The sequence below is a fragment of the Neoarius graeffei genome, chromosome 3 (assembly GCF_027579695.1).
Source record: "Neoarius graeffei isolate fNeoGra1 chromosome 3, fNeoGra1.pri, whole genome shotgun sequence".
NCBI classification, from domain to species: domain Eukaryota; kingdom Metazoa; phylum Chordata; class Actinopteri; order Siluriformes; family Ariidae; genus Neoarius; species Neoarius graeffei.
Window position 1 is genome coordinate 65,606,848 of NC_083571.1, and position 72,089 is coordinate 65,678,936.

A 72,089-nucleotide genomic window follows, 5' to 3' on the forward strand; every position below is an offset into this window, starting at 1 on the left:
ACCTGTTTAAATGAAATACCCAGCAGGGAAAACTCAACTGGTGTCCTTTTTTTTTTTTTTTTTTTGTCTGTGCATTTCCTAAAATTCAATTTATTTTTTTTTTTATAAAAAAAAAACACTTAAATGGAACTGATTCTTGCATCCTTGTTTTAATAGGATTGTATTATTTATAGTTGATATTACTTACTTCATCCATCTTATTGGTGCATTTGGGTAGAAGTTATAACGTAAAGTTCCATTTGGTGCAACTGTTATTTTTCAGGAGCATTTTGTGAACTTGAACATGGTCACAACTCGACTCGTTGAAATACAAGTGAGCAGTGTTTAACAGGAGGAACGGGCTAGAGATTTACCTTATTTAGATACCCAGATGCAAATCAATAGCTAATTGTTAACACCAGTGGTTGATGTGTAGACTGATTTTCTTTTGAGCCCCAGCAAATTTGTCCTGATTTTAGACTGGTTTTAAAAGCTTATACTCTTCAGTTTATCCTGGGGGGGGGTGGCACAGTGGTGTAGTGGTTAACACTGTTGCGTCACAGCAAGAAGGTTATGGGTTCGAGCCCAGTAGCTGACAGGGGCTGTTCTGTGTGGAGTTTGCATATTCTCCGTGTCCTGTGTGGGTTTCTCCCCCCCAGTCCAAAGACATGCAAGTTATGCTAACTGGTGGCTCTAAATTGACTGATTTGTAGGTGTGAATGTGAGTTGCTTGTCTCTGTTAGCCAACTTGTCCAGGGTGTGCCCTGCCTCTTGCCCACAGTCAGCTGGGACAGGCTCCAGCTTGCCTGCAACCCTGTACAGGATAAGCGGTTATGGTTAATGGATGGATTATGCTGTAAAATCCAGCCTTAAAGGAGACCTGAAAGCAGTTTTTTTTTTTTTTTAAATCAAAAATGCATTCCTATTTTTTGATAGCTATTTTGTCACTGCTATAGCAAGTTATGAGTGTTTTGAAATATGCTATGTAATCAGTCCATATGTCAAAGCAATGGCTCTAAACAAGATTCATGGAGACCTGCACGAGATGGCGTAGGACGGAAGTAAAACATACAGCGGCAATCAGTGACCAACATCTGCCAATGTTGTCAAAAGACGCACGTGCCCTCTTTTGAATGCTGATATAATCAAGCCGGAAGTTTTGTTTGTTTTGATAGCAATCAGGAAAGTTTGGGGGAAAAAAGTAGGCAGTAATCATTTAAATTCATTTTTTTGCAATATTTTGTTTGGAAAACAGTTTTCAAAATGGTGGTGCTGACACTTCATGTTTCGAAGTCTCGCACAAATCTCTTGAAGATCGTACGGATAAGTGATGCCTGCCATGGACCAAACAAGCTAAATTCAACATGGCTAAGAACCAAATAGGCCGATTAAGTATAATATTTAATTGCAATTAGTTGCCAATACGAGGCACGATATAAGGTTACTGAAACCGAAAATGTAACTGAATAACACTTTTTTTTAAATTAAAGGAGACCTGAAGTCATTTTTAAACTTGCTTTGTTTCTTAATCACTCTGATCTGAAACATGTTCAGTATTGAGGAGAATGTTGTAGAATGCTGAATAACACAAAATGGCAGACATGATTTCGGCTTGGTCGTTGCTTGTTAAATGTCTGTCTTTCGTTCAAGCGTGACCTGAACCGTCAGCCATCTTGTTTGTTTTTATCTCCGATCTGACATTTCAACATCTCATCTCATTATCTCTAGCCGCTTTATCTTGTTCTACAGGGCCGCAGGCAAGCTGGAGCCTATCCCAGCTGACTACGGGCGAAAGGCGGGGTACACCCTGGACAAGTCGCCAGGTCATCACAGGGCTACATTTCAACATGTCAGCATTAAATATTGTATGAGACTTCTCATGCCCATTTAGTTTGAATTGTGCCAAAGTAATCAATGCAATCATAACTCTCTACATTCTAAGATATTTTTTTTTTCTTTTGGGGGGGGGAAGCCTGAGTGCAATTTCATCATCCCCATCGGCAACATGTAAAGAACTCAAACATGTTTTATTTTATTTTTTTCAATTAAAAAAAAAAGGTGAGGCAACAAGACAATAGATCAGTTGTGGAGGTCAAGAAAGGTTTCAAGTACAAGCTGACACCAGCGTCTTCAGTATGCATAAATTTTATAAACTCCATGGACTAAAAAAAAAAAAAGTCATGGATTATTTCTTTCCTAATTATGCTTCTTTAAGCCCAATGCTAATTTGCTCAGGTTTCCATGCGTCTTGAGATCCAGCTCGAGTTTGTGGTGCCTTTTTCACATGCTCAACAAGAAGTTTGAGGCCAAATAATACTACTTGATAGTTATCACTCTGTTAATATTAGAAAAGCACCTTTTAAAATTAGTCATAGCTGCACAATTCTCATAATCTCAAGTATAGGGTAGGTTGGTTCTGCAAAGGCAAGCCAAAGTTGATTATATGCAACTTATTACAGAAGTAATTTCATGTATATGGCTTATTCTTGATTTCAGACTTGCTCAGGTAACCAAATAAAACTGCAAGCAAAATGTGCAGACAGGTGTGTGGTTCTTGTGAGATCTAATATAGAGACAAAGCAAAATCTGGCTACTTCTAAAATGTACTTTTTAGCTTTGAAATCTGAGAAAACCTGCCAGGGGTATCGAGTTGAGTAAAAACAAGTTCTCCAGGTTTACCTATTATTTATATCTTGTGCTTCATTTCAAATTCAGAATATATGCATGAGGAAACACCTGGTAAATTGCTGAAAGTTTAAATGACATAATGATGGATGGCAACGGTTACTAAGAACAAGGAGTTAGGAAATGGTTGGGGGTTCAAACTAAAATAAACCCATCCTTGCTACCAACAAGTTTAATAAAAAGTTTTTTAAAACTGAATTGTTTTCAATTTGTGTGGAGGAAAATCCCATTTAGAACATGGTTTCAAAGTCCAGAAAACAAATATGAATGAATAATAAATTAAAATATATAAAGAGCGTTCACAGTATGTACAGCATTCACAGATTGTTGCTTAGCAGTCAATCATTCAGTAGTTTGAAAATTGAAGCTCATGTTGCAGCTTTATTGAAAAAACATCCCTGCAGCTTGTGGTACGCTCGAAAGTGATTCGAGTGAGATTTCCTCACGCTCTTCTTCTTGGGAGCCAAGGTGACCCCTGACAGACCCTGCGATCTGTAGAACTCCGCTTGTGTGTGGCAGCAGCCGCATCGGCTTAAAAGCAGACACATGTCCCTGCGGAAGGCTCGTGTGAATATGGTGTACAGAAATGGGTTGCACAGTGAGTTGATTGGATAGAAAAGGATGAGCAGGATTTTGGATTGGGAGACTGTGATAAGAGGCATGTGTAAAGCAGCGGAAATGGCAAAGAACGAGATGGGTGCCATGCACAGGAAGTCCGTAAAGATTAGCACTGCCATTCGTTTGGCCATCCTTGTGTCTCCGTGACGTGTCGGCACATTTGGGTTGTGCACGCTTAAGTAAATCCCAGCGTAGCTGGAACAAACCATTAAAAAGGCTGCCACGTTAATGACCAACACAGCCACCACATAACCCTGCGAAACTGGAGTTTCGATGTCCATCGGAAGGCAGATGCTGACCTTTGTGTAGCTGCTAACTCCAATGACAGGAAGTAGAGCCATTAAAAGGGAAAATCCCCAACCAATTGCCATCATAGTGACCATGTGGCGAAGCCTCAGTCTCCTGCTCATCTGCATGGCATGAGTGATAGTGTGCCAACGCTCTAGGGTAATCATGGTGAGAGTATAGATTGACAGTTCACTTGAGAAGACAGTCAAGAACCCAGCTATCCCACATCCCATGCCTGTTTGCCAATCCATAGCGTGGTTGTAGTACTCTTGACGCGAGCGATAGTCCGCCAAGGCAATTAGCAGCAAATAGAAGCCCATGCACAGATCTGCGAAGGCCAAGTTGCACATGAGGAACCGGGAGACGCCCAGCTTCTGGTGGCTCAGGAGTAGAACCAGCAGCACGGCAAGGTTTCCCACAAGAGAAAAAACAGTGACAATCCAAGTGATGGCACGCAAGAAGGTATGACCCAGCAAGTCCTCGCAAGGATTGAAGGCATCCGGTTCTGGGGTGCACTTGAAGGAGCTACTACTGATGCACAACTCCAGATCGGGGTAGTGGAAATTGATGTCGTTAAGATCTTCACCTGATGGATCCCTGTGATGAAGATGTCAGAGAATCAGAGATTACAAGTTTTTGTTGATGGCCAGTCGATCAGCTTGACATGAAATAGATTCATAGTGCCACAGTCTTACATGCTATCTGTTTGGTCAGCCATGTTACACAACATGGTTAGGTTCTTAAAGCGGCCAAATACAGCGGTCTCCCTGTGGGACGAAACAAAGTGTCAGAAAGTGTTCTTGGACTTGTGAATTACAGCCTTAATACTAACCTCAAGAAATAATATATTGCAGAATGGTTTAAATACATCCAGTTTACAAACATAATACAAACTATGACTGCAAAATACAGAATTCAATACAGCAAATACAGCAACGTGCAAATGAGCATTGAAACAAACCATAATTGACTTTTTATTGACAACGCTGAACTGAAACTGATTGGAGTCTGCCATCTTTAATGATCCATCGATTCTTTAAATGTGATCTGATGAATCAAGGATAGAGATCAAGGATGCACAAGTGCAACACGGAAGTCTATTTGAACTGGAACTTTTGATGTAAACCAGTGGTATAACTACTTCACCTTCCCAATCAAACAAATTCCCTGGTTTGATCCTGAGCTTGGAATACTTGTCTGTGTGGAGTTTAACATGCTGTCCCATTTTGCCAAAACATGCCTGGAGATCATGCCGGGACGAGTGTGTGTGTGTGGTGTCCTGCAATAGACCAGCATCCCATCTACAGTGTATTCCCACCTTGGACCCATTATTCCTGGGATAGGCTCCAATCAACCATGATCCTGACCAAGATAAAGTGCTTCCTGAGGATGAATGAATGAATGATACGATATGATAATAAGAAGCTTGATTACAAAATTAACCAGGACTTCTGGAGAAGTCAATTCAATTGTGTTTGAACTTCTAAACACATTTTTGGTCTGTAATCACCATCTTGTGCAGATCACCTGGTAGGGGAAACCATGGCCTAATGAATAGAGCAGCAGCTTTGGGACCAAAAGGTTGCTGGTTTGATTCCCTGGACCAGTAGGAATGGCTTAAGTGCCCTTGAACAAGGCATCTGATCCCCAGGCTGCTCTGGGTATGTTGTACATTGCTCTAGATAAGAGCGTCTGCTAAATGCCTATAATGTAGTGTATACTATATTTGTTACGCAATGAGATCACTTTTTAAAGTGATACTTCAGTAAACGAGAAAAACCTCATCTGGCAAAACAGCAGCATGGTTTAATGGTGATTCATCGCAGGTGGACCAGTTAGTACCTTTTAATACGAGGTGCTTTTACATTTATGGGATTTACATGAGACAGCCTCATTTGGAGCGACTTACATAACGGCTTTCTCAATCAAAAACGCAAAACCCTTTTGGGGAGGTTTGTCCAAAAAGAAAAAAACTCAAGACAAGGATTTTTTAAAATTATTGCAAGACAGATGGAAACTACTGTTGTCTGTTACTGCTACAGGCTCAGACTTGTTGTCATGTTTCCAGGTGTTGAAGGCACAGCAGTGGCTTGGGTAGGTCAGGTCGGCCTCCTGAAGTTCTGCGAGGGTCTCGAGCGGAGGGAGGATCTTTAGGGAAGGTGTAGAGTGTGCTATGAGAACCTTCACCTCTCTCAGTCCTCGACTAGGGAGCAAGTGGAGAGCGGTGGATGATACATCGCTGTACAAACACAAACGTGTGTCATATATATTTATATACACACACAATACTATGCAAAACCTGTTACACACACTCATTTATCTTTACATTTTTTTAATTTGATAGGTCTTTCTTAATATGATGAGTATTTTTACTTTATTATGCGCAGGAATATTTTATCCATTATACTTATGCAGAATCTTCATACAATCTGCAAACAAAATTATTTCCTGTTAAAAGGATAGTTCGGGATTTTTGACATGAATCTGTATGGCATCCCCATCAATAGTGTTGTGCAAACACACTGACTTACCCCCGACAGTATCCTGTGAGTCCAGTTCTTGTCCAGTTTTGGTCCAGACGAAAGTAGTCCGGCAAGTTTGTTGGGGTCACGAAAGTAAAACGTTTTTCGTCTCAAAACAGTATGTGTTCAAAAGAGTGATATATTTGCATCACAAAACCGTTGCCAAATAAAAAGTCAGACCTCGAAATCGCTTGGCACTATTTTCTCTCCCTTCTTATCACTGCGCGCTGCCGCCAGGTGACAGCCACGGCTGTTTCATTCATTGTTTACTAGTGATGGGAATTTCGGCTATTTTTCGGGAGCCGGCTCTTTTGGCTCTTCTTACTATAAGGAGCCGGCTCTTTCGGCTCCCAAACGGCTCCTGAGATTTTATTTTTGATTTAAAGGAAGGAATACGCCACCCCCAAATGAAATTGAGTCAGTCCCTGCAGTCCCTAGAGTTGGATGAAAAGCTCTACTCTCAACTCTAATGAGCCAAAGCGTTTTGTAGTCGACCCAGCCATTGTCCTGATCTATAAACGCCCAGGTTAGCTTAGCTTAGCGTAGTCGCTGTAATCCGGCGTGTCCAGCTAGGATTGTCGTTGCAAAAGTGAATTAAATAACTCAAGATTTTTTATAATTATTTCTCATGACTTGTACATTCACATTGAGTACACATATCAATGCAAATTAACACGAAGGGATTTACTAGACCAATTTATATCTGGAACTATTTTCAGCCACAGCACAGGCAAAGCACCGCTGCAGGCGCAAAGACACCGCGCAGCGCCTGAAAACGGGTGCGTGCCTGAAAACCCGTTTTCAGGCGCTGCGCGGTGTCTTTGCGCCTTCCTTTTCCTACCTATTCCTTTAATTGCTGCAATTAACTAGTTAATTCTGATTCTATTTCTCCTCTCAGTTATAATCTGTCCTGCTTTTGAAAAGATCCTCTCTGGGGGGACAGATGCTGCCACTATACACATCCTCCGTGCCATCACGTGTGTATGCCGTGGATAGAGTGCAGCCTTGGTCTCCCACCAGCTTAGTGGGTCTGCGTTTCGCTGTCACCTGGCGGCAGCGCGCAGTGATAAGAAGGGAGAGAAAATAGTGCCAAGCGATTTCAAGGTCTGACTTTTTATTTGGCAACGGTTTTGTGATGCAAATATATCACTCTTTTGAACACATACTGTTTTGAGACGAAAAACGTTTTACTTTCGTGACCCCAACAAACTTGCCGGACTACTTTCGTCTGGACCAAAACTGGACAAGAACTGGACTCACAGGATGCTGTCAGGGGTAAGTCAGTGTGTTTGCACGACACTATTGATGGGGATGCCATACAGATTCATGTCAAAAATCCCGAACTATCCCTTTAAAAGAAACATATATATACACACACACACACACACACACACACATATATATATATATATATATATATATATATATATATTCATTCATTCATCTCTAGCCGCTTTATCCTTCTACAGGGTCGCAGGCAAGCTGGAGCCTATCCCAGCTGACTACGGGCGAAAGGCGGGGTACACCCTGGACAAGTCGCCAGGTCATCACAGGGCTGACACATAGACAACCATTCACGCTCACATTCACACCTACGGTCAATTTAGAGTCACCAGTTAGCCTAACCTGCATGTCTTTGGACTGTGGGGGAAACCGGAGCACCCGGAGGAAACCCACGCGAACACGGGGAGAACATGTAAACTCCGCACAGAAAGGCCCTTGCCGGCCCCGGGGCTCGAACCCAGGACCTTCTTGCTGTGAGGCGACAGCGCTAACCACTACACCACCGTGCCGCCATATATATATATATATATATATATATATATATCGCCCACCACAATTATTGGCACCCCTCGTTAAGATATGCTCTTAGGCTTCTAATAAATTCTTTTTTAAAAGAAAATAATATAGGACAACAATGCAAAAAAAGAGAAAAATCCAACCTTTATTCAAGTGCATTTATTCAGTGGGAAAAATATCCCACATTAAAGGAACAGTCCACCGTACTTCCATAATGAAATATGCTCTTATCTGAATTGAGACGAGCTGCTCCGTACCTCTCCGAGCTTTGCGCGACCTCCCAGTCAGTCAGACGCAGTCAGACGCGCTGTCACTCCTGTTAGCAATGTAGCTAGGCTCAGTATGGCCAATGGTATTTTTTGGGGCTGTAGTTAGATGCGACCAAACTCTTCCGCGTTTTTCCTGTTTACATAGGTTTATATGACCAGTGATATGAAACAAGTTCAGTTACACAAATTGAAACGTAGCGATTTTCTATGCTATGGAAAGTCCGCACTATAATGACAGGCATACTAACACCTTCTGCGCGCTTCGACAGCGCACTGATATCTGAGCTCCGTATCAATGCGCTGCCGAAGCGCGCAGAAGGTGTTAGTACGCCTGTCATTATAGTGCGGACTTTCCATAGCATAGAAAATCGCTACGTTTCAATTTGTGTAACTGAACTTGTTTCATATCACTGGTCATATAAACCTATGTAAACAGGAAAAACGCGGAAGAGTTTGGTCGCATCTAACTACAGCCCCAAAAAATACCATTGGCCATACTGAGCCTAGCTACATTGCTAACAGGAGTGACAGCGCGTCTGACTGCGTCTGACTGGGAGGTCGCACAAAGCTCGGAGAGGTACGGAGCAGCTCGTCTCAATTCAGATAAGAGCATATTTCATTATGGAAGTACGGTGGACTGTTCCTTTAAGAAATAATTCTTTTACATGAAATCATGTGTGCCACAATTATTGGGACCCCTGATGTTAATACTTTGTACAACTCCCTTTTGCCAACAAGACAGCACTTAATATTCTCCTTTAACATTTCACAAGATGGGAGAAAACAGAGAGAGGGATCTTCGACCATTCTTCTTTGCACAATCTCTCTAAGGCTACATCCACACGACAATGGCAACGAGATTTTTTTTTTAGTGGGTAAAAAAAAATCGCGTCCACATGGGCAATGGATCAGTAAAATATCAGGTACATATGGCAACGCAACGCTTGCTGAAAATGATGCAATACACATGCCACACCTCTACGTGCGCTGTAAGACGGTCCCATCGGAGACACCAGAACAATAGAAGAAGTAGGACGCATGCGCATAAACCCCTTCTTCTACCCGGCGTGAATGAGTGAGTGCTGCTTGTTCTAGTCATGTGGTTGTGATGTCATCGTAAACAAATCCGTTCTACTCATCCAGACGACTTTGCAACGGTGCCGTTGCCAGATTTTTCCACTCTGGAAACTGTTCTCAAAAAATATCATTTTGGTGCACCCAAAACGCCGGTGCCGTGTGGACGCCAGGCCGAAACGATAAAAAATTTTATCGGATTCACCTGAATCCGTTGCCGTGTGGACAGGGCCTAAATCATCCAGAGTCCTGGGTCCTCTCCTATGCACTCTCCTCTTCAGCTCACTCCACAGGTTTTCAGTTGGGTTGAGGTCTGGGGACTGAGATGGCCATGGGAGGAGCTTGATTTTGTGTCTGGTGAACCATTTTTGTGTAGATTTGGCCACGTGTTTAGGGTCATTATCTTGCTGAAAGACCCACTGACAACCCATCTTCAGCTTTTGGGCAGAGGCCACCAGATTTTGATTTAAACTGTCCTGGTATTTCAAAGAGCTCATGATGCCATGCACCCTAACAAGGTTCCCAGGGCCTTTGAAAAAGAAATAGGCCCACAGCATCACCGATCCTTCCCCATACTTCACAGTGGGCATGAGGTGCTTTTCCGCATACTCATCTTTTGTGATGTATTAGAGTGTTTGTTGCCAAAAAGCTCTATCTTGGTCTCATCTGACCAAAGCACACGGTCCCAGTTGAAGTCCCAGTACCGCTTAGTGCACTCCAGACATTTACGTTTATGCTTGTAAGTGAGAAAAGGCTTTTTCCGTGCATGCCTCCCAAACAGCTTGTTGGCATGTAGATAGCGCCTGATGGTTGTTATGGAGACTTTGTGACCCCAAGCTGCTACTCTTTGATGCAATTCTCTAACAGTGAGCTTTTGAGAACTTTTTACTTCTCTTACCATCCTCCTCACTGTGCGTGGTGGCAAGATAAACTTACATCCTCGTCCAGGCTTGTTTGCCACTGTTCCAGTTGTTTTAAACTTCTTGATGATTCCTCTGACTGTAGATATGGGCAGGTGTAGGCGAGCGGCTATTTTCTTGTAGCCATTGTCTGACTTATGAAGGTCGACACACATCTGCCTTACTTGAATGGTGTGTTCTCTTGTCTTTCCCATGTTGAAGAGTGGATAAGAGAAATAGGCCTCTGTGTCACATCATATTTATACCCAAGGGATGTGATGAATTACTAATTAAAGGTTCCTAGATACTCTGATCAACTTTATAAACTACAGTAGAAATGACAGAAATACTTAAATTACATTTATTTTCTCGGAATTGTTATGGGTGCCAATAATTGTGGAACAGGTGATTTTATGAAAAATAATTATTTCGTAGTCAGGGATTTTTTTTTTTAAATTCACTTGAGTTAAGCGTTACATTTTTCTACAATTTTCAGTGTGAGATTATGCTTCTGCAATAAAAATTGAATTTATTTTAAGGCTTTTAACACATCTTAACCGGGGTGCCAATAATTGTGGAGGGCGATATATATATATATATATATATATATATATATATATATATATAAAAACATTTATGTAATTTAAAATGAACCAAGCAGGTTTGCTTCTTACAGAATCTGATCAAATCCCTTTCTCCTTTTGTAATATCAGATTTTTCTTTTTTTTTGCTGATATCATCCTAGATAAAGTACTAATACTCCATATCAGATCTGTACCATCTCTAACAGAGTAAATAATAATTTTTTTTTTGATAAAAATATTTTCGTTTTCTGTAATCTTACCCTGTAGATTGGCTTCCTGCCTCTTTCATACCAGTGTTAGAGTTCAGGGCAATGCTTGCGCTTGGCCTTCAAACACTTTTCTGACAGCCTTTAGTCCTTGGCTAACAGATAAAACACTGTCCTACATTCTTGCAGATTTAATGTCCACTAATCCATTCAAGTGGATCATTTTAACATTTCAAAATTTCAGTATTTACACAACGTTTGTGTTCCTTAATTCTGATTTTATGCACCGTTCATTGTACTTACAGCAAATTTGGTCCTTCAGCTCCTTCAAAAGCATCATCGTGGATTTTAATAAGGTGCCGGTTATCTTTCAGAATCCTAAAGTGATTAAAATTGTATTAATTACTGATCACCTCCAGTGGAACGCTTAAATTAGTACAGTTAAATCAACACACCAACAGCATGCAAAGTTCATTTTAAACTACAGCCTTAACCTAATTCTATGGAACCATAAAAACCCCAGACAACACACTGACAGACAGCTGAATGTTTATTTAGTCTTAGCCACTCGAAGCCAGTGTGAATGGTTACGAAAACAATTCATGTTTTGTCTCATTTGACATTTATTTATTCATACATTATGTTCTTGACTTTTTGTTCCTTACTCAGGTCCTGCAATCTCAAAACAAGCAACAATCCTGCCACTCACTCGGAGACAAGCTCTTTGTAAACATGTCTGAATGAGTAACACTATTTCATACTGATAAGAGACACATACAACTTTTCCAGTCTGGTCCCATTGAAGGCGTGAGAGTCGATCTCAGTAAATCCATTTCGGACAAGATTCCTAAAGAAGTGATGCAGAAAAAGTGGGAAAGAAAACATAAAATATGAAATATTTAAAAAACTGTGCCAATCAGTTTCACTCAATATAGGTTCTTTTGGTTAAAACTGTGTACAGGTTTACTGAATGTGGTGCTGCTGTTTTACATGCATGCTGTGTGTAAATGTTTTTGGCAAACCGAACAAAGATTTTCTCTTGTGTGTATGACGGTAAATTACCCATAAACTAAACAAGTGCTTTCAAGATACAGCTGATATTACTTTTAGCCACGGCCACAAAACTCCATAAAGGGCAAAGCTCACAGAGCTGAAAATGACAAAATTATGACAAAGTACTGTAGTTAAAAAAATAAAATAAATCAAATAAAAGAAGCACCTCCTGAGCTTGGCATGTGCTAAATCTTCTAGTAACATAGCTCAGTCAAGCAGTGCATCAGTTATCATTTATTTTGGACTGTATATATAATTAATTCATCACTAACTGTACAATTTGAAGCAGATCAATCAATGCTCATATTAGTAAGCTGCCTCCTTATTCATAAATTTACAAAAACTAAGGAGGTAAATGTTGGATAAAAAAGTTTTTGCAAGGTACAAGTATTTTCAAGAACACCACATTTTTTTCAGTAAATGTTCCTCTGAACAATTTCTGCAAGCGATGGTTTCTTTCACTTTTTTAAATATACAGTATATGTATAATTTAAATATACACTCACTGGCCACTTTAATAGGGACTTGTTCTTGATTCTAAGATCCCTGTTCTTGGCTGCAGGAGTGGAACCCAATGTGTTTTTCTGCTGTTGCATGCTGAGATGCTTTTCTGCTCAGCACGGTTGTAAAGAGTGATTATACGAGTTACTCTATCCTTTCTGGCAGCTCGAACCAATCTGGACATTTTCCTCTGAGCTCTCTTATCAACAAGCCGTTTGTTTCCACCCACAGAACTGTCACTCACTCAATGTTTTTTTGTTTTTCACACCATTCTGTGTAAACTCTAGAGACTGTTGTGTGTGAAAACCCCAGGAAATCAGCAGTTTCTGAAATACTCAAACCAGTCCATCTGGCTCAAGCCAACACCCATACCACAGTGAAAGAAAGTCACACTTTGAGATCACAATTTTTCCCATTCTGTTGTCTCATCTCATTATCACTAGCCGCTTTATCCTTCTACAGGGTCGCAGGCAAGCTGGAGCCTATCCCAGCTGACAATGGGCGAAAGGCGGGGTACACCCTGGACAAGTCGCCAGGTCATCACAGGGCTGACACATAGACACAGACAACCATTCACACTCACATTCACACCTACGGTCAATTTAGAGTCACCAGTTAACCTAACCTGCATGTCTTTGGACTGTGGGGGAAACCGGAGCACCCGGAGGAAACCCACGCGGACACGGGGAGAACATGCAAACTCCACACAGAAAGGCCCTCGCCGGCCACGGGGCTCGAACCCAGGACCTTCTTGCTGTGAGGCGACAGCGCTAACCACTACACCACCGTGCCGCCCCCCCATTCTGTTGTTTGAAGTGAAAATTAACTGAAGCTCTTGATTTGTATCTGCATGATTTGATGCATTGTGCTGCTGTCAAGGGATTGACTGATTAGAGAACTGTATCAAACAGCAGGTGTATGTATGGGTGTTCCTAATAAAGTGGCCAGCGAGTGTAAATATCCATCCATTATCTGTAGCCGCTTATTCTGTTCTACAGGGTCGCAGGCAAGCTGGACCCTATCCCAGCTGACTACGGGCGAAAGGCGGGGTACACCCTGGACAAGTCGCCAGGTCATCGCAGGGCTGACACATAGACACAGACAACCATTCACACTCACATTCACACCTACAGTCAATTTAGAGTCACCAGTTAACCTAACCTGCATGTCTTTGGACTGTGAGGGAAACCGGAGCACCCGGAAGAAACCCACGCAGACATGGAGAGAACATGCAAACTCCACACAGAAAGGCCCTCGCTGGCTGCTGGGCTCGAACCCAGGACCTTCTTGCTGTGAGGCAACAGTGCTAACCACTACACCACCGTGCCACCCCGAGTGTAAATATTATATATATATATATATATATATATATATATATATATATATAAAATAACAATCTGATCCTTAACTTTTACTACATATACAGTAATTACACAAGCACACACCAATCTTTATTTCATTACACCAGTTATTATAGACAGCAAGCTTGGGTAGTTAGCCAATACTATAACTACAAGGTGGGTAAAACCATGGGTATGCATCCATGAAGGTTGTTTTAGCAACAAAATTTGCTAGCTAACATTAATGAGCATGGGTTTATGATGCACTTACGTACTTTCGTAAAACACTGAATCGGTCAGTTGCGGTCAGAAGTTTACATACACCCATGATGGACATGAACTTTACGGCAATATCGGGCTTTCAGTGATTTCTTTGAATGGCTCTTTTTCTGTGGCAGGATGCTTGTACAACATCTCATCTCATCTCATCTCATCTCATCTCATCTCATCTCATCTCATCTCATCTCATCTCATCTCATCTCATCTCTCATCTCATCTCATCTCATCTCATCTCATCTCATCTCATCTCTCATCTCATCTCATCTCATCATCTCTAGCCGCTTTATCCTGTTCTACAGGGTCGCAGGCAAGCTGGAGCCTATCCCAGCTGACTACGGGCGAAAGGCGGGGTACACCCTGGACAAGTTGCCAGGTCATCACAGGGCTGATACATAGACACAGACAACCATTCACACTCACATTCACACCCTTGTACAACATTACATCTTCTCATCTCATTATCTCTAGCCGCTTTATCCTGTTCTACAGGGTCGCAGGCAAGCTAGAGCCTATCCCAGCTGACTACGGGCGAAAGGCGGGGTACACCCTGGACAAGTCGCCAGGTCATCACAGGGCTGACACATAGACACAGACAACCATTCACACTCACATTCACACCCTTGAACAACATTACATCTTTAATAGAATAAAATAAAAACCAAGAATTTGTTGCATAAGTTTTCATTTATTCTATGTTTTCTGAAATCAACACAATGTCAACATTCTATATATACCCACTTCGAGGATAAATTCAGTGGTACTGAATGTTCCAAAATGTCTAAACTTGCCAAAGCCAAGGTTTCTTAATATCCTGTTTGTGATGATGACTGACTACAGCTGGTAGCGTCTGTCTTCTGTGCAGGACGTAAAATGGGTTTGTTTGACAAGTTATTGGGAGGTTTAGACACTTTTACAATATCTGGAAGAAGATCCAAACTGTTTCCATCATCTTTGAGGAAATTGGTTTGGATGGTCAGGAACAATCCAGGAACCACCAAGGCACAGGCCTGCCATAAACTGGAAGCTTCTGGAACGCTAATGTCACAGTCTATAGTCAAGAGAGTTTTACATCACCATGAACTGAGAAGCTGCTGTCCAGGAAAGACGCCCCAGCTCCAAAATCCATATCTTCAAGTTTGAGTAAAGCTTGCAGCTGATCACATGGACAAAGAAAAAGCCTTCTGATGGAAAGTTTTCTCGTCAGATGAGACAAAGTTTAACCAACAAAGACCATTCATATCCAGGATGAGTGTATGTAAACTTCTGACCTCACCTGTATGTTCGGTGTTATAGATTTAATCAACTAATATGTCAATGTTGATTGATATAAAGGAAATATTACGAAAATAATCTTTAAATGAGGGAAGTGATATTTTATTTACTCTTGACGCAATGAGCGCCATGTTCTTATGACAAGTTCATGTGCTGAACTTGGGCTTCAGGAGATCTTTCCTGAGCAGATAATCAGAAATGAGATGGTGTTTTCTTTGTTTTTTTTGTCTTTGGTCATGAGCTGTAGTTGAATGTTACATAAGAACACTTTATTATAAAAAAAAACCCAAAACTTCTTCTTCTTTTGGCTGCTCCCGATTAGGGGTCGCCACAGCAGATCTTTTGTCTCCATTGCTCCGTCTTCCGCATCCTTCTCTACCACACCTGCCACTTTCATGTCCTCTCTCACCACATCCATGTATCTCCTCTTTGGCCTTCCTCGTTTTTGTTTGCCTGGCAGCTCCATCCTCAACATTCTCCTTCCAACATGCTCTGCATCTCTTCTCAGGATGTGCCCATACCGTCTCAGTCTCATCTCTCTTAGCTTAATTCCCAAGCTCTCCACATGTGCTGTCCCCCTGATGTGCTCGTTCCTTATCCTGTCCAACCTTGTCACTCCCATCGCAAACCTCAACATCCTCAAACCCGCCACCTCCAACTTTGTCTCCTGTCTCTTCGTTAAGGTTACGGTCTCCAATCCATACATCACAGCTGGTCTCACTACTGTCTTATACATCTTACCTTTCACTTTTGCTGGGACTTTCCTATCACAAATGACTCCTGAAATCCTTCTCCAACTGCTCCACCCTGCCTGCGCTCTCTTTCTCACTTCACTATCGCAGCCCCCATTTTCCTGCACAGTTGACCCCAGGTACTTGAATTCACCAACTTTAAATAAATAAATAAATAAAAAAATTGAAGGACGCTTTTTCTCAGAGCGTGGTGTACTCACATGTGCATGTCCGCTTTGGATATGCCTTGAAATGCATTGGCAGGGATGCTGTTTATCTGCATGTTGTCTCCCATTTCCCTTAAAATAAAAAAGAGAGACAAAAATTAAACATACTTGTAACTCACTCACTCAACATGGATATTCATGGCCGCACACACACACACACACATGCACACGCACAGCATTCCTTCAGCCCTGTATTAAATTAGCTGGGCTCAAATCCAAAAATGCAGATTTGCAGGTGCACTCAGAAGGCCACACTCTTAAATCAAGATGAGTGCAAATCTGTGTTCTGAGAGTCACAACAGAACACAATTACTCACAGGAAGAAATCCAGCCCCAGTGAGGAGATATGAGTGAAATCAGGGAAATGCCTTATTCCCGTGTTGCAGATGCTCCTAAATGAAATGCAGACATGATGTGATGTGACACCGTATTAGCATTTCCAAAGGCAGACTTTTCTATTTTTACTTACAGGTATCTCAGTCTTGGTAGATCTGCGAAGGCACCTTTTTCTATAGCCAACAGGTGAATGATGTTCAGTATTGAGCTAAAAATAAATAAATAAAAAATAATAATACAGCCATTTATTTGCTTTATAGTCAAATATTATTGCCTATCATAACTAAATATATTGTAAAATTGTTCAAAAATATCTGCAATTCTAAAAATATTTGTAACTAATGGTTGGGAATGTGACTTACATCTCGATAAGGTTGTGGATTGAGAGAAATGCCTCGCTTTGGATTTTTCTGATGGAGTCACTTTGGGAAATTTCACTGCAGAAGAAACATACATTTCAGCACATATTACGTTTTAAATACAGGAATATTTTACTATTTGTTCTTGTAGCATTTTTAAAGCATGATTAGTGCCTTACATTTTTTTTTTGTTGTTGCCAAAACTACTAATTACTTCCTACATCTCATTCATCTCATTATCTCTAGCCGCTTTATCCTGTTCTACAGGGTCACAGGCAAGCTGGAGCCTATCCCAGCTGACTACGGGCGAAAGGCGGGGTACACCCTGGACAAGTCGCCAGGTCATCACAGGGCTGACACATAGACACAGACAACCATTCACATTCACACCTACGGTCAATTTAGAGTCACCAGTTAACCTAACCTGCATGTCTTTGGACTGTGGGGGAAACCGGAGCACCCGGAGGAAACCCACGCGGACACGGGGAGAACATGCAAACTCCGCACAGAAAGGCCCTCGCCAGCCACGGGGCTCAAACCTGGACCTTCTCGCTGTGAGGCAACAGCGCTAACCACTACACCACCGTGCCGCCCTACTTCCTACATGTCATTTCACATAAGTTGCTCTGGATAAGGGAGTCTGCCAAATGCCATAAATGTAAACATTAATTTTGCATAAAATGATTTTTCTCACACTTTACAAAGTATTTAATTACTTTTCATGACATCTGATTTCAGGTTTATGGAAATTTTTAAAAGTATAAATTCACAAAATGGCCTCGCAGGTTTGATGCTCGTCTTTTTATAGCCGCTTCACTCCCTTTACTCAGGCAGCTGCCTTCATTTTCAACTGTATTCCTAATCAAGACCCACTTACAATCAGTTTAGTACAATGTCAGTGTTTTAGTACATCTGTGAAGTAGGAGCTCCATCCGCTCTTCGAGAATGTAATTGGCATAATTGTCTTTTCCATTTTAAACCCATTACAAAAGAGATTACAGTAAAGAGGCTTCACAGTGCTTTCTTGTGTGCGTCATAAGTAGCAAATAACGTAGCTTGCTCACACCTTTCTCGGCTAAACATCTGACATGTGAGAGATTAATCTGTATGGCTTTTGATTTATCGTGATGAACATAATATATTCCCTGACCTTAATGAAGCTTTGATAAACTATACTGAACTTATTACCCATTTGGTTCATTTTTGAATTTTGGAGATATACTTAATTTTTAGGTACTGGGGATTTTGTAGAAACATAAGCACAAAACGAACAAACAAACAACATTAATAAACCAAAAACAAGGAGTGGAAATTCTGAAAAACACATCAAAAGCAAAAAGCAAAAAAAAAAAAAAAACCCAAACAACATGCATGAAAACGCAACAACAAATTAGGAAACACAACACCATTAACTCAAAATGGAAAGGAGAAGTCCTTATTAAACATTTTTAGCGTCGGCCCTTATTCAATATCTGTAGTGTCAGTCCTTATTAAACATCAGTACCGTAGGTCCTTATCAAACGTCTGTAGCGTCGGTCTTTATTAAACATCGGTACCGTAGGTCCTTATTAAACGTCTGTAGCGTCGGTCCTTATTAAACATCAGTACCGTAGGTCCTTATTAATCGTCTGTCACATCGGTCCTTATTAAACGTCTGTCGCATTGGTCCTTATTAAACACCTGTAGCATAGGTCCTTATGAAATGTCTGTCGCATTGGTCCTTATTAAACGCCTGTAGCATAGGTCCTTATTAAACGTCTGTCGCATCTGTCCTTATTAAACATTAGTAGCGTAGGTCCTTATTAAACATCTGTTGCATTGGTAATTTTTAAACATCAGTAGCGTAGGTCCTTATTAAATGTCTGTCGCGTCGGTCCTTATTAAATGTCTGTCGCGTCGGTCCTTATTAAACATCTGTAGCATCGGTCCTTTTTAAACGTCTGTAGCATAGCTCCTTATTAAATGCCTGTCGTGTCGGTCCTTATTAAACGTCTGTAGCATTGGTCCTTTTTAAACATCAGTAGCGTAGGTCCTTCTTAAATGTCTGTCGCGTCGGTCCTTATTAAACATCTGTCACATCAGTCCTTTTTATACATCAGTACCATAGGTCCTTATTAACACTCTCAGGTCGCCGACCCCTCACAGGGGACTTTTAGGACTGTTAGTAAACACACATCTAAAGCGCCACGAGTTTTTGTGCTAGAAACATTCAAGTACACCACTAGAAACCTTGAATCTTCTAGTTTTCAAATATGCATACCTTTAAAACAAATTTTAGCACTTTGTAAAGAGAATAAAAACAAATCTTACGAATTTCAGTACTTCAACCAGCAACAACCTCTTATCGTCACACCCATCAACTATTCACATGTTAAGTGCATGGAACATCAGTGTCGTCATTCGCTCATTGTGTAGCAAGGGGAGGTGAGAACACGCCCCATGTCACCGGTATAAACAAGTGCACATGTTCATTTGTTTCCAGACCAACTGAGAAACTTTGAGGAATGGCCAATGCAAGGAAGATGTCTCATTAGCGGTCGTTGTCATGCTTTTTCAGTTAGGTGGGGTTTACATTAGACCGTATCAGCGGATCATCAGATTAACGTTTTTAAAACGATTAGCGTGCACACAGCAACGCCAATACACGATTCGCGTGCACACAGCAACGCTAATACACGGATACGCTCGGCTCCGCAGGCATCCTGCGCTCCAAATCACTCCGCCCTGAACAGCGAGTGCCCTCTGGAGGGTGCGCACTCCGGCCCTGCGCAGCTCACAGAGCGTGCGAGTGAAGTGCACGAGCAGTGATTCGGGACTGAGCCGCTGTGTGTGTGATCCTAGTGCATATCGGGCATGCGCGTCACTTACCACTTGCAAGTGGAAGGATGGCAAGCCTAAAGACAATCATAACTACACAATGGGCAGTATTTGCATCAGTATTTGCAGTATTTTCATACTTTTATACTCTAATGAAAGGTGATACAAGGCGGAAGTCCGCGCCGTTTTTCAGCAGTCGCGTCACATGACCAACACCAGCGAATCAGGAAGGTGGATGTCACAGTGACGTTGTCCAATGACGACGCCAGCTAGAGCTCAGCACAGCGTATCCGCGTATTCTCAATGTTTACACAGCACCGGACCAGACACGATCTGGATTGAATACGTGGACCCTGGCAGATGGACGAGACAGATACGGTCTAATGTAAACTTGGCCTTAGTGTATAGGGAGAACTACATTACATTACATTTAGCAGACACTTTTATCCAACGCGACTTACAATTGAGAAAAACAATCAAGCTTAGGTAAAACATAGGAAATCATAGAGTAAGAAGAAGAGAGTGCATGTTAGATGGTTAGTGGGTTGTTAGGATAGGAGGTGCTCTTTGAATAGAAAGAACTAGTTGATCGAAACGTGCTGTGTTATTTTCATCAAGTTTTGAAAACATTTTTCTGTTGCCAAACTATGTTTCACTGATTTACTGATTTACAGTAATTAGTTACCTAAGTCAGCATGCCCTGCATAGTCATAGTTTATCTTCCTTGCTAACTTTAGATGTATTATAGTCCGTGCATAAGTCTATGCATAAGATTGTGAAATGTAGCTTTGGCTTTTAGGGTGCCTTTTCTTTGCAGTAACTTTCCAAGCAGAGAGGTGTGGGGGGCAGGGAAGTACAGGGGCCAGGGCCAGGGTCTTTGTCTTTGACAAATGGACTATTGACAGTGATGGGGGAGGGGGGATTACAGGTGAATTACACCTACCTCATCAATATTCATTTGAAAAGGCAACTGACTTTGGAGAAAACAAAGATAGTCTGAAGTTTCTACAATTAGTATTGAAACTACAGAACATTTCTGAATGCTGTTCTTACTTTTATGTAGCCAACACTACATAAAAGAAGGTTTAGAAGGTTCAGACTTCAAAAGTCTTGTGCAGATATATTTATAGTGTGTTTTTTTTTACAAGGTTTGAAGACTCTGAAAATAGTTTTTTGTAAGGTTGTGTTTGCACTTAATTTAAATAAAAACAAATTTCATTACATTCACTTTACTCTCATATTATTATTGGTGAGGGCGTCCAGAATATAACCATGTGTGTCACTTTTGCATGAATGTTTTTAGTTAGATGAAATACTTAAAAATGTCAAGGTTTATCAGACTGCCACAGAGTGTCTGACAGGCCCAGGACCTCAGAGTGTTAAATGTCTGTCGCATCGGTCCTTTTTAAACGTCCGTCGCATCAGTCCTTATTAAACGTCTGTAGCATAGGTCATTTTTAAACATCAGTCGCATCTGTCCTTTTTAAACATCAGTATCATCGGTCCTTTTTAAACATCAGTAGCATAGGTCCTTATTATACGTCTGTCACATTGGTCCTTTTTAAACATCAGTAGCGTAGGTCCTTATGAAATGTCTGTTGCGTTGGTCCTTATTAAATGTCTGTCGCATCAGTCCTTTTTAAACGTCCGTTGCGTCAGTCCTTATTAAACGTCTGTAACATAGGTCCTTATTAAATGTCTGTAGCATTGGTCCTTTTTAAACGTCCATCGCGTCAGTCCTTATTAAACGTCTGTAACATAGGTCCTTATTAAATGTCTGTAGCATCGGTCCTTTTTAAATGTCCGTCACGCCAGTCCTTATTAAACATCCATAGCATAGGTCCTTATTAAACATCTGTCGCGTCAGTCCTTATTAAACGTCTCTTGCATCAGTCCTTTTTAAATGTCCGTCGCGTCAGTCCTTATTAAACGTCTGTAGCATAGGTCCTTATTAAAAGTCTGTAGCATAGGTCCTTCTTAAACATCAGTAGCATAGGTCCTTATTAAACATCTGTCGCGTCGGTCCTTATTAAATATCTGTTGCATCAGTCCTTTTTAAACATCTGTAGCGTAGATCCTTATTAAACGTCTGTCGCATCGGTCCTTATTAAAGGTCTATTGCATCAGTCCTTATTAAATGTCTGTCGCATTGGTCCTTTTTAAACGTCCGTCGCGTCAGTCCTTATTAAACGTCTGTAGCATAGGTCCTTATTAAATGTCTGTAGCATAGGTCCTTCTTAAACACCAGTAGCATAGGTCCTTATTAAACACCTGTCGCGTCGGTCCTTATTAAACATCTGTTGCATCAGTCCTTTTTAAACATCTGTAGCATAAATCCTTATTAAACATGTCGCGTCGGTCCTTATTAAACGTCTGTCGCATAGGTCCTTATTAAATGTCTGTCGCATCGGCCCTTATTAAACGTCTGCCGCATCGGTCCTTTTTAAACGTCCGTCACGTCAGTCCTTATTAAACGTCTGTAACATAGGTCCTTATTAAACGTCTGTAGCATAGGTCCTTATTAAATGTCTGTAGCATAGGTCCTTCTTAAACATCAGTAGCGTAGGTCCTTATTAAATGTCTGTCACGTTGGTCCTTATTAAACGTCTGTTGCATCAGTCCTTTTTAAACATCTGTAGCATAAATCCTTATTAAACATGTCGCGTCGGTCCTTATTAAACGTCTGTCGCATAGGTCCTTATTAAACGTCTGTCGCATCGGTCCTTTTTAAACGTCTGTCACGTCAGTCCTTATTAAATGTCTGTGACATAGGTCCTTATTAAACGTCTGTAGCAGAGATGGGACCAAGTCACACATGTGCAAGTCTCAAGTAAGTCTCAAGTCTTAACCTTCAAGTCCCAAGTAAGTCCCAAGTCTTTTTTGTCTTGGGCAAGTCAAGTCAAGTCAAGTCAAGTCACAGGCTATGTCAAGTCAAGTCAAGTCAAGTCCTATAATAAGTCAAGTCCAAGTCAAGTCACCATAGGCGTATTGGCATAATTTTAGCAGCAGAATATGAATTTAATACATTGAAAAGGCAATACATAAGTAAATGTCAGTAAACATCCCTGGCACGTGTGCCCAACCTGTTAAATATTTGCATTTTAAATACTCATGTTCTGTAAAATACATCATGGAATAAAACAAAACAGTAATAATGTCACAAAGTTATTTATTGATGGCAAAATTGATTGCAAGATTGAAAGCCAACTAAGTTTCTCACATTGTCATCAGCCAACAAGAAAAATAAACAGAGAATTGGCATTCTGTTATGTGCGTAGTTAAAAGAGGGTAGGACGACACCTTGGGTTAACAGGGGCATGAGCTCCTCCAATCTCTAATTACGTGAGATGAGATGATTATTATTAATAAGATACACGTGGAGAAACCTGAAGTGACTTCGATGTATGTTTGCACCAGTAAAAAAAAAAAAACCCAAAGGATAGAGAAATGTGTCAGACATAATTTAGGTCTCAAAAAGAAGACCTGTTCGCCCGTGCAAAAGTGACATCATCTTACCCCATATGACAAGCTACAGAGGTGTGTGCAAAAGCGCTCTCTCGCTCTCTCCCTCTCCGAGGCTGCCTCAGCCTGTGCGGAGCGGGGACATGAGCAATTCCAGCGTTATGGATGTGACATTTGGACTCAAAATGGCAACAACTGACCTAGTTAATTTTTATTCCTTTCCAGTATTTTAAAATTTGTTGTATATTTTTAAGACCTCTCATATTGGAGAAGTCATGGGAAAAAAAGAATTCCCATAGTACATTTAGAACTCTAGAAAATGCCAAAAAAGACATGCGTTATGGATGTGACAGAAAAAATACCCCATTTCCAGGGTGACTACACATATTCATCAAACTCTGTGAAATTGCAAACATAATATCCAAATGCAGGCATGCATTTAATAAAGGAGTCTTAGCTGAAAATAAAAAAAGTCTTTGTTTAAAATATTTTCTATTTCAAGCAGAATCTAGGAAGAAAAAATCAGCGTTATGGATGTGACATAATTCCGTTATGGATGTGACGCGTCTGAAATAGACATGGCATATGTTTAGAAAATCAGCAATTTAACCACCATAACCCTTTGAAAAACTCTCTAAATATCAGCTAAAACTATCAAAGTTCTTAAATAATATTTAGGATGGCTATTGTTTTGCTGTTTTGTGGATTTTAGCATACATTTCTGTGGCTTGTGGCAATGATATAGAATTGTACATGATCAAAGTTGATTTTAGCTTGGGTTTTACATTATAAGAAAGAAAGACTGACAGTGACATATTAGGTTGGTTACAAATTGGTTCAACTTATTCACATCTGTAAAATACAGGCCTAGGTGATATCTCTGGGAGTGGTTTTGATGCATTACATGTTGCTTTATTTTTGCATGGTGAGGTTGACATTTACATGGAATTGCCCACATATAGAACGACTTTGGCGCGGGAGTCTTGGTTCCCGCTATAATAGATTGTTACGAAAATAAATGTTAAATGAAATATGCATCCCATGCATTCCTTTCCACAGGAACTTTGCTCACAACATTTCGGTCGTGGCTAATGCACTGTCCTCCTTACCACAAGTGCAACATTTCGGGAACAATACGGAAAGGACAGTGTGCGGGATTCATCTTTCCTTGAACAATTACCCAGAGACTTTTTAAATTACCTCACTGGGAAATATCCAATGCACCTGTTCAGTTACAGAGTTGTGCTCTCTAAATTGTAGTCATTCAAACCATTGTTTTGGCGGCCTGGTAGCCTGACATGATGATATGATGTGAAATCTGTGAACACATCGTTGGGGCGTGGTATATAGCCCACGCAGAGAGCGTGCCTGATGGACAGGGCGGTGACAACGCAACGGCAGTGCAATCAAAATTACTGAAGTATGTGCATATTACATTTTATTTTCACAATAAAAACATGATGTAAATAACACTCAAGTCACTCAAGTCATCGTGTGTCAAGTCAAGTCAAGTCCCGAGTCTTAAACTTCCAAGTCCGAGTCAAGTCTCAAGTATTTTCATGTTTTGTCAAGTCAAGTCACAAGTCATGAAAACAGTGACTCGAGTCCAAGTCCCCAAGTCTCAAGTCCCCACCTCTGGTCTGTAGCATAGGTCCTTCTTAAACATCAGTCACATCAGTCCTTATTAAACGTCTGTAACATAGGTCCTTATTAAACGTCTGTAGCATAGGTCCATATTAAATGTCTGTAGCATAGGTCCTTCTTAAACATCAGTAGCATAGGTCCTTATGAAATGTCTGTTGCGTCGGTCCTTATTAAATGTCTGTCGCATCGGTCCTTATTAAACGTCTGTTGTATCAGTCCTTATTAAATGTCTGTCGCGTTGGTCCTTTTTAAACATCCGTTGCGTCAGTCCTTATTAAATGTCTGTAACATAGGTCCTTATTAAACGTCTGTTGCATAGGTCCTTATGAAATATCTGTTGCGTCGGTCCTTATTAAATGTCTGTAGCATCGTTCCTTATTAAACGTCTGTTGTATCAGTCCTTATTAAATGTCTGTCGCGTTGGTCCTTTTTAAACATCCGTTGCGTCAGTCCTTATTAAATGTCTGTAACATAGGTCCTTATTAAACGTCTGTAGTATAGGTCCTTATTAAATATCTGTAGCATAGGTCCTTCTTAAACATCAGTAGCATAGGTCCTAATTAAACATCAGTAGCATCGGTCCTTATTAAATGTCTGTTGCATCAGTCCTTTTTAAACGTCTGTAGCGTAGATCCTTATTAAACGTCTGTCACATCAGTCCTTATTAAATGTCTGTAGCATAGGTCCTTCTTAAACATCAGTCGCATAGGTCCTAATTAAACATCTGTCGCGTCGGTCCTTATTAAACGTCTGTCGCATCAGTCCTTATTAAATGTCTGTAGCATAAGTCCTTATTAAACATGTCACGTCGGTCCTTATTAAACGTCTGCCGCATAGGCCCTTATTAAACGTCTGTCGCATCGGTCCTTATTAAACATCTGTAGCATTGGTCCTTATTAAACATCTGTTGCATCGGTCCTTTTTAAACGTCCGTCGCGTCAGTCCTTATTAAACATCTGTAACATAGGTCCTTATTAAACGTCTGTAGCATAGGTCCTTATTAAATGTCTGTAGTATAGGTCTTCCTTAAACATCTGTCGTGTCGGTCCTTATTAAACATCTGTTGCATCAGTCCTTTTTAAACATCTGTAGCGTAGATCCTTATTAAACATCTGTCATGTCGGTCCTTATTAAACGTCTGTCGCATAGGTCCTTATTAAATATCTGTAGCATAGGTCCTTCTTAAACATCAGTAGCATAGGTCCTTATTAAACATCTGTCACGTCGGTCCTTATTAAACGTCTGTTGCATCAGTCCTTTTTAAACAACTGTAGCATAAATCCTTATTAAACATGTTGCGTCAGTCCTTATTAAACGTCTGTCGCATCGGTCCTTATTAAACGTCCGTCGCATCGGTCCTTTTTAAACATCCGTCGCGTCAGTCCTTATTAAACGTCTGTAGCACAGGTCCTTATTAAATGTCTGTAGCATAGGTCCTTCTTAAACATCAGTAGCATAGGTCCTTATTAAACGTCTGTCACATAGGTCCTTATTAAACATCTGTAGCATATGTCCTTTTTAAAGATCAGTCACATCGGCCCTTTGTAAACATCAGTAGGGTAGGTCCTTATGAAATGTCTGTTGCATCAGTCCTTTTCAAACGTCCGTCGCGTCAGTCCTTATTAAACGTCTGTAACATAGGTCCTTATGAAACGTCTGTAGCATAGGTCTTTATTAAATGTCTGTAGCATCGGTCCTTTTAAAACATCAGTAGCGTAGGTCCTTATTAAATGTCTGTCACGTTGGTCCTTATTAAACGTCTGTTGCATAGGTCCTTTTTAAACGTCTGTAGCATACGTCCTTTTTAAACATCAGTCGCATCGGTCCTTTTTAAACATCTGTAACATAGGTCCTTATGTTCTGTTGCGTCAGTCCTTATTAAACATATGTAGCATAGGTCCTTATGAAATTTCTGTCGCATCGGTCCTTATTAAACGTCTGCCGCATCGGTCCTTTTTAAACATCAGTAGCATAGGTCCTTATTAAACGTCTGCCGTGTCAGTCCTTATTAAACATCTGGAGCATTGGTCCTTTTTAAACATCAGTATTGTAGGTCCTTATTAAATGTCTTTTACATCAGTCCTTATTAAACGTCTGGAGTATCGGTCCTTTTTAAACATCAGCAGCATAGGTCCTTATCAAACGTCTGTCACGTCGGTCCTTATTAAGCGTCTGTAGCAGAGGTCCTTATGAAATGTCTGTCGTGTCGGTCCTTATTAAACGTCTGTCACATCGGTCCTTTTTAAACATTCGTAGCATAGATCCTTTTTAAGCGTCTGTAGCATAGGTCCTTATTAAATGTCTGTCACGTCAGTCCTTATTAAATGTCTGTAGCATAGGTCCTTTTAAACATCTGTAGCATCGGTCCTTTTTAAACATCAGGAGCGTAGGTCCCTATTAAACGTCTGTCGTGTTAGTCCTTATTAAACGTCTGTAGCATAGGTCCTTATTAAATGTCTGTCGTGTCAGTCCTTATTAAACGTCTGTCGCATTGGTCCTTATTGAACGTCTGTCACATCGTTCCTTTTTATACATCAGTAGCATAGGTCCTTATTAAATGTCTGTTGTGTCGGTCCTTATTAAACGTCTGGAGTATAGGTCCTTATTAAACGTCTGTCGCATCGGTCCTTATTAAACATCTGTAGCATCGGGCCTTATTAAACGTCTGCTGCGTCGGTCCTTATTAAACGTCTGTCGCATAGGTCCTCGGTCCTTTTTAAACATCAGTAGCGTAGGTCCTTATTAAATGTCTGTCGTGTCAGTCCCTATTAAATGTCTGTAGCGTAGGTCCTTATTAAACGTCTGTCGTGTCAGTCCTTATTAAACGTCTGTAGCGTAGGTCCTTATTAAATGTCTGTCGCATCTGTCCTTATTAAACATTAGTAGCGTAGGTCCTTATTAAATGTCTGTTGCGTCGGTCCTTATTAAACATCTGCCGCATTGGTCCTTTTTAAACGCCTGTACCGTAGGTCCTTATTAAACGTCTGTCGCATTGGTCCTTATTAAACGTCTGTAGCATAGGTCCTTATTAAATGTCTTTAGCATTCGTCCTTGTTAAACATCTGTTGCGTCAGTCCTCATTAAACATCAGTAATGTCTGTCCTTATTAAACATCTGTAGCGTAGGTCCTTGTTAAACATCAGTAGTGTCAGTCCTTGTTAAACATCTGTAGTTTCGGTCCTTGTTAAACATCTGTAGTGTCGGTCCTTGTTAAAAATCTGTTGTGTGTGTCTTTAATAAAAACATTTGCGCAATGATTGACGAGGAATTTCGGATCATTCGTCCATACACAACTGTCTCAGTTCTTCAGTAGTTTTGAGCTGTCTTGTCTTCAGATCATTCCACAGCATCTCAATTGGGTTCAGGTCAGGACTCTGATTTGGACTTTCCAAAATATGAATTTTCATCTTTTTCAGCCATTTTTTCGTGATATACTTGTATGCTTTGGGTCACTGTCTTGTTGCATCATCCAGCCTCTCTTCAGCTTGAAGTTATGTATTGTTGTCTTGACATTTTCCTCTAATATGTGTTGACACAGTTTTGAATTCATTGCTCCCACAATGATTCGAAGGTGTCCAGGACCTGAGGCAGCAGAGCGGCTCCAAACCATGACGCACCCTACACCATGCTTTACAGTTGATGAGGGATGAGATTTTGGTGTTGGTATGCAGTGCCTTTTTCTTTTTCCTTCAAACACAGCATTGTGCATTTTTGCCAAAATGTTTACCTTTTTTCTCATTTGTCCATAGAACATTTTCCAGAAGCATTGTGGAACACCTGGTGGTTTTTGGACAAACTTGAGACGTGCCACAATATATTTTTTTTAGACAGAAGTGTTTTCCTTCATGGTTTCCTTCTATTAACACCATTCGGATACATTTCCACACTTTTCTGATCGTGCATACATGGACGAAGACTTGTAGAGTCTTCTGCAGGCCTTCTCCGGTTACCTGTCGGTTCTTCTTCACTTTTTTCAGGATTGCCTGTTGTGCTCTTGGTATGCTCTTTGCAGGATGCCTCCTCCGAGGTAGAGTAGCAACAGTCCTGAATTTCCTCCAATTGTATACATTTATCTTATGACACCCAGGTCTTTAGAAATGCTTTTGTAGCCTCTTCCAGCTTTGTGGATCTCTATAATGTGTTATCTAAAGTCTCGTGAAAGTTGATAGGATTCTTGAGAATAACCCACAGTTCTAAAGAATCCATACAACCCACACTTCCAATCTAATCTCCTTAAATGAAACACCTAACTCCAGTAAACCCGGGTGAAAGTTTGGGGGAGGAGTATAGGCAAAATACTTGTCAAGTACAGGTTGCACACCTGAGTTCCTCAAGGCATAGGAAAAATTGTGCCGTTCGCCCATGGAAATCTGACGCACGTGATCAGTGTACTCAGTGAGTTTGGAGTGTGTGAGACTTGCATTTTACCAGTTTCCTGCACTATGAGTTCGGGCAGCACTTGTGAAGCATGTGTGACGCATGTGATTAGCATGTTACAATCATTCATAACTTGCGTGCGACGCAAGCCAGGAGTGGGTATAAAACCAGCATGTTTGCAGCATTCTGCATCTGTCTTTCGACTAAAGAACATTGGATATTTTGTGAGAAAAATTTAAAAATTTTCAGTTTAAAAGTTTAGAAAATGGGACCCAAGAAGAAGCGAGCAAAAGTGAAGCAACCCAACCTGAAACAGCAGAGGGGGAGGAGGAGGAAGAATTTGATGATGATGGTAGCAACACTGGCGAGCCCTGCACAGACAGGGCTTCAAGCCAGCAGAGGGCACAGCACCTCGCCAGAGGTATTTTCACAGGTAAATACACATGCTTTCAACATTCATTTCAGTATCTATATGCTTATGTAATTAATATTATATATGCTGATTTTCATGTATGTTTCAGCTAACAATGCCCAAAAGTGAGGAAATTGCAATCCCATCATCGCTGTCAGGCCATTGTGCCATGCTCAGTGATAAGGACAAGGACATCCCGGCACCCCATCCCACCACTCAGCAGGAATAGGAGCAGGACAGTAGCTTGGACTCAAAGTGTGTTTCAGTGCTCAAACCGTTGGGCTATTTAGTTGGGATTTTTTACAGTGTAATAAAATGCGTTATTCCCTTATACTCATGTTTTATTATTTGATATTTACATTAAATTAAACATATACTCAAATAAAAACAGCAAATGTGGTGGTCTTCTTCCTTTCTACAATGCTACATGCTACATGATCGGTTCCTTGGTTCCTCCCCAATATATATACCCAGAGTCTTGCCCCTCGTGCCGCATGCAGGTCACGTGCGCTGCGTGCAGGTCGCGTGCACTGCGTGCAGGTCGCGTGCACTGCGTGCAGGTCGCGTGCACTGCGTGCACACCACACATAGGGGCAGAAAGTGAGATGTACTTCTGTTTTGCGTGCCGCACAAATAGCAAGTGTGGAATACTTGTGTAGTACTTCTGAGGCACGTCACTCATACAATGACCGTGCGTCACTTATGAGTCTTACTGTCATCGCAAAAAGCCCCTACTAGCTGCGCTGCTGACTTGGTTCAGGCGTACAAAAGGAGTATAGGTCCCGTACGTAGTGTATGCGTTCTTGGTTTGTCGCAAGACCCATAGAATTTGCATGTGCAGGACCAAAAGTCTCCACGGGCAGTCGGCGACCTTCTATAGCACTGAACACACGCAAGTGTTGCACAAGTCTCAAGTGCAGTTTTGCCAAATTTTTTTACTGTAGACCGCCTGTAGCAGCACGTACGGCGGGTTGTGAGTGAGGCTTAACACTGTATGCGTGTTCTAAGTTGAGTTAACTTGTGCTTGTCTATAATTCTGAGTTAGATGAAGATCAGACCACATTTGATGAGAAATCAATGGAAAAACCTTAGTAATTCCAAAGGGTTCACAAACATTTTCTTGCAACTGTATCTGTATTCATGTGTATGTCCACTGTTTGTTTTTATAACCACCTCCAACCGCTTTTGCACCCTCTGAACATTACAGGAACTTCTGGATCTTTTCAGTTCTAAATTCAGCCCCCACATTCCTCTTGACATGTTGCAATTCCAACAGTGTTAAAGTCAAGAGGGTCATGGCAAAGCGTCCTTTCAAACTATTTTGCTGTATGTTTTGGATTGTTGTTTTGTTACAGGATTAGTTTTTTAGAATTTTTATTTTGGACTATCATCTCTCTCTCTCTCTCTCTCTCTCTTTTCAGATGACCACTGAGAAGTTGTTCATATTATTAGGTCCTCCAGGCAATTTAGTCCCAAAAAGAGGATGAATACAAGCTAAGACAAAACCAAGACCAAGTAAATAAACATGGAGAAGTGCAACAAGACAACAAAAATGATGAAAAATATGAGAACAAATGGTCCAATCCAAGCATCTTTTTCTTTTCACCAGCCCACTGAAAATCCTTGGAGAACTTGACGCAAAACAACAGCTGTGTTTAAAAAAAAAAAGATTTTGTAGCCTTAAAGTGCTATTTTATGATCTCACCAAGCTTTGATCAGCCTATGTGCTTCTAACTGTTTCAAAATGTGTTGAGGAGGGAACGATTTGTAAAAGAAATGTTTACAGTTATTTCTTGATGAGGGATTTGTTTTTCTCTGAATAAATGTACTTCAATTAAAGGTTGGATTTTCCTCATTTTTTTTCAGTGTGAGGTGAAGCGAATTCACCAAAAGGTGAATTTTTTAAACCTTTTTACTAATCTTTACAAGGGGTGCCAATAATTATCAAGCACACTGTATATTGTGTAGGTACTCTCCTCAATCTATTATGATTTTCACAAGCTGATTTCTTTATCTTGTCACTTGAGAACTTGTTTTTTTTCCCACCAAGTAGCACTTGGTGGCGCCATGAAAAGGTTCTGTCTTTATATGTAGATTCTGTCCAGTGATTTATCACGTGCTGTTTCACAGGACTTGGCTGTACTTTACAGTGATTTATTGTGCTTTTCTCGGGTATATTGCAGTCATGGAATAGTTCCACCGTCCACTATGATGAAGATGCATTTAATTTATAAGCGGTCTCGAAGAATTTCAAATAGCTTGGACTTTATCCATGAAAGTGCTCACAGAACATGGAGATCTGTCTATATACAATCTCTAGGAACGGATTATAGGCAGGACAGGTTAGATTTGAACACAAGCTTCCAAACATGAGTAATGATTAAGAAATAGAGGGTTTCAATAAAGCAAACATTTGTAATTTTAGTGTACGACTCAGCACTTCTCTATCTATCAGTGTGGATGTCCTGAACAAAACAATCTGTCCTCGAGAGTATCACCACATGTTAACCATATACAGTGTTGGAAATGCTGGGGCCAGACTTTCTTAAACTTCAAATAAAGACAATTAACGCTGGAATATGTGAATATAAGCATCCTTTTGTGTTTTTTTGTGTGTAAAATCTCAAAAATATTTAATACAATTAATGGCAAAGTTTGCGTATTCTTTGGTAATGTATCTTCAACCTGGATATAATGCACTTTGAAGAAAAACTTAAGCTACATCATTGGGGAGGTATTTAAAAAGGACAAACACGTGCACCAGTGGCACAGTGGTATAGTGGTTAGCACTGTTGCCTCACAGCAAGAAGGTCCTGAGTTCGAGCCCATTGGCTGACAAGGGCCTTTCTGTGTGGAGTTTACATGTTCTCCCCGTGTCTGTGTGGGTTTCCTCCGGGTGCTCTGGTTTCCCCCACAGTCCAAAGACATGCAGGTTAGGCTAATTGGTGGCTCTAAATTGACCGTAGGTGTGAATGTGAGTGTGAATGGTTGTTTGTCTCTATGTGTCAGACCTGCAATGATCTGGCAACTTGTCCAGGGTGTACCCTGCCTCTCGCCCATAGTCAGCTGGGATAGGCTCCAGTTTGCCCGCAAAGATAAGTGGTTACTGATAATGGATGGATTATCTTTCCAGGTAAAATCTGGAGGTACAAAAGGTATGTGCTTGAGGGAACCACGCCAGCAACCCGGACATTTTTGGTACAGTTTAATCCCTTTTTTTTCCAGAGAGAATGACAAGCAATCAAAAATAATGAAAACATGCATGTATAGATATTAATAAAAAAGTTTTGAAATACAGTTGCTTTCTAAAAACATTGCCACACAAGACTCAATAAGTTTATCATCATATTCATAAAACATAAAAATGTCCAAGTTTAAAATATTGTGCAAGACATTGTGGAAATTGGAATAAGATATCGATGGTATAAAAAAACCCCTCTCCTAATAATAACTATATTATTAAAACTGTTCAACATCACAGGAGTGTTTAGTAAAATACAAAAAAAAAAAACCCCATAAAATATACAGTAAATGTTCTCCTTGTCATATTTACATGAGGTCTTGTTGTCTGGCTGCACCTTTCATTTCACATTATTATTATTTTAACATACACTGCATGTCCAAAAGTTTGTGGACACCTGACCACCACACCCAGATGTGGTTGTTCCTTAAATCATTGCCACCAAATTGGAAGCACACAGCTGTACTGAATGTCTTACAATTTCCCTTCACTGGAACGAACAGGCCCAAACCTGTTACGCTGATCACAATGCACACAAAACGAGCTCCATGTAGACATGGTGTGTGAAGATTGGAATGGAAGAACTCGAGTGTCCTGCCCGGAGCCGTGACTGAACCCAACCCCACTGAACACCTTTGGGATAAACTGGAACACTGACTGCACCCCAGACCTGCTCACTCAACATCATTACATGTGCTCTTGTACCTGAATGAACACAAATCCCCACAGCAGGGTGCCAAAATCCTGTGGAAAGCTTTGCCAGAAGAGTGGAGCTTATTAGAACATCAGACACTGAATGTGTGACTGAATGTGGAATGAGATGTTTTAATGTTAGAAATGTACTGCGAGTTGGCCTAGTGGTTAGCGTGTCCACCTCTCGCTCGCGAGTTCTATTAGCAGTTGGGTCATACCAAAGACCATCATAAAAATGCCGTCTGGCAATACAGATGTGAGTGGGGAGTCAAACTTTCATGGTTACCAGAGGACTAGCCCCCCACTGTAACCCTAGCTATGGAATAGGCGAGAGGCCAAGGGCTACGGAAACGGAGATCGGCGCCGCCACATGGCGTGGGAAGGTACTTTGACTGTTAGAAATAACGTTTACAAACCACAGAAGGACCTGATCTGGTTTTCTATGTTGATTTTTTTTTTTACAAATTATTTTGAAATTTTAGACATAATGCAAAAGTACCATCACTCTCTTTCTTATAAAAAATTGCAACATTACTGTTTTGCTGGCAAACAGTTAGCAAATCTTTACATATCATGTATCGTCTCTAAATATTGTGATATATTTCCGACATATCGCCAACCCCTATTTATTTATGACCACATATGAAAGATACAAGAGGTTATTTTTCTAGTCCCACAATATTTTCCATGCCTTAAAGTTTTTATTATTATTATTATTATTATTATTTGATCCCATAGTTAAAATGAAATCAATAAGATAATTAAATATAGCTCATTTGTTTAAAACTCAACTCACATTCTGGACACGTTGATGAGACCTTGAAAAGTTCCACTTTGTACTTCTGTCAAAGGCAGATGTGCTAATCTTCTGCAAAAAAAAAAATTAAATAAATTAAATAATAATAAAAAGACGCAAATAAGCAAAAGTTTTGGCACCCGATGAAACTTCTTGAAACTTTGGTAATGATGATGATGGACATACAGGTCGGTAGTGGAGGATGTTCCCCGGGCTCTGCTCTCGGTTTCCCCGGTGCAGCCCAGTGTGTCTGCGGTGCACCTGCACACCGGCGGGCAGGTGAAGGTTCCCCCGCGGCTCACGCGCATCATCACTACTGCCAGCAGCAGCAGCACCGCCACCGAGCACAGTGACACCATAATCCTCCTCTTCAGCCTGACCTGCTTCCTTCTCACTCGACATAGAAATCTGTCCATCCAGCTGCTCCGCTCTCCCGGGTCAGAAATCCCCGGCTCACTTCTTTACCGGGCCGCCCACATGGGGTTGCCAGATTGTTCACCTGAAACTCCCCCTCGGTGCGTCTCAGTGCGCCTGCGTCATCACTCCGCCACAGCACCTTTCCCTTTCCAAACCCCTCCATCAGGACAGACAGCACGGCCAGTCATTTCTTCATTCACCTGCATCAGCAATTCTGCTTTTATTTTTGTCCCGAACAACAGGGGGATGATTTTCAGCCTGGGAATGTCACCTGAGTGACCCACATATACTGTATTTTTTATATATTACATAAAGAGTGTTTTAAAGAAAGAAAGCACAAGTTTACTCATCACACACTTGTGAAATTCCTCTCTGCATTTAACCCATCTGAAGCAGTGAACACACACGTGAGCAATGAGCACACACACATACCCAGAGCAGTGTGGGCAGCCATGCTAACAGCGCCCGGGGAGCAGTTGGGAGTTAGGTGCCGCGCTCAAGGGCACCTCAGCCCAAGCCCATCCCATATTAACCTAACTGCATGCCTTTGGACTGTGGGGGAAACCGGAGCACCCGGAGGAAACCCACGCAGACATGGGGAGAACATGCAAACTCCACACAGAAAGGCCCTCGCCGACCGCTGGGCTCGAACCCAGAACCTTCTTGTTGTGAGGCGACCGTGCTAACCACTTGCACCACTCGTATTTTTCATACGAGCTCCATCCGGGACATGGAGAACCAAAACCGGGATCTCTAAATCTCTATATGTCACTCCTGAAGAAATCGATGAATTGCTTTGATAAATTTGTGTACTTTTTGTTTGTGAATATGTCGATATAATAAAAAGAAAATAACAAGTTGGCTTGAAGATATGAAGTTTATCTTCTTGTATTGACAAACTTGTATTTTTCATACGAAATACATCTCGGATCTGAGTGACATATTTAAATAATATTGGCTGGCAGTAAGTGGTATGTCAGATATATTCCATTCTGGAATATATCTGATATACCACAAAAAAGCCATTATTATTATTATTATTATTATTATTATTATACATTCCTTTTGGGTGTTCAACGCGTCTTTCTCTTTCAAAATTCTCTCAAAATCTTTCATATTTAACAAAGCAAACCTGGCGGCCATGTTTGTTTACAAATTGCCGCAGTTGCTCGCTAGTGCGGATGTTTTATGTCTTCGACATGTGGCGTCATGTTGTCTTGCCAACCATGCAATATCGTAAACCATATTCATCGCTCATTCTCCATTGGGTAGAGTGGCATGATACACGTAGGATAAGCGATATAATAACAATATTGCATGCTATCAAACCAAATGAATGAAACCCGCGAGAAGGGACTAGAACACGTTTTTATTCCATTGAAAAAGTGTCCTGTATGTCTAATAAGTCCCAGTATTTCACTCCGATGATGTCACCGCCAGTGTTTTCTCACTGACGAGATGCATGTTGTCAAAATGGCAAACTAGTTCAAAATTAAAATTCTTTTCATTAACTTGCTTTTTTTTTTTTGTGTGTGTGTGTGTGTGTGTGTGTGTGTGTGTGTGTGTGGATTTGTCCATATAATATAAAGAACATTACACTGTGGCACGAAGATATGAAGTTTATCTTCTTCTGTTGAAAAATATTTTCACTCATTCACTTCGCTCACTCGTGAATATGTTCACCACTCGAAGATAAACTTCACAAGCTTGTAATATTCTCTATATATTGAACCTTGACAGGTACAACAGCTTGTCACTGGGACAGTTATTTGTTCCCTTTATATATGCTACTGCTTGAGAACATACAGTGGGGCAAAAAAGTATTTAGTCAGTCACCAATTGTGCAAGTTCTCCCACTTAAAAAGATGAGAGAGGCCTGTAATTTTCATCATAGGTACACTTCAACTATGAGAGACAGAATGAGAAAAAAAAAATCCAGAAAATCACATTGTCTGATTTTTAAAGAATTTATTTGCAAATTATGGTGGAAAATAAGTATTTGGTCAATAACAAAAGTTCATCTCAATACTTTGTTATATACCCTTTGTTGGCAATGACAGAGGTCAAATGTTTTCTGTAAGTCTTCACAAGGTTTTCACACACTGTTGCTGGTATTTTGGCCCATTCCTCCATGCAGACCTCCTCTAGAGCAGTGATGTTTTTGGGCTGTCGCTGGGCAACACGGACTTTCAACTCCCTCCAAAGATTTTCTATGGGGTTGAGATCTGGAGACTGGCTAGGCCACTCCAGGACCTTGAAATGCTTCTTACGAAGCCACTCCTTCGTTGCCCGGGCAGTGTGTTTGGGATCATTGTCATGCTGAAAGACCCAGCCACGTTTCATCTTCAATGCCCTTGCTGATGGAAGGAGGTTTTCACTCAAAATCTCACGATACATGGCCCCATTCATTCTTTCCTTTACACGGATCAGTCGTCCTGGTCCCTTTGCAGAAAAACAGCCCCAAAGCATGATGTTTCCACCCCCATGCTTCACAGTAGGTATGGTGTTCTTTGGATGCAACTCAGCATTCTTTCTCCTCCAAACACGACAAGTTGAGTTTTTACCAAAAAGTTCTATTTTGGTTTCATCTGACCATCTGACATTCTCCCAATCCTCTTCTGGATCATCCAAATGCTCTCTAGCAAACTTCAGACAGGCCTGGACATGTACTGGCTTAAGCAGGGGGACACGTCTGGCACTGCAGGATTTGAGTCCCTGGCGGCGTAGTGTGTTACTGATGGTAGCCTTTGTTACTTTGGTCCCAGCTCTCTGCAGGTCATTCACTAGGTCCCCCCATGTGGTTCTGGGATTTTTGCTCACTGTTCTTGTGATCATTTTGATCCCACGGGGTGAGATCTTGCGTGGAGCCCCAGATCGAGGGAGATTATCAGTGGTCTTGTATGTCTTCCATTTTCTAATAATTGCTCCCACAGTTGATTTCTTCACACCAAGCTGCTTACCTATTGCAGATTCAGTCTTCCCAGCCTGGTGCAGGTCTACAATTTTGTTTCTGGTGTCCTTTGACAGCTCTTTGGTCTTGGCCATAGTGGCGTTTGGAGTGTGACTGTTTGAGGTTGTGGACAGGTGTCTTTTATACTGATAACGAGTTCAAACAGGTGCCATTAATACAGGTAACGAGTGGAGGACAGAGGAGCCTCTTAAAGAAGTTGTTACAGGTCTGTGAGAACCAGAAATCTTGCTTGTTTGTAGGTGACCAAATACTTATTTTACCGAGGAATTTACCAATTAATTCATTAAAAATCCTACAATGTGATTTCCTGGATTCTTTCCCCCCATTCTGTCTCTCATAGTTGAAGTGTACCTATGATGAAAATTACAGGCCTCTCTCATCTTTTTAAGTGGGAGAACTTGCACAATTGGTGGCTGACTAAATACTTTTTTGCCCCACTGTATGTACCTTTTTGACCCTAAAAAGGTACACATAATTACCTTGAGGACCAATAATGAGCCCGAGGACGTACATTAGTGTAAATCATACCTTGGGGGACAGAAATGGACTTCTACTGTACTCCATATCTGACAATAAATAATAAATAAGGGGCAGCACAGTGGTGCAGGGGTTCGCACTGTTGCCTTCCAACAAGTAGATTCTGTGTTCAACTGTGTGGAGCCTTTCTGTCTGGAGTTCTCCTCATGCCTGTGTGGGTTTCCTCTTGGTGCTCTGGCTTCCTCCCACAGTCCAAAGACATACATACTGTATTAAGCTAGCTTAGCTTAACCTTTTTCGTTCCTTGAGGCGCAGAAGGCATTGATTATCAACCTCCTTGACCTGGACCTGTCCTGGGCTACATGTTGGGCCTCATCCTACATCAGAGCCATCTCTTTCAGCTCAGTCATCGCAGTTCGTAGCCATGTTGTTTTGTGCCGACCTGGTTTACATTTTCCAGGAGGTGTCCATCTTAGAGCAATCTTTGGTATCCGGTTCTGGTCCATTCTGAGGACATGCCCAAACTATCTTATGTGCCGGTGCTTAATCTCAAGCGCCACACTCTGGCTCTTAGTCTTATAGAGATCTTTTTAGGCCAGAAGATGCGACATATTTTCCCCACGCAGCCATTGTGGAAGGCGTTGATCTTATTCATGTCACCTTGTACTACATGCCAAGATTCCAAGCCATAAAGAAGAATAGGTTTGACATTGCTGTTGTAGAATTTGACCTTTGTTCTCAGGCTGTACTGCTTTGACTTCCATATTAGGCCAATTGTCTCCTCTAAATTGCCAACAGGTGTGAATGTGTATTAATGTGCCTTTGTGTTTGCCCCTTGATAGACTGATGGACTGTCCAGGGTAAACGCCGCCTCTCAAACAGTGTCATCTGATTGGCTCCAGCTCACCCATGACCCTGATGGACAAGTGGTATAGAAAATACATGAATGAATGAATAATAAAACAATTCTGACTTTAATTTTTATACTTAAACATGCACTCTTAATTTATTTCCACCATATTTCATTTCAGCTGAACTGTTTTGACGTTTACTACTCTACCAGTAATGCAAATATGAACATGGCTTCTCAGAGACTAGAAAAACTATAAATATCTTTCACACTTCGCAGGCCATCTAGCCATGTTGAAACTAACAAATCAGTTATTCATAAAGACCTGATTATCTCATTACCTTCTGTATAGCGCAGTATGTGTGTGATCAATAGGCCAGCAGTGTGCGTGTGTGTCCATGGGAGATTATGTGGGTTTATGTGAGCATGTGGCTCAGAGTGCAGTTGCCTGAAGCCGACATTGCAACAAGTTATAACGTTAGCATTAAATTTATTGTGTCCCCAACCTGTGAATTCTCCCAGTTCTCCCGATTAGCCACTCTGACACTGGGTCACGATTTCCTTTTTCTTTCATTTTAAATACTTTTTTATTCTCTCTCAGTAGTTTTGCATCCCTCTGTGACAGTTTTGCGTTCTTTCTCAATCATTTTTGCGTTCTCTCACAACAGTTTTGCAATAGTTTTGTGAAATAATTTTGTGTTCTCTCAGTTTAGCATTCTCTCGCCAACTAACAATGTTTGCATTCTCTCTCAATAGTTTTGCGCTCTCTTACAGTAATGCTATTGTGTGCTAAATCTTCCACTAAAACAGCTCAGCCACTGGGGACACACTAATTCTTCCTTCTTGTATAGGGTGCAATTACTTTTGCCATTGTTGAATGGTTAGTCTTATTTGTCTTAATTTATGACATTTTTGTGATTGCTTTATTTCAGGTCCTTATGATGAAATTATTAATATGTGATTTAAACTTGACAAATGCAGTATTCGCAGGTCTCAATCCAAGAGTTATTAATTGTTTAAACAATCAATCTACCAGAGCACACCTGGGCAACAAGAAAGACCTGGCAGTCACATGTCCCAGTATTTTTGATCGCTTAAAAAAAATGAGTGGGCTCAAACAAAATGGCATCATGTTTTAAGCTGTTTAACTCATCTAGATGTGAATGTCAGGAAATGGAAGATGAAATCCTGGTCCATTGTCTTGTATTTATTTGATCTCAAACCTAAATTTCTTCATTGGCCTTACTGCTCCAATACTTTTGGAGGAGACTCTACATCCTGTGTTGTCAATTGAAGATGGATTGAGATGTTCTACAAGAGTCTTCAGCCTCATTAAACAAGAAGCTCAGTGCTGTTATTCTCTCCAGAGGTGGCGTCATAGCTGAAAATATTAATTGTGAAGCTGTTAGATTTGTTACAGAGCTCATTTGCATGAAATCTTCTGTGAATAAGCCCAAGCTGTAGTCAGCTTTTGAAGCAGGAAAATCACAAAAAATTAATTCTAGTTACATTTCACATGAAAATATTCAGCATATCCAAAGTGTAACAAATGTTTAAATATTTAATTTTCTCCATTTAATCTGTTTACGATGTTGTATAAAAGTCCTTGTTCTGAAAATTGCGGAATTTTTCCATACTCATAACTGGCTGTACAATCTCGCGCACACTTTTGGAAGAGACGTTGTGCTCGGTGTTTTTGGACGCTTACCAACCTTTGTAAACAAAAATTATTTTAATTGTTATCCTTTGTGCTTTCATCTAAGCTTCCACTGCCGAGTGGTTAATTGCAGCATTCAGTGAGTCATTTCGCTTTTATTTTTGGTGCACTGTTGACATGAATCTCGCATAAGTGGTACACTAATCGGTCACTTCGAATCCATGTGCTTTTATTGTCACCATAATGACAGCAAGCACGGAGAAATGCAGGAAAACACACACACACACACACACACACACACACACACACACACACACACACACACACACACACACACACACAAATGAGCCTCACGCCAAAACACGTAGTGCATAGCCATCAGTTCCACTAGTAGGAAATTCTTCCTTATTCTGTTTATACTGATGATTACCTGGAAGCTTTTCTGATGCAGATGTGTATAAATGCCACGTGGTCCCCAAAGCAGGCAGGTACGTTTTATTCACCACGATTTACACAACCAGAGAAAGCCTTCCTGCTAATTAAGGTACAGTAAGGAAGAGAAATAAATGTTTATTTTGAGTTTTAAGCCTCTTATGTGTAATTATAATTGCTAATTGCTGACACAAGTAGGTGATGTGGATAAACTGTGTTAATTACAGACCCTGGAGTGAAAGTGTGTTTACACAAACAGGGTCATATGCTTGGAAACTCAATAACAATTTGCATGAAAGTTATGAAGGTTCAGGTTGGGGTCAGAGGGAGGGAGTTAGAGAGGATACTCAATTTCCCCTTGGGATTACTCAGTTTTTACATTACAGGCACTTAGCAGACACTCTTATCCAGAGTGACGTACAACAAGTTCAACAATTTTTACCTAATCTGTATGTCTTTGAAGTGGGAGAAAACCCACACATACACAGGGAGAAGATGCAAACTCCAGAAAGAAAGGCCCCTGTTGGCCATGAAGTTCGAACCTGGAATCTTCTTGCTGTTACGCAACAGTGCTAACTACTGTATCATCATGTCACCACCGTTTGTCCTTGGGTTACTCAATTTCCCCTTGGGGTTTCTCAATTTCCCTTTTTGTATTACTCAAATTCCCCTCAGGTCACTCAATTTCTGCTCAAGTTACTCAATTGCCCCTCAGGATAACTCAATTTACCCTCGGTGTTACTCAATTTACCCTCAGGATAACTCCGTTTACCCTCAGGATTACTCCATTTACCCTTGGGGTTACTCAGTTTCCCCTTGGGTTACTCAGTTTACCCTCGGGATTACTCAATTTCCCCTCAGGATTACTCAATTTCCCTTCAGGATTACTCAATTTCCATTTTGGGATTACTCAGTTTCCATTTTGGGATTGCTCAATTTCCTCTCTGGATTATTAAAATATTTCTGATTTCTGATTAATGGGCATGGATTTTTCTTATCACTGAACTCGTCTGTGATGGAAATCCAAACAAATCATCTTTGCTCATTTAAATTCATGCAAAATGTATATGTTTGTTTGATTTCATATAATTTCTCTTTATTTTTTTTGTTTTGATTTTTAATTTGTGAAATCCCATCCAATAACTCCACCCTATCACATGACACCTACCAACAGGGGAGGGTGGTGCAAACCTGTGTTTCCTTCGAGACACTGCTCGTTCTGCTTCACGGGGTTGTCTAATACGCACGGAGTAAATTGCTGTCGACCCTCTTCCACATACATGAGTTCACAAACACACGAGATTTCCTAGTGTCGCTGTGATTGACAGGGAAGATGGAGAGTATGCCCCTCCCACCTAGACAGCATGGACAAACAGTTTTGCTCTCTTGGACTCCTGGCTGATGTTACAACAAACACACAAACTCCACCCATCTTTTCTATGGCACAATTATACGACCAACCAACGTTTGGTGATAAATAACAGCTAGAGCACTGAGTTTGTTTTGAGGTGGAGCAAATGCATTCAAATTGGATGAGTACAGAATGAATCATTAAATGCTTTTCAGTGTTTTCCCAGAACTGTAAAAAATGAAATTATTTTATTACACAAATAATACGAGCTTATTTGTGTCCAGCCGAGTCAAGAGACTCATACAAAATGCCCTAAAATGCTAATTTTGATTTGTCAGTCATTAAAACACCACTTTAGTGTCAGGTTACTATCAAAGGTTGGACTATAGTGAGAGATGTTGATTTGTCTGTACATTTGTAAAGGTGAAGAGAAAGAAACTGTTCTTTGGTTTTATTTATGAAGACCAAGACCAGCACAGCCATTTTCTCCGTCCATCAATGTCAATGATGTCTGAACGTGCATACTCCGAGGTGTTAGGACTGAAAAATAGAAAAAAGGGCAGTCTGACCGACCTGGAGCTGGTGACATCAAACCTTTTTGATGAGCTGTTAGAAACCATTAAACCCTCCTCCTCATCATCTGTAACCTCTACGTCACAACTCACAATAGCAGAACGCAGCATGCTGCTCATCTTTTTCTGTAAAAATCCCCCCAAAACACGTGAGGAAGTGACAGTGGCATGGTGTAGAGGCTGACTCTGATTCCTGGTTTACAAAAAATATCACCTCAGCAAGATGAACCATGAGCAACACTGTCGGCAAAACCACGGTCCATATTAACCCACTTTCACCACCATTACGTCATAATCACAGTGTTAGAGTTGATTTTTAAAGACACCAGTGTTAAACAGGAAGTATAGGATGATTATTTTTTGCAAGTGTGTGGGTGTGTGTGTGTGTGTGTGTGTGTGTGTGTGTGTGTGAGACATATTTCAGGCTGGGGTTTATTTGACATAAACAGAGGGTGGAAACCTATTCAGGAACACAGAGATACTTCTCAGGGTTAAGTAGTTTTTTCCCCCTTCCCTCCTGTAACATGACCTTGGGATTGTGAAAGGTGCAAGAGAAATTGAACAAATTATTATTATTATTATTATTACTTCGCCCGCTATGGAGTAAGCAGGGCGAGGTATTGTTTTCAGTCGGGTTTCTTTGTTTCTTTGTAAACGATATTACGAGAAAACAGCTGGATCAATCTTCATGAAACTTTCAGGATAGATGGACATTGGTCTCAAATAGAACCTCCAACATTTTGAGGGTCATCTGGTCAAGGCCACCAAAAAGGTCAAAATCATTTTTGTTGTGTCTACTGCCTCATATTGAGGCGCTAGCCACTACGTCATCGTGCTGTAAGAATGTAAGAGTGTATTGATCGTGCACTGCGCATGCGCATACACGTGTTCCGATTAAAACGGCCGGTGAGTGTGTACAATTTGGTTCACCATTTGAAATAAATGGACTAGACTAAAGAAATCACTTTCAGACATGTTTATATTTATTACAGAGGGAAAGTGTGTTCCACTGAGCTCTAGCGCCAGGCCATTTCCGAGAAATAAGAGTTTGGGTCATGGCGACAGCATGTGTATGTCAGCCTCGGTTTGGAGGTTTCAGTTTCGAAAACTGTAAGAGGTAAGAGTAGAATAATATAAAGTACAGACACTTGGTATATTTTACTTCTGTGATTTTTAAATTGTTCATTTTTGGATTACGCTTCATTTTTTGGCTACTGCCTCATAGAGTAAATATATATGATATATTTACTGTATGGACATGGTATCAGAAAACAATTTTATTTATAAGCAGTAGCCACATGTACCCATAGGGTACTTTTTTTTTTTTGCAATATCTTCCTTCATATTCATCATAAGTGCTACCGGGCGAGTTTTGTTTTGCTTGGCAACACTTGTTATTATACAGTTATTCATGTTTAGCCGAGAGAGCAAGAGCTGAGATTGTTTCTTACACACACACACACACACACACACACACACACACACACACACACACACACACACACACACACATATCCCAAGGCTTATCAGTGGTTTATTAGAGATTAAGGAATGTTGACTGTTCATAAAATTTAAGCATTTTAAACAGAAATATTTTCAAGTTTTCGATAATTTTATATGATTTTTTTGTTTCATATTTAAAAACTAATCAATCAATCAATCAATCAATCAATCAATCAATCAATCAATCAATTGTCTCATTTGCGTATAAAAAGTAGATGTTTGTTTATTTACCTGATGTATGAGAGGCATTGCTAAAATGCTCTATCTGTCTATCTGTCTATTTGTTTGTTTGTTTGTTTCAGTCCTTTATATATTGGCCTATAGTTATTTACAATTTTACTGATATTAATTGCATCAACTAATAGATCAATTAACCCCAGCTCCAAAATATTGGCACCCTTTACACAAAGAAGACTACAAAATAATGTAAAAATGTCTACTTAAACAGTTAAACAAATGATTTACCTTCCCTCTTACAAACAGCAACAACACCTCCCATTTCATTCAACTGATATAGTATTTTCTCCCAACACTGCATGCGACAAAATTATTGGCGTCCATGCAGAATATTTTAAGATGTCACAATGACTGTTTAGATTCTTGGAATTTGGAGCCAAATTTCAGAATCAGCTTTTAAACATCACTTCCATAACAACATGACACAAAAGAAATTGTTCACTGAAGCTTCATTGGACCTACAGGGTCAGATCTTTTAGCCATCGACTCTCTGGTTTTGACCAGCTGACTGATCTGGCTGTAGCTGTTAATCAGATCATGGACTGATGGAACCAGTGATGATGGGATTGATTTGTTTGTGGGTTATATAAGAATAATACATCATCAGTGTAAAGGCTTCTTTCATACTGGTGTAAATAATATGAAGATGACTGGTGATAATGTGTGTGCTTGTCTTGTTTTTTTCTGTAAAGTGAATCATTAAGAGAGACATCAGTCCGTTAACTTCAGCACTGTTTGAATCCAAACTTTATAAGAATAATGGCAAAGTGAAAAGATCAGCAAACGCCATCAAACACCTTTTCAGAAACATTTCAGGAGTCATGTTTGGAGTATTGAGGCAGCAAAGTGGCAGAAATGTGTTCGATTCAAGAAAGTGTCGCTTTCATAGAAATGGTTTGATCTCAGTGGAGTAACAGAAGTCCTACAGATTCCAGTCTGAGAGCTACACTCTAAGAAAATGTAGAACCATTAAAGGTTCTTCGGTTGTCCCTCTGAAGGAACCATTAAAGGGGACATGCCCTGAGATGAGTTTTTTTTTCTTTTAAATTTGGGGAAAAAAATGCATTGGTATGAAAACCCTTTATAAAAAATAGGCTGATTTTGCAGCAGCTGTATTTTAAATATAAATATGCAAATATTTTTGCTCTGATTGGCTAACATCTTTAAACAAGAACTCTGTCATCCACACCCATGGAATTGTTTTTGCTACAGTCTTCACATCACAAAACTTATTTTAAATTACAAAACAAAGACAATGACATTGTTGTATCTTGTATATATATATATTTCTTGGCACCCCCTCCCCCGTGATGTTGCATACTCCATTTTTGTGCCTCTTCCAAGGAGTGAAAGTGTCCTGACACAAACAGGGTCATATGATTTCTCTGTTTGTTTATTGATTTAATTTTTGTTAAATTTGTGAAACCCCACCCACTACCTCTATTAACTCCACACTATCACAGGATACCTACCAACTACAGGTGTACATATGAACTGGGGCGGATCTACTGGGGTGGCATAGGGTGGCAAATGCCACCCTAAAAGAAAGCCTTGCCACCCCTGCTGCCACCCCAGTTGGCAGCGACGAATTCAAAGAAAAACTACGGCCAATTTGACATTTACTTGCGCGAATTTCCAATGTCCGACTGCGGCGAATGCAGCACAAGATAACTCCAGAGATTGGTTGTTTTGGAAAATTGAGAGGCGCGAAGCGAGGGAGCCAGGAGTCGCGAGGAAAGGAGACACGGGAGGAAAGAGGTAAAAGCTGATTAACTATCTATCAAAAAATGAAATTATAATGAATGAACAGTGCTAGCATAGTTGCGATGCTGATTTTGAGAGGATAAAAATCAGGTTGGAGAACGTTATTTAGCTAACTATAAATCTGTGAAGCGTTTTGCTGAGCAACATGGAAATCGCCGCATTCAGCTGTTGTAGGCATGACAAGTTCATGTTATGCTCACTGATGAGCCTTTACAAAGCGTGAGGAAAAAAACCTATAAAATGTGACACTGGTGTAAATGGTTTAAATCATGCTGAACTTGAAGCAGTGTTGTTATTGTTGTTGTTTTTTAGTGTCTGTTCTTTTGCATATACAGTATAAAACTGTCCAGAAACAGTATAGACCTCATCTGAGAATGTGTTCTTCGTGAACAATAAAAGCATGAGATTAAGTTTGTCTGTATGAGTTTGTAAATGGCAGCCCGTGCCCTTTTGTAGTGTGTACATACTATTTGTCATCAAACTGCGATAACTGTGATTAAATTCAGTATATATGCGTCTGTAATATGTTGCCACCCCTCAAAAATTCCTGTCCCCCTCTTGCCACCCCATAAATATTTTTCTAGATCCGCCCCTGCATATGAAATAAATATTCCTGAGACTATAAACATAATATTTCCATACCTCATGTACCCTATTACATCCCGAACACTGGGTAAGCTAGCTTACCAAGCTAACCTGAACTAGCAACAGCTAACTGATTGAAGTGGTGAAAAAGAACCCTGGGTAATGTTAGGGCTTACAAGAGTCACCTCAGTGCATGGTGGCAGCAAAGAGTTGCTTATTACTCCAATATTATGGTCAAAAGCAAACTATATAGGTCAAATTACATGTTTTATCTAAATTTAGCATCATGGAAAGAATGTTAGGGCGGCACAGTGGTGTAGTAGTTAGCACTGTTGCCTCACAGCAAGAGGGTCCTGGATTCGAGCCCAGCAGCTGACAAGGGCCTTTCTGTGTGGAATTTGCACGTTGTCTGCGTGGGTTTCCTCTGGGTGCTCCGGTTTTCCTCACAGTCCGAAGACATGCAGGTTAGGTTAATTGGTGGCTCTAAACTGACCGTGAATGTGAGGCCACTGTCTGTTTACATTACATTAATGTAAACTGTCTGTTTACATTAAACCGCCTGGAAACGCAGGAAAACGGGAATCCGCCAGGGTCCACGTATTTAATCCAGATTGTGTCAGCTCCGGTGCTGTGTAAACATTGAGAATACGCGGATACGTGGATACGCTGTGCTGAGCTCTAGCTGGCGTCATCATTGGACAACGTCACTGTGACATCCACCTTCCTGATTCGCTGGCGTTGGTCATGTGACGCGACTGCTGAAAAACGGCGCGGACTTCCGCCTTGTATCACCTTTCATTAAAGAGTATAAAAGTATGAAAATACTGCAAATACTGATGCAAATACTGCCCATTGTGTAGTTATGATTGTCTTTAGGCTTGCCATCCTTCCACTTGCAAGTGGTAAGTGATATGCGCTGGGATCACACACACAGAGGCTCAGTCCCGAATCGTGGCTCGTGCACTTCACTCGCGCGCTCTGTGAGCTGCGCAGGGCCGGAGTGCGCACCCTCCAGAGGGCACTCGCTGTTCAGGGCGGAGTGATTTGGAGCGCAGGATGCCTGCGGAGCCGAGCGTATCCATGTATTGGTGTTGCTGTGTGCACGCAAATCGTGTATTGGTGTTGCTGTGTGCACACTAATCGTTTTAAAAACGTTAATCTGATGATCCGCTGATACGGTCTAATGTAAACATGGGCTGAGTGTGGATGGTTGTTTGTCTCTGTGTCAGCCCTGTGATGACCTGGCGACTTGTCCAGGGTGTACCCCGCCTCTCACCCATAGTCAGCTGGGATAGGCTCCAGCTTGCTTGCGACCCTGTAGAACAGGATAAGCAGCTACAGATAATGTATGGATGGAAAGAATGTTAACGTTAGCTGACCAGCGAATGCTACCCGAGGGCTTTGGTTGGTCATGCAAATGAACAAAGGTTCATTCCAAATCTATTACAATATAAAATACAGCATTTAATGTTTAATTTTTTTGGAAATTGTGAACGTTTTACGTACGGTTTGAGGACTTGAGCAGGCACGTCTCCATCTTCTTGATTTAGATCACTGTGGACGGTCACATGTTAATGAGGGGTGATACCAAAAAATGAGAGGAGATTCTGTGTAAGATACATACACATTTATAACTGGCCCATTCTCCCTGTCTGTTTTTATGGCCATTAGAGACCGAGAAGGCCATAAAACAGTTAACTTGGAAAGGTTCAGTCTGTCCCCAAGTCACATCAACATATTTCATTTCAAACCCAACAAGAATAAAAACAGTTTCTACACACGGCGTGTCTCCTTGAAAATTTTGAAGCTCTATAAAAGTGTTTTCCCATCATAAAAAGTAGAACCCTGATAGTTAACCAAGAACCCTTAATTATACAACAAATTGTTGTTGTTTTTTCTTGTACCAAGCACCAACAAAGCTAAATATTAAATGAAAGTTTCTATGCATTAAGAAGAAAATAATGAGCAATCATTTGGAGGTTGCACTACACACATACTCAAACATACACTCTTCGAAGAACGTGTTCAAGGGCCTTCAGGGTTGTTCACTTCCAAATACCCCTTCTAATAGGAAACAGGTTGTCAGCTTCTACATAGAGATAGATATACAGTTATTAATAACAGTGGACATTTTGTAGGGTATTTGTTCAGTTTTATGAACAGTAAAACACATTCATTCTTGTTTTTCATGTGAAATAAAACATGTCGAGTTTTCCCCCTGGTGGTTGGTCTCGTTATTGCCATTCTTAACACATTTTAATTTGAATCAGAAACACTTTTATTTCCAGGTATATGGACACACACGAGGAATTTGACTCCGGTTCACTTAGCTCTCATAGTACAAAACAGATAAAAAAGCGTATACACAAAACAAACAAACAAGCAAACAACAACAAATAGGTGCATAGTGCAAAGTAATCCAGGTAAGTCAAGTATGGAATAGTTAAATAAATAATATAAAGTATACAGTGTGCACAGAATGACGGTATAAGTGTTCAGATATTTTACAAGTGATATTACTGATATATGAATCTGGATTTTAGCTGTTCATCACAGAAAGGATTTCCCTTTTGGTGCAATATGGTGCATAGTGCAAAGATGAAATAGTAAATATAAATAAGTATAAATATAATATATACCAGGGCGGCACGGTGGTGTAGTGGTTAGCGCTGTCGCCTCACAGCAAGAAGGTCCTGGGTTCGAGCCCCATGGCCGGCGAGGGCCTTTCTGTGCGGAGTTTGCATGTTCTCCCCGTGTCTGCGTGGGTTTCCTCCGGGTGCTCCGGTTTCCCCCACAGTCCAAAGACATGCAGGTTAGGTTAACTGGTGACTCTAAATTGACCGTAGGTGTGAATGTGAATGGTTGTCTGTGTCTATGTGTCAGCCCTGTGATGACCTGGCGACTTGTCCAGGGTGTACCCCGCCTTTCGCCCGTAGTCAGCTGGGATAGGCTCCAGCTTGCCTGCGACCCTGTAGAAGGATAAAGCGGCTAGAGATAATGAAATGAGATGAGATGAGATGAGATGAGATATACCGCCTAGTGGTAGCGTGTCCGCCTCTCAATCGGGAGATCGTGAGTTCTATTCACGGTCGGGTCATACCAAAGACCATCATAAAAATGGTACCTACCAGGGGCGATTCTAGCATCTGATCTTTGGGGGTGCTTAGCTGACAGAGGCACCTGGCTTGAACGACAGTGTTTCCACGTTTATTCCGCATTTAGACTAGACTTAAGAAGACTAGACTAGACTTGATGCAATGTTTTAACAGAAGCTGACCCAATAAACTATGATATCTACACATTTACAACCACTGACAAATATTTATGTTATATTTTTAACTAAACAAGACCTACTACTGCATTTGTAATGTTGGAGCTATTCCATACCTTCACATCTCGCTATGCCAGTAATACTCAGGTGCTACTTCGAGTTCCTCATCGGCGTGGAATCCAGTTAAAAAAAACCACCATGTCGTAGTAAGCACTCGCGCGGCCAGGCAACCCAATCAGAGGGGACGCAAGGAGGAGAGGTATTTTACTGCTCATAGAACTATCACATAACAGGTGAATTCAAGAACACACACATGCCCGCGCACACATTCATTGTGCAGTGTGCAAGGGCAATTATTTCTGAAAATTATGTCCAAAAGCAGTGTTTTTGAGGGTGCTGAGCTAGGGGGTGCTGAGCTCGTTTTTGGGGGTGCTTGAGCACCCCCAAAAATAGGCTAAACACGCCCCTGGTACCTACCGCCATCTGGCAAGGCACGCTGCAATACAGATGTGCATGGGGAGTTAAACTCTCGTGGTTACCAGAGGACTAGCCCCCCCCACTGTAACCCTAGCTATGTAATAGGCGAGAGGCCGAGGGCTATGGAAACGGAGATCGGCGCCGCCCGATGCGCCACATACAGGTTGGGCCTGGTTAGTACTTGAGTGGGAGACTGCCTAGGAATACCAGGTACTGTAAGGCGTGGGAAGGACTTTGACTTTTGATAAATATAATATAAGTAACAGTGAGCACAGAATGACAGTATGAGTGTGCAGGTATTTTGCAAGTGATATTACTGATATATGAATCTGGATTTTAGCTGTTCATCACAGAGACAGCCTGAGGGAAGAAACTGTTCTTGTGTCTGGTTGTTTTTGCACACAGTGATCTATATCGCCTCCCTGAGGGGAGAAGATTAAACAGATTGTGACCAGGGTGTGATGGGTCCGCAGAGATGTTACTTGCCCGTTTCCTGACTCTGGACAAGTATAAGTCTTGGATGGAGGGCAGGTTGACACCAATAATTTTCTCTGCAGACCTTATTGTCCGTTGCAGTCTGTTCTTCTCCTGTTTGGTGACTGATCCAAACCAAACAGTGATGGAAGAGCAAAGAACAGACTGAATGATGGCAGAGTAGAATTGTGTCAGCAGCTCCTTAGGCAGGTTGAGCTTCCTGAGCTGGCGCAGAAAGTACAACCTCTGCTGAGCCTTTTTGATGATAGTGACTGTGTTTGTCTCCCACTTCAAGTCCTGAGAGATTGTGGAACCCAGAAACCTGAAGCTTTCAACGGCAGTCACAGTGTTGTTAGTGATGGGCAGCAGAGTATATATATATATATATATATATATATATATATATATATATATATATATATATATATATCTCGTCTCATCTCGTCTCGTCTTCTTCCGCTTATCCAGGACCGGGTCGCGGAGGCAGCAGTCTAAGCATGGAAGCCCAAACTTCCCTTTCCCCAGACACCTCGGCCAGCTCCTCGGGAAGAACACCGAGGCGTTCCCAGGCCAGCCGAGAGACATAGTCCCTCCAGCGTGTCCTGGGTCTTCCCCGGGGCCTCCTCCCGGGGGGACATGCCTGGAACACCTCCCCAGGGAGGCGTCCAGGAGGCATCCGAAAAAGATGCCCGAGCCACCTCAGCTGGTTCCTCTCGATGTGGAGGAGCAGCGGCTCTACTCCGAGCTCCTCCCGAGTGACTGTGCTTCTCACCCTATCTCTAAGGGAGCGCCCAGCCACCCTGCGAAGGAAACTCATTTCAGCCGCTTGTATCCGCGATCTTGTTCTTTCTGTCATTACCCAAAGCTCATGACCATAGGTGAGAGTCGGAACGTAGATCGACCGGTAAATTGAGAGCTTCGCCTTTTGGCTCAGCTCCTTCTTCACCACGACGGACCGGTAAAGCGACCGCATCACTGCGGAGGCTGCACCGATCCGCCTGTCGATCTCACGCTCCATCCTTCCCTCACTCGTGAACAAGATCCCGAGATACTTAAACTCCTCCACTTGAGGCAGGACTTCTCCACCAACCTGGAGAGGGCAAGCCACCCTTTTCCGGTCGAGAACCATGGCCTCGGACTTGGAGGTGCTGATTCTCATCCCAGCCGCTTCACACTCGACTGCAAACCGCCCCAGTGCATGCTGAAGGTCCTGGTTTGAAGAAGCCAACAGGACAACATCATCCGCAAAAAGCAGAGATGAAATCCTGTGGTTCCCAAACAGGATTCCTTCCGGCCCCTGGCTGCGCCTAGAAATTCTGTCCATAAAAATTATGAACAGAACCGGTGACAAAGGGCAGCCCTGACGGAGTCCAACATGCACTGGGAACAGGTCTGACTTACTGCCGGCAATGCGAACCAGACTCCTGCTCCGTTCGTACAGGGACCGGACAGCCCTTAGCAAAGAGCCCCGAACCCCATACTCCCGAAGCACCCCCCACAGAATACCACGGGGGACACGGTCGAATGCCTTCTCCAGATCCACAAAGCACATGTGGACTGGTTGGGCAAACTCCCATGAACCCTCGAGCACCCTATGAAGGGTATAGAGCTGGTCCAGTGTTCCGCGACCAGGACGAAAACCGCATTGTTCCTCCTGGATCCGAGGTTCGACTATCGGTCGAATTCTCCTCTCCAGTACCCTGGAGTAAACTTTCCCTGGGAGGCTGAGAAGTGTGATTCCCCTATAATTGGAGCACACTCTCCGGTCCCCTTTCTTAAAAAGAGGGACCACCACCCCAGTCTGCCACTCCAGAGGCACTGTCCCCGACCGCCACGCGATGTTGCAGAGGCGTGTCAACCAAGACAGCCCCACAACATCCAGAGACTTGAGATACTCAGGGCGGATCTCATCCACCCCCGGTGCCTTGCCACCGAGGAGCTTGCAAACCACCTCAGTGACTTCGGCTTGGGTAATGGACGAGTCCACCTCTGAGTCATCAGCCTCAGTCTCCTCAGTGGAAGACATGACGGTGGGATTGAGGAGATCCTCAAAGTATTCCTTCCACCGCCCGACAATGTCCCCATTCGAGGTCAACAGCTCCCCACCCGCACTGTAAACAGTGTTGGCAGAGTACTGCTTCCCCCTCCTGAGGCGCCGGACGGTTTGCCAGAATTTCTTCGAGGCCGACCGATAGTCCTTCTCCATGGCCTCCCCGAACTCCTCCCAGTTCCGAGTTTTTGCCTCCGCAACTGCCCGAGCTGCAGCACGCCTGGCCTGCCGATACCCGTCGGCTGCCTCAGGAGTCCCGGAGGTCAACATGGCCCGATAGGACTCCTTCTTCAGCTTGACGGCATCCCTTACTTCCGGTGTCCACCACCGGGTTCGGGGATTGCCGCCACGACAGGCACCGGAGACCTTGCGGCCACAGCTCCGAACAGCTGCGTCCACAATGGAGGTAGAGAACATGGTCCACTCAGACTCAATGTCCCCCGCCTCCCTCGGAAGCTGGGAAAAGCTCTCCCGGAGGTGGGAGTTAAAGACCTCCCCAACAGAGTGCTCGGCCAGACGTTCCCAGCAGACCCTCACCATACGTTTGGGCCTGCCAGGTCTGTCCAGCTTCCTCCTCCGCCAGCGGATCCAACTCACCACCAGGTGGTGATCAGTTGACAACTCAGCCCCTCTCTTCACCCGAGTGTCCAAGACATAGGGTCGGAGATCAGATGACACGACTACAAAGTCGATCATCGACCTCCGACCTAAGGTGTCCTGGTGCCACGTGCACTTATGGACACCCCTATGCTCGAACATGGTGTTCGTTATGGACAAACTGTGACTAGCACAGAAGTCCAATAACAAAACACCACTCGGGTTCAGATCGGGGAGGCCGTTCCTCCCAACCACGCCCCTCCAGGTGTCACTGTCATCGCCCACGTGAGCATTGAAGTCCCCCAGTAGCACAATGGAGTCCCCAGTCTGAGCACCCCTCAGTACCTCTCCCAGGGACTCCAAGAAGGCCGGATACTCTATACTGCTATTTGGCCCGTAGGCACAAACAACAGCAAGAGCCCTCTCCCCAATCCGAAGGCGCAGAGAGGCGACCCTCTCGTTCACTGGGGTAAACTCCAACACATGGCGGCTGAGCTGGGGAGCTATAAGGAAGCCCACACCAGCCCGCCGCCGCTCACCATGGGCGACTCCAGAGAAGTGGAAAGTCCAGCCCCTCTCGAGGAGCTGGGTTCCAGAGCCCAAGCTGTGCGTGGAGGTGAGCCCGACTATCTCTAGCCGGTACCTCTCAACCTCCCGCACAAGCTCAGGCTCCTTCCCCCCCAGCGAAGTGACATTCCATGTCCCAACAGCCAGCCGCTGTGTCCGGGGGTCAGGTCGTCGAGGCCCCTGCCTTCGACTGCCACCCAATCCACACTGCACCAAACCCCTACTGCTACCTCTGTGGGTGGTGAACCCACAGGAGGTCGGGCCCACGTCGCCTCTTCGGGCTGAGCCCGGCCGGGCCCCATGGGCAAAGGCCCGACCACCAAGCGCTCGCATACGAGCCCCAACCCCGGGCCTGGCTCCAGGGTGGGGCCCCGGCTGCGTCCTACCGGGCGACGTCACGGTCCTGGATTTTTTCTCCATAGGGGTTTTTTTGGTGAACTGCTCTTGGTCTGGCCTGTCACCTAGGACCTGTCTGCCTTGGGAAACCCTAACAGGGGCATAATGCCCCCGACAACATAGCTCCTAGGATCATTCAAGCACACAAACCCCTCCACCACAATAAGGTGGCAGTTCTAGGAGGGGATATATATATATATATATTTGGACATTATTTTTGAATTTTCATCTAGTGCACATCACGCTACATAAATGTATACACTAAAATATGGCTTCATTTTACAACCTCAAATCAGAAACATTTGGGACATATGGAAAATGCCAATAAAAAAAAAAGTAGTGATTTCTAAATTGACTTTGACTTGTATTTCATTGCAGACAGTATGAACCCAAGATATTTCATGTTTTTTCTGGTCAACTTAATTTCATTTGTTAATATACATCCATTCCTGCATTTCAGGCCTGGAACACATTCCAAATAAAGTTGGGACGGGGCAATTTATGGCAAGCAATGAGGTAAAACAATTAAATAATGATGTGATTTCATATAAAATCAGTATACAGGAAAGGCCTTGTCTTTGAGGAGCAAAGATGGGCTGAGGATCTACAGTTTGTCAAGAAACATGTGAGAAAATTATTGAAATGTTTATAAACAATGTCTCTCAAAGAAAGATATGAAGGGATTTTGATATTTCACCCTCTACATTGCATAATATCATTCAATGATTCAAGGAATCAGGAGGAATTTTAAGGGCAAGGGTACAAGCCTAATCTGAACACCTGTGATCTCCGATCCCTTATGGCCCTTTTCCACTACCCTTTTTCAGCTCACTTCAGCTCGCTTCAGCTCACTTCAGCCCGACACGGCTCGCGTTTCGACTACCAAAAACCAGCACGACTCAGCTCGTTTCAGCCCTGCTTAGCCCCTAAAACTCGCACCGTTTTGGAGTGGGGCTGAAGCGAGCCAAACCGTGCCGAGTGAGGTTGGGGGCGTGAGCAGACACTCCCCTGTGCACTGATTGGTGAGGAGGCGTGTCCTCACACGCCCATACACGCCCCGCGAGCGCGCTGGGATCTGTAAACACCGCAAACCCGGAAGAAGAATAATTACGAATTACGAGAATTTCTTAAGCCTTATGCGCCTCGCCTCATCTATACGCTCTTGCCAGTATCTGTCCGCGTTGTCGGTGACAACAAGCCACAGCACCAAGACCAGCAACACTAACGACTCCATGTCCTCCATGTTTATTGTTTACTCTCCGGGTCGTGAGACTACCGCTTAAAAGCTCACTGAATCAGTGACATACAGAGCATCGTGGACGAGTTCGCGGAGCGCAAGGCTCGTCGTATGCCCTTCAAATAATGCGCGCAGTAGGCTATTGATGTTTTATTATGAGCCATGTACAGTATGTCGCCGAATGTTTTTTTGTTTGAGTTACATGTTCGTTTGAAGGACTTAATGTACAAAATAACATAGTTGCACCCCGTAGTGTTGAAATTGGTAAACACAGTGCATTCAGTGAGGTTTGCACCGCCCTCCTTTTATTTCTGACTCTTCCTGTCACCGTTGCAACCTCTGAGTGCTCATTCGTATGCCCTTCAAATAATGTGCGCAGTATAGGCTATTGATGTTTTATTATGAGCCATGTACAGTATCCTAATGTTTTTTGTTTCTGAGTTACATGTTCGTTTGAAGGACTTGATGTACTAAATAACATAGTTGCACCCGGTAGTGTTGAAATTGGTAAACACCGCAGTTGCGGACATTTTGTAGCCTAAAATGATGTTATGATAAGCTTTAATAAAGGGCCCGGTCATTTGCCCCGCCCCCGGCCCGGCTCTGACTTGTTCCGCCACTGTCACTGATGTCACTGTTTGCGCTGCTTAACGACATCACGTGACGTCCACCCACTTTCGCTAACTCCACCCAATGTGTCCACCCACTTCCAGCCAGCACGGTTCAGCGCGGTTGTAGTCGAAATGCAACTCCAACAGCCCCGCTCAGCTCGACTCAGCTCGACTCGGCACGGCACGGCTCAGCCGCGTTTGTAGTGGAAAAGCGGCATTAGATGGCACTGCATCAAGAACCATCATTCATCTATAGATGATAGAACCACATGGGCTTGGGATTACAGTGGTGCTTGAAAGTTTGTGAACCCTTTAGAATTTTCTATATTTCTGCATAAATATGACCTAAAACATCATCAGGTTTTTACACAAGTCCTAAAAGTAGATAAAGAGAACCCAGTTAAACAAAGGAAACAAAAATATTATACTTGGTCATTTGTTTATTGAGGAAAATGATCCAATATTACATATCTGTGAGTGGCAAAAGTATGTGAACTTCTAGGATTAGCAGTTAGTTTGAAGGTGAAATTAGAGTCAGGTGTTTTCAATCAATGGGATGACAATCAGGTGTGAGTGGGCATCCTATTTCATTTAAAGAACAGGGATATATCAAAGTCTGATCTTCACAAAACATGTTTGTGGAAGTGTATCATGGCACGAACAAAGAAGATTTCCGAGGACCTCAGAAAAAGCATTGTTGATGCTCATCAGGCTGGAAAAGGTTACAAAACCATCACTAAAGAGTTTGAACTCCACCAATCCACAATCAGACAGATTGTGTACAAATGGAGGAAATTCAAAACCATTGTTACCCTCCCCAGGAGTGGTCAACCAACAAAGATCACTCCAAGAACAAGGCGTGTAATAGTCGGCGAGGTCACAAAGGACCCCAGGGTAACTTCTAAGCAAGTGAAGGCCTCTCTCACATTGGCTAATGTTAATGTTCATGAGTCTACCATCAGGAGAACACTGAACAATAATGGTGTGCATGGCAGGGTGGCAAGGAGAAAGCCACTGCTCTCCAAAAAGAACATTGCTGCTTGTCTGCAGTTTTCTAAAGATCACGTGGACAAGCCAGAAGGCTACTGGAAAAATGTTTTGTGGATGGATGAGACCAAAATAGAACTTTTTGGATTAAATGAGAAGCGTTATGTTTGAAGAAAGGAAAACACTGCACACTGTAAAAAATGTCCGTAGAATTAACAGTGAATTTATGTAAAATCAAGACGTAAAAACCTGTAAATACAAAAACAATGAAGCAGTGTGTAATTTACATCAATATACTGTAAAACTCCTAACCAAATACCACTGTTAATTTAACAGTAAGAATATGTTGAATTGATCATATTTTTTTGTAGAATTTACAAATTGTTGTAGTTTAAACACAGACAAACTGTAATACTAAAACAGAATGTGATAGTTAAAATTACATCATTGCCCTGTTAAAAAAATTAAAAAAATGTCAGTAGAGGCTCTCCGGCACATTTCGTAAAACTCTAAATCAAATAAAATATCTGTCTAGTAGATCATTGCTTGTAACCATCATTTTGGAGCCACAAAAACCAATAATCGAGAACACTCACAATTCATTCCTAGATGCTTTCAGCGAAACTTTAGGTCTTAGCACGGGGTGGTTTGCTGGCCATTATGAGACTTGAATGGAAACGTCGCAGCTGAATCCAGTCAAACCTTGGCCATCTGGAAGAGAAATTACTACAGAGAAATTTTAAATGGGCTACATATTAGCTGCTCTGCACATATTGGAATTTCTCATGGATTTGCAAACCAACGATAATCTTAAGGTAAGTAGGCCTAAACAATGCTATTTTTTGTTGATTCCTGCTATGTAGGGTAATTTATTTTACAAAGACTAGTGTGTAGGCCTATTTGTTATTTGGATGCAGACGAATATAGGCCATAAGGTCAACCCCGTTTTCGTTTCATCTCGCTCCAACCTCTGCGAACTAGGCGATCTTTAGTTGATAAATTAAGTCTACAACAAAAAGTTCGCGCCCATTCTTTATACCGAGGCATTTAATATAGCACTATTTTCTTCAGGGTGCAATAAAATTAATCTTGTGAGTGTAACTCTGCGCTGCCATCATCAGCTGTTTTCGCGGGTGAGAAGCGCTGCATATCAGCTGTGATCTCTATACAGTACACTTCAGCATTATCAGCAGACATGTAAACAGGTTTTCTGGAGATCAGTGTGTCGTGCGTGGCGCTGTGACATCACACGCAACGCCGTGACGTTGCGTGTGACATCTTGCGACTTTTCAGAGCACCTCTAGCGACTTCTTGGGATTTTTTTTGCAACGTCTCACTCTCGCTAGGCGCAGTGAGTGAGCTTCTCAGAGACCAACGTTCCTATCGGTTACCCAACCTAAACACTCTCGTCAAAGTTAGAAGGTAATTTAGTCAAAACAATCCGCCTCCCTTTTTGTAAATTCAAAGTTAAAGGTGTTAGTTGAAGAACGGTCGTCTAAACCCTATGTTTTTGTATTTAATGTCAACTTCGTGTCACTATCTGACTCCCCGCCATTTGAGGTAAAACGAGCTAAAGGTAAAACAAGCTAGCTAAGTGTACCAGCAGCGTTGAGTTAATATCACTGAAACATACTCAACTGTCAGGTTAAGTTAAAGGCAATTTATTTTCAAGAAACTGTGTATTTTCATGTATTAAATAAGTTTATAAGCGATAACTGCTAACTTTATGTTGCTGCATTTGCAAGCAGCTAATAGCGGAGAGCTTAGCAGCTAAGCTCTCCGCACCTTGTTTCATTGCCTTTTTGGCGGGAGCTGTGCAAATTGAATATCACTGAATCATACTCAATCGTCCGGTTAAGTCAAAAGCCAATTTTGTGAAACGAAACAGCATGTCTTCATTTTATTTTACACTAGTTGATAGGCAGACAACTGTGAACTTAATGTTGCTGCATCTGCTGTTGGCTGTTGGCAGCTAATAGCTATTTTGCCTGTTTCAAGCTCCCCATGCAGCTAATAGCTATTTTGCCTGTTTCAAGCTCCCCATGCCATGATTCGTTGTCGTTTTTGCGGGAGAACCTTGCAAACGTTGAGGGGTTATGTATTGCATTGTAGGATTCATAGAAACGAACCACGCTGTGTGTTCAGATGTGAGAGTACAGATTGCTGGCAGACATTTTGCACATATGCATCATTTAAGTGTCACTTCTATCAAAAGCACAATGTCCCACCATCGTCTGTTAGTGCTAACACAGCCATTATATCAAATTTTGTGTGTGCCATGTCACTTTGCTCAGACCGATTTCAGACTGTGCAGGAACTTCTTGTACACTTAAAAAAACATTTAGTGGAGGGAAGATCTGTTAAGTGTCCAGTGGCAGGTTGTCATAGAACATTTACTTTGAAGTCATCATTTACAGTGCACTTGTCTAGGAAACATCCTCACTGTTCAATGAATAACATAAATGATATTTACAGAGAAATCACACCGCAGTCCTCTGCCACGGCTTGTGAAGAGGCTTCCCAGACCGTAGATGGTGCAACAGAACTACCAGTAAGTACTGAACTAACACAGATTTTTGATGAAACCTTTCTTAGGAGTGTTTGCTTGTTCTATCTAAAACTGCAAGGACAGCTCCTACTTCCAGATTCAACGATACAGATAATTGTTGAAGAGATGCAAAATCTTCATGAATTAGGCCTTGATTACACTTTGAGCAAATTACACTCTCTCATGAAAGATGAGTTAAATCTAACTGATGATGTGATGGGAAAAGTCTCTGATTGTATTAAGGATTCTGATCTGTTCTCTTCATCTCATAAAGGCCCACTGAGAACAGCCTACGCAAGAGCTCAGACATTCAAATGCATGTTCAAATATGTAGAGCCCAAAGGAGTAAGATTAGGATATGATGATAATATGAGACAAAGAAATGCTTATTACATACCTGTGAAGCAAACATTGACTAACTTACTAGAATCACAATTTTGGAAAAAGTCTGTGTTGCAACAGACTAATGAAACAGATGCATGCATTCTTAGTGACATTTGTAATGGACAGGCCTTCAAGTCCAATCCGTTCTTCATTGCAAACCCAGGAGGCCTGCAGCTTATTTTGTACCAAGATGCATTTGAAGTAGTCAATCCTCTCGGCTCAGCAAAAAAGGCACACAAAGTTCTCGCTGTTTATCTTTCTGTTGCAAATTTGCCAGTTCATGTGCGATCCAACACAGATCACATGTCCCTAGTCTTGTTGTGTGGAGAGAATGAACTAAAAAAGTTTGGATGTGCTAAAGTATTTGCTGACATGATATCAGATTTGAAAGATTTTGCAGAAAATGGAGTCACTGTAGGAGGGGAAACAGTCCGTGGGGCTTTGTACTGTATAGCTGGGGATAATTTAGGGTCACATGGCATTGGAGGGTTTAACAAAAACTTCACGTCTTGTTATTTTTGCAGGTACTGTGAGGTCACCAGAGATGAATTTAAGAAAGAACCCAATCTTTGCGGCCGACAACGAACTCCTGATACCTATGACGCTGCTGTCGCCTCTCTGTCTGAGGAGAGCAGAGAAGTCAAAGGAATAAAACTGAGGTCAGTTTTCAATGATGTGCCAAACTTTTATGTATGCCAACCTGGTCTCCCACCATGTTTAGGCCATGACATTTTTGAGGGCGTGTTGTCCTATGACCTTGGTCTGTACTTGAATTATTTCATCAAGACAATGAAATGGTTCACATATACCCTTTTGAACAGGTGAATCAAACAATTCAAGTTCAAAGGTTCAGATGCTCTCTCCAAGCCATGCACTGTCCAATCTGGTGCACTCAAACTCTCTGGTAACACGGTCCAGAATTGGAATTTTTTGAGGTTGCTACCTGTTCTAATTGGCGACAAGGTGCAAAATGCTGATGATGACGTGTGGCAGTTGACTCTCCTGCTCAAAGATATTGTTGATCTAGTTTGTGCGCAGAAGATTTCAGTGTCACAGATAGCTTATCTTGAAATCATAATCCAGGAGTATCTGGATTCAAGGACGTGTTTGTTTCCTCAGAGTACTCTAAAACCAAAACACCATTACATGAGACATTATCCCACACTAATCCTGAAATTTGGCCCCCTTATTTGATTGTGGACAATGCGTTTTGAAAGCAAACACAGCTATTTCAAGCGATGTGCCAGGCATTTGAAAAACTTTAAGAACATTTGCCTAACTCTTTCTGAAAGGCATCAGATGTTTCAAGCATATGTCTCGGCAGGACCAGGATGTAGTGAGCTTCTGCAAATTAAAAATGGTTGCGCTTTTATTCCCAACCTTTACAGTGACACAGTCAATCATGCTGCTAGTGAATTCGGATTTTCAGAAAAAGATACAGTTGTCTCCACAGAAATTCAGTACAGAGGTACAGTATACAGGAAGGGTGATTTTTTGGTCTTGAATGAGTCTATGGAATTTGGGAAGATTGTCATCATTTTAATTAAGGATAATGCCACGGTGTATTTTCTTATGGACTTGCACAAATCAGACCGTCTTCCCAAATACCACCTGTACGCTATTACACAACAAAGTACAGGAATGCACTGTGTTGACATTAATGACTTGCTAGATTTTTACCCATTGACATCATACATCATTGATGGACACAGAGTCATTCCACTGAAACACAGTGTTTTGTCAAAGTGATCTTTGCTATGTTTTAATTGGTAAAGCACATGCTCGTTTTTTTAGATATTAAGTGTAGTTTGCAGATTGTTTAAAATGAAACACAATGACTAATATTGAAATGTTGAGTTTTGAGCATATTTGGCCAGAAATGGTAGCTAGAATGATGAGTTTAAAGTAGTTCTGTTTTTGATTTTCACAGACTTTGTGCCTAATTCATTTTGAAGTTAGTGTTGTGCCCAATATGAATGCAATGTTCTGAAATAAATGTAGTAAATCAGCTACATTTTGTAAATAATATTTCCTTATGTCTTTAATGCAAATTGTAGAGATGTCCAAATCATTTCTACGCTCCGCTATCACGGAGGCCTTGCCTGACCTTCCAGACGTTTCAAAGGATATCTTGGAAGAAACTCTTCAATCTTTAGGGGTAGAGACACATGATGACTTTCAGTTTGTTAAGGAAGATGATTTGTTGTCAGCCTTGAGGCCCATACAAGCCCGGAAGCTGGTTGCTGTGTGGAGTCTGAAATGTAAGTCTAACATTGTGTTTTATGATGTGATCAGTTATCAACATTGCTATAAAGTTCAGTTAAAATGTAAAAACATCCATGTTTTGTGTATGTGTACTTTCAAAGGTCCGGCCCAAGAAAGTGGTTCTTCAAGCCTTACTGCCTCACCAGGACCTTCCACATCCATGGTGCCTCTGTCGCCAATTTCAACGTCGTCGTCGTCCAGCAGCTGTCAGAGCCCAAGTGGCAGTTTTCCAGACTCATTCATGATACCATGGGGACAGTTCCCAGAGGCTTTGACGCAGGCTTTGGAGAGAGGAAGACGTCCAAATCCAAGTATGAGGAAAGAGATGGTCAGAATTGTGGTCCGCGAAATGATGAAAGTAACCACGTCATTAAGTAAAAAGAATGCTACTGATGTGGCTAGGAAATTAGTGGCAAAATACCCCAAGTCACTACAAGATGTCATTGAAGGCGACATAATTGGCACAGGGTACGGCTCCCTCGTGAAACAAATTCAAAATCGGATCGAAAATGTGAAAAGACCTACAACACCAAAAATCAAGAAAATAACATCACGTGACTCGGACACTGATGAAATCCCCCCTGAAAAACAGGCAGCGATTCAAGACACCTATGGGTGCATCCGTTGGCATGTCAAGTTTCTGCCCCTTGGAGAAACGGCCGAAAGCCAGCAGCATAAGAAAGAGGAGCTTAAAAATCTGTTTAGCCAGAATGAAGAAAGCCCAGGTCCTTTGAAAATGCTTATGAAGTCCACATTCTACAGCCAGCGACAAGATGTGAACCAAGGGAAAGACATGAAGTACCTCCTGGAAAACTGGCCATATTGGTTTCATGAAATTGGCATGATTGTTCACTTTAACGAGCTCACTGGAGTTGACCTAAAGGAAACCTTCCTGAAAAATGTGGAACAGAAGGGGGAAAGGCTCTTGCACTTCCTGAAGACAGTTGCTGTCAACAAATCCAAAAGATTCTATCAAGCTGCAACAAAGCTACAAATGATGAGGGGAGAACACTCAGGCTACACACAGGTCACAGAGATGGTGCTGCTTCTTCTGGCTTATTTTGACGAGAAAGATGATGTGATGTTCCATTATGTGGAGGACACTTGCCTGGCTGGAGAAGTGGTCATGGACAGAGTTCCCTTGACTCCCACGATTGTTGTATGTGGTAAGTTAACCTCACTCACCTGAGTTGAAGATGAACAGCTGACACATAGATGCAGTCTGGGTATAATGAATTCTGGGATTGGAATAGAATTCTGTCTAAAAATCATGTTCATGCAGCATCTGTAGTTCTTTTTGTCTCAGCTGTTCATCTCAAACAAGCTCGCTCACTCACTCACTCACTCACTCACTCACTCACTCACTCACTCACTCACTCACTCACTCACTCACTCCACCCCCACACACACAATCACACACACACACACACACACACACACACACACACACACACACACACACACACACACACACACACACACACACCTTAAAGTCTAAACACATGCTTTCTCATTCACACACTGGCACACACCACTATTTGTTTCTGTTAGTGTGGGTTTTTCATACAATCTTGTTTTCACGCTTGACACGAGTTAGTGACTGACATGTTAAAATGTAAACTTAATTTCTGGAATATTTTTACTGGAATATCTGGAATACTTAATTTCTAGAATATTCCTCCAGAAGGATGATGCTGAGTCTGGATCAAGTCATCGTGAACGAGAACATCTCTTCCTTTATCTCGTCCTTGTGCATGATGTTTGGCAGTTATTACTGCTTTAACATCCATTATCCAACTGCGCTTGCATCAACCCTGGAATTTCTTCAGAGGTAAGTTTTTTTTTTTTGGACATTTGTTTTAGTCATTTCGCTGAGGCTTTTATCCAAAGCAACATGCATACAAATACTGGCAACATGGGGTTACCCAACCCATTAATGTATGGTTTGAGTGGTATTATTGACTTTCCCTAAATATTAGAGACCAAAATGTCAAGTCTTTCTACTTGATTTTCCTTGTGATTCAGTAGAAAGGCTTTACATTTTAAACTTATATAGGGAAAGTCAATTATACCACTCAAACCATACAGTTTCTGAAAGCTTCTGTCCTCTAGATGTGCGAAGACCGATAGCTCATGAAGAGTCCTGTAATGGATTTCCATTGCATTTGCAATGTATGGAACTGCATTAACTACCTCAAACATGTAGTGCGAAATGTTAACATTCTAATTCATGTTAAGCATGGTAAGACCTTTCAAAAAGAAAAATCTAGGTGTCATTGGATAATGTGGAGGGTGCATGGTAAGGCCCCTTAGCTCCCCGCCTACCAATAAAGCTTTAATTAAAGGAAAACTGTAACCCATATTCTCACCTTTTTTATCCTTTTCTTTGTTGACTTGTGGAGACGGTTGTATCATGTATAAGTAATATGTGTTTCCTCTCTCTGTATTCCTAGATGTTTCTTCTCTATTAATCCAGAGAGGGGGACGAAAGTGGAGCGAACAAATGCGATGCGGTTGCATGTTAATCCAAGAGTTCTTACCTTGATTCAGGACCTCTCCGACCACGAATGGCGAGCCATTTAAAAAGGTACTTGTGCTAGTGCTACTGTTGTCTTTGATTATTGACTGGCTTTACAAATGAAATTAATGGGAGAGGCAGTGGGAACGATAATGTTCTGTTGCTACTGTCCCGTGGACTGTCTCGAGACAGTGCCAACTGTCCAGAGATAGTCAGGCACTGTCCCTGGGACAGCGGGGCACTGTCCTGAGATAGTTAGGCACAGTGCCCGGCTGTCTTGGGACAGTGGGCACTGTCCCGGGACAGTCCACGGGACTGCACCAACAGTAAAGAACAGTTATTGTCAGCCAGGCACTGTCCAGGGTCAGCCAGGCACTGTCCCGGGATGGCCAGGCACTGTCCTGAGACAGTTAGGCACAGTGCCTGGCTGTCTCGGGACAGTGCCTGGCTGTCTCGGGACAGTGCCAGGCTGTCTCGGGACAGTAGGCACTGTCCCGGGACAGTCCACAGAACAGCAGCAACAGTACAGAACAGTTATTGTTCCCACTGCTACTGATTGAGATTATTGTGTGTGTGTCTTTCTCTTCTTTATTCCCTAGGTGTTCCTTGAAGTGACCACAGCAGTGAACACTCATATGTTTCCCTAGATTTTCTTCTAGAGTTTGTTTCTATTAATCTGGGGAAGGGGATGCACAAAAGCAATGCGGTTGCATGTTAATCCAAGTTTCCTTACCTTGAGTCAGGACCCCTCCGACTGTGATTGGCGAGCTGTTTAAAAAGGTACATGTGCTATTGCTAGTACTACTGTTGTTTTTGATTACTGACTGACTTTACAGATGAAACTAATGGAAATACTGTGTATGTTTCTTTCTCTTCCCTATTCCCCTAGGTGTTCCTTTGAGTGACCACAGCAGTGAACACTCACGTTTCCCTAGATGTTCTTCTAGAGTTTGTTTCTATTAATCCGGGGAAGGGGATGCACAAAAGCAACGCGGTTGCACGTTAATCCAAGTTTCCTTACCTTGAGTCAGGACCTCTCCGACCGTGATTGGCGAGCTGTTTAAAAAGGTACATGTGCTATTGCTAGTGCTACTGTTTTTGATTACTGACTGACTTTACAAATGAAACTAATGGAGATACTGTGTATGTTTCTTTCTCTTCTCTATTCCCCTAGGTGTTTCTTTGAGTGACCACAGCAGTGAACACTCACGTTTCCCTAGATGTTCTTCTAGATGTTTCTTTATATTAATCCAGAGAGGCCACGATCAAAAGCAACGCGGCTGGACGTTAATCTAAGTTTCCTTACCTTGAGCCAGGACCTCTCCAACCATGTTTGGCGAGCCGTTTAAAAAGGTGCGTGTGCTAGTGGTAGTGCTACTGTTGTCTTTGATTATTGACTGACTTTACACATAAAACTAATGGAGATTACTGTGTATGTGTTTCTTTCTCTTCTCTATTCCCCTAGGTGTTCCTTCAAGTGACCTGAGACGGTGAACACTCATACCTCCTTTGTTTGTGGGCCGATATTAACGATACAGGCCATCAAGGTTCACTCACTCGCTCACTTCTACACCTCATTCCTCTCTTCCTCATTCTTTTTTCAACAATAAATTTGCATTCTTTTGAATCATACATTGACTAACGAGTGGTTTGTTACAGCCTAACTTTTCATTTAGAAGTAATTTTGAAGTAATTTGAAGCACTGCAGATAAAAAGTAAAACTGAAATACGTGTACGTCCCGTTGTTTTTACGAAAAAAACTGGCAGCTGTGGTTGCCAGAATAATCCCGTTAAAAATACAGTACATACGTAAACATTACAGAACAACTTGTAAATTTTACATGCTGAAACTGCTAATTTTACATTGAATCCCGGTGAAATGTTCATGCAATCATTGTTTATTGTACAATGAATTCCGTAAAATTAACAGTTATGTAATGATTATTGTACATTGAATACCTGTAAAATTTACATTTAGTTATCATTAATTGTACATGGAATCCCAGTGACATGTACAAGTTATTCTGTAATGTTGTTTACATGTCACTGTATTTTTAACAGGATTATTCTGGCAACCACAGCTGCCATTTTTTTTCCGTAAAAACAACGGATTTTTTTTTTTTACAGTGCATTCCAGCATAAGAACCTTATCCCATCTGTGAAACTTGGTGGTGGTAGTATCATGGTTTGGGCCTGTTTTGCTGCATCTGGGCCAGGACAGCTTGCTATCATTGATGGAACAATGAATTCTGAATTATACCAGCAAATTCTAAAGGAAAATGTCAGGACATCGGTCCATGAACTGAATCTCAAGAGAAGGTGGGTCATGCAGCAAGACAACAACCCTAAGCACAAGTCGTTCTACCAAAGAATAGTTAAAGAAGAATAAAGTTAATGTTTTGGAATGGCCAAGTCAAAGTCCTGACCTTAATCCAATGGAAATGTTGTGGAAGGACCTGAAGCGAGCAGTTCATGTGAGGAAACCCACCAACATCCCAGAGTTGAAGCTATTCTGTATGGCGGAATGGGCTAAAATTCCTCCAAGCCGGTGTGCAGGACTGATCAACAGTTACCAGAAACGTTTAGTTGCAGTTATTGCTGCACAAGGGGGTCACACCAGATACTGAAAGCAAAGGTTCACATACTTTTGTCACTCACAGATAGATATGTAATATTGGATCATTTTCCTCAATAAATAAATGACCAAGTATAATATTTTTGTCTCATTTGTTTAACTGGGTTCTCTTTATCTACTTTTAGGACTTGTGTGAAAATCTGATGATGTTTTAGGTCACATTTATGCAGAAATATAGAAAATTCTAAAGGGTTCAGAAACTTTCAAGCACCACTGTACTTTGGCAAACCTTTATCAAGCTCTGCAATATGGAGTTACATCCACAAATGCCAGTTAAAACTTTTCTGTGCAAAAAAGAGACCGTATGTTACCTGTGTCCAGAAGTGTCGTTAACTTCTCTGGGCTTGGAGGCATTTGGGATGGACCATCACACCGTGGAAACATGCATCGGTATTCCAGGTCTTTATTGGAAAAAATGGATGCCATGTTCTCCAGACACAGAATGGCAACATTATAAAGTGGTGAATGCTTTACTGTGCCAACTTTTTTTTTAAATATGCTGCAAAAATCAAATTGAAATATGTTTATTTAAAAAAAAAAACTATACCAACCCAACTTTTTTTATTTGGAATTGTAATATTTTAAACACCGCTCCTTTTTCAGGAAGACTCATATGATGTGTAAATTTAAGCATTATCTAATGCAGGGGTCACCAAACTACGGCCCGCGGGCCAGATCCGGCCCGCCACCCCCCTTTGACCGGCCCCCCAGCCCCTCTGCCCCCCATCACTTGAACCGGCCCTATGAGGCAATCCCCAAAAGTGGTCATGGCCTATTTTTTTAAATTGCTTTTTGGTAAATAATAACATGTCTGCATCTTGTATTTTGTTGATTTTATCAATTAAAATTGATATTTAGTTATAAAATGAACTATTCATATTTTCCGAATTTTCGTCATATGCTCGCGATCAAGCAGTGACAGGCAGCGCATGCGCAAAGAACTGTCAGTGTTCAGGACAGCAAAATGGCTAGCGGTCAGCGAAAAGCTGACAGAGAGCGCAGAGTTTTTAAAGAACAGTGGACCACCGATTATTTTTTCGTTCAGTGTAAGGACCGTGCAGTTTGTCTTGTATGTAAAGAAAGTGTGCCGGTTTTCAAAGAATATAATCTGCGTCGTCACTATGAAACCCGCCACAAAGCAGGGTTCGAATTATAAATTTGACCCTATGGGGGTCTCTATTTAAAAAAAAAAAGCAATGCATACTCGCTCTCCTGGACCAGCGCACTTTTGCTCACTGCAGTGCACAGCTTGCGCGCGCATGCACGCACGCACGCACACACACGGTGTTGCATATATATATATATATATATATATATATACGCACACACACGGTGTTGCATATATATATATATATATATATTGTTAAACAAAGGAAGATCGTTGTGAGATAGAGGACAAGTCTTCTTCGGACTTAACTTCACATTCGATTTCGCAGGCTGCAAATTTCAGTTTGCGCGCATAGTGGTGTGGTGGTGAAGTACAGCCGTACATGTTGCGGTTTAATAACACGTTCAATCCAAAGTTATGGCTGCATGGTGATCGGAAATGAAATGAGTTTTATTTATATTTATATGGTGATATAGGCTATTCAAGCTTATTATGGTGATATATGACGTATTTGAGAGACTTCCACAGAAAATTAAGTTTGCTTCTTTCATGGGAGCCTGAGGGAATGGGAGCTCAGCTCCCATTGGCTCCCACGTAATTCGAACTATGCCACAAAGAGTATGCTAGTTTGCGAGGGCAAACAAGAGAAGACAGGATTCGGAGGATGAAATGCGGACTGGCTGCACAACAGAATGTATTCCTTCACCAAACCCAGATCAACCAGGCTGCTGTCCGAGCCGTTTACTGATGGGGACTTTGTTAAAGTATGCATGCTTGCTGTGGCCGAGGAGGCGTGTCCCGACAAGAAGGATGCGCTCAACGTGGTGAGTCTCTCCGCACCTACTATGACCAGGCGAACCGAAGATTTGGGGGACAACATGTATGACCAGCTGAATGAGAAAGCGTCAGAATTCGAGTTTTTTGCTTTGGCCATGGATGAGAGCAATGACGTGCAGGACACAGCACAACTGCTGTGATCTATTGCTCATATTATTATAATTTCACTGTTTTTTAAAATGTATTTATTTTATAGGCCTATTTATTTGACCTTTATTAAGTGCTGCATACAATTATTATTAATATTATTAATAATATCAACAGGCCTACCTACAATTTATAATTTTCCACTCACCTTTGCCAGTGTCAATCACCTCAACTAGACAGATGTTTCTTACCTTGACAGCTTTGATATTATTTTTATTAGAAAATAAATAAATGGAATATCAGTGGTATTTCAAATTAAAACAAAGTGTGAAGACTTGATTACTACTTTTGCAAACCACTAGTAAAGATAAACAAATATGTGCCAGGAATCAAGTGTTGATATAGTAGTGGGGATATAGTAGTGGGGATGGCCGTGCCAGGCTAGTAATCTCTACTACACAATGAGGCCTGCTGGTGGTCATATTTGTCTGGGTTATACAATTCTATGTGATATAGCTGACCCGACCCTGGCCCCCATCATAGTCAGGAACGACAATGTGGCCCCCAGAGAAAAAAGTTTGGTGACCCCTGATCTAATGAATGGTTTTCCCTCTTAAAAAAAGATCTTGGAAATATTGGAAAGATTTAGGAAATAATGTTAAAACAAACAAACAAACAAACAAACAAAAAAGACTTTTGGTTTTCGCATTAACAATGCTCACACGGTTTCATATATTCCATGTAGGAACCATGAATGCAACTGTAAATGGATAATACATGTGACATACTTTTCCCAGAAAAGTCCAGGTTCGAGTTATAAATATAAAGAAAAACTCTTTGATTCCATCATCATCATCATCATCATCATCATTTAACAAGCAATGGACAAATCCTTAAGATCAGAAATTCTGCCAAAAGGGAAATAAGGAGAATAAATCAAGGAGTGTGTGTTAAAATCAGTCGTGGATCAAAGCACGAAAACTTTCTAGGATCTGTAATGTTCCTCTCTCACCAGCAGGTGGCACAACTCTCCCTGGAACCTGCTGCTTTTCAGGCTGAAGGTTATTCCCCCCGGGTACTGGATTCTCACACAGAGAAACCAGTTGGCCTTTGATCACTTATTCATTCAGATCTAACGAATAATGAATGTTGGGATACAGGACAAGGACACATGACTCCTGTGGATGTGGGTTAATCAGAAAGCGACTTGAGGAGATGAAGAGATTCCCAGCTCAGTGTCTCTTATCTCCTAAGGCTTCTTTTGCATGATAGTGATGACTCATTTTAGAGCAAATGATGATCTGCGGCATATGGAGTCATGGTTTGTTGATTTTATGACCTAGCCTGTGAGGATAAACACTTCTCCTGGAAGAAGCTTTCGCCAGATTGACTCTGAGATAATCACAAAAATCCTTCGCTCATGACTTAAATGACTTGACAGGAAGAAAAAAACCACACTGCGGTGGAATGCCACCGATGTAATCACTATTTTCTAATTCAAGATAACATTTGAAAAATATGTTAATGCTATAATGGTGCAAGAATCTGATGTACATATAATCTCAGAGTAAATTACTGATGTGGGAAAAACGTTACATTTATATTCCACTCTGTTATACAACACTGGCCTAACAGCATGGAATATTACAAAAGCACAGATCAGCCATGCACTGGAAAAAAAATATTCACTTCAGCATCTCATTACTTACGAGAAAAGTATCTCATTATAACAAGAAAACATCTGGGTGTTACAAGAAAAA

General features: G+C 41.7%; 1 protein-coding gene across 2 annotated transcripts; it reads right to left on the reverse strand.

Moving 5' to 3' along the window:
* Positions 1-2,016: 2,016 nt before the first annotated feature.
* Positions 2,017-34,910, reverse strand: LOC132883484 (lutropin-choriogonadotropic hormone receptor-like). 2 transcript variants are annotated; one of them, XM_060917163.1, is made up of 11 exons: positions 34,651-34,910; positions 34,465-34,536; positions 17,026-17,100; positions 16,797-16,871; positions 16,645-16,719; positions 16,322-16,399; positions 11,703-11,771; positions 11,228-11,302; positions 5,621-5,773; positions 4,266-4,337; positions 2,017-4,167 (listed from the first exon to the last, which is right to left on the reverse strand). In XM_060917163.1, the coding sequence occupies exons 1-11, from the start codon at positions 34,878-34,880 to the stop codon at positions 3,033-3,035; spliced, it is 2,109 nt and encodes a 702-aa protein (XP_060773146.1). In that variant the 5' UTR covers positions 34,881-34,910; the 3' UTR covers positions 2,017-3,032. The 2 variants fall into 2 exon arrangements, with proteins under 2 accessions (XP_060773146.1, XP_060773145.1); XM_060917162.1 differs by having other exon boundaries at positions 2,018-4,167; positions 5,621-5,809.
* Positions 34,911-72,089: the final 37,179 nt, after the last annotated feature.

What these genes read in the sequence shown, in the direction of transcription:
- LOC132883484 (XM_060917162.1), bottom strand. Translation starts at nt 34,880, where the DNA reads ATGGACAGATTTCTATGTCGAGTGAGAAGGAAGCAGGTCAGGCTGAAG. An exon ending in ACATCCTCCACTACCGACCT is followed by an intron (nt 34,537 to 34,650) that starts GTATGTCCATCA and finishes TTTTTTTTGCAG; the next exon opens with AAGATTAGCACATCTGCCTT. An exon ending in GGGACCAGACTGGAAAAGTT is followed by an intron (nt 11,303 to 11,702) that starts GTATGTGTCTCT and finishes TAATCACTTTAG; the next exon opens with GATTCTGAAAGATAACCGGC.